The sequence below is a fragment of the Muntiacus reevesi genome, unplaced genomic scaffold (assembly GCF_963930625.1).
Source record: "Muntiacus reevesi unplaced genomic scaffold, mMunRee1.1 SCAFFOLD_76, whole genome shotgun sequence".
Lineage (NCBI taxonomy): Eukaryota > Metazoa > Chordata > Mammalia > Artiodactyla > Cervidae > Muntiacus > Muntiacus reevesi.
This window is the reverse complement of record NW_027077921.1, coordinates 499,877-571,965: the sequence shown is the minus strand read 5'-3', so window position 1 is coordinate 571,965 and position 72,089 is coordinate 499,877. Positions and strand designations below refer to the sequence as shown.

At 38.2% G+C, this 72,089-nt stretch overlaps 1 long non-coding RNA gene and 1 pseudogene across 1 annotated transcript; both read left to right on the top strand.

Moving 5' to 3' along the window:
* The first annotated feature begins 17,200 nt into the window (after nucleotides 1-17,200).
* On the top strand, nucleotides 17,201-41,736 carry LOC136155239 (uncharacterized). Its single transcript, XR_010660738.1, has 4 exons — nucleotides 17,201-17,300; nucleotides 19,874-19,987; nucleotides 35,593-35,671; nucleotides 41,452-41,736. It is a non-coding gene; the product is annotated as an uncharacterized lncRNA (long non-coding RNA).
* Nucleotides 41,737-69,905: 28,169 nt separating this feature from the next.
* LOC136155236 (uncharacterized) overlaps nucleotides 69,906-72,089 on the top strand; it is a 2,810-nt pseudogene continuing 626 nt past the window's right edge.

The window sequence follows — 72,089 nt, the reverse complement described above, 5'->3', positions numbered from 1 at the left end:
GTTAATGTCTTAGGGTCCTTGTAGATTTGTTTCTAGTGACCATTTGGATAAAAGTCTAGGTAACAGTCCTTTATAAAACTCTCTTCTCCCCTACCCTGCTCTTAAGGGGTGAGAATCCTTTTAGTGCACACCCTGTCTCCCTGGTGACTCAGAAAGAATCCAATGCTGGAGACCTGAGTTCTGTCCCTGGATCAGGAACATCCGTTGAAAAAGAGATTGACTCCCTTCTCCAGTATGCGTGCCTAGAGAATTCCGTCGACAGAGGAGCCTGGCGTGCTCCAATCCATGGCGCTCAAAGAGTTGGACAGGACTGAGCAGCTAACCCTTTCGCTTACTGAGAAGCATGTTTTAAAAATTCAGAGATTTTTCCCATTTCATCAGATAAATTTTGAGGTTTTTTTTTTTTTTTAAATGATGCTGGGTGAGTTGCATTTATGATATATTTGGTATGAAATTCTTGTGATTGTTTACAAGGCTTTCTAAAACAAATTTATGATTTTTTAAATTTTGCATTAAGCAATTTTGACTTAGGTATGGCAGCAACATATTAAAAGGACATAAGGCAAAGTATTACCTCGAAACATCTTATTTTTCTCATAAAATTATATGAGAACATCCTGTTTTCTAAAGCAGAAATGACTTAAATGTTTTGATTCTGGAGGGAGAGAGAAAAAAAATAATGGTATGTTTTAATTGTCCACCTAAAGGGTTGAATTCTTTTTTGTTCCAGTAAAAAGCACTTTTAGTAGTCTCTTGCTCATTTTGTCCATCTGGCTCTTTTTGTGATTGTATGTGGTTATAGCCTCTGTGTCTAAACATAATTCCAGTAATTTTCTCTTTCCCTGTATTATTACTTTTTCTCTTATTTATACTATTTTAGTGGAAAATTGCCTGTTAGGATTTTATTTGGAGTGAGGAATTTTAGGTCTTACGTTACTAAATGCTGTCAGATTCCCACCTTTGTCACATGATTTTTAATGTACTGTCTCTTTGTAGGTAGAGCTGCTTCTTAGTGGTATGGTATAAAATAGATAGGGCTTCCCAGGTGGCTCAGTAGTAGAGAAACCGCTTGCCAGCACAGGAGACTGGGGTTCAATCCCTGGGTCAGGAAGATGCCCTGGAGGAGGAAATGACAACCCACACCAGTATTTTTGCCTGGATCATCCCATGGACAGAGGAGCCTGATCGGCTGCAGTCCATGGAGTTGCAAAGAGTCAAACCCAACTGAGCATGCATGCACACAAAACAGATAAGTGATCCCACCTATGAATTTCTCCTTTGTTTCTCATGTACCTTCTCAGTCCTTTTTCAAAAGAGTGAATTACTTCTTCACCTCTTGTCGATTGGTCAGAGGACTAAGGCTTTTAACAGTAGATTAACTTTAGGTCTTACTAAGGAAGTTACATAGTAAGTGTATTTTCATGATATAACTTACACAGGACTTTTATTTTTAGACCATCCTTTTGTTTCTCAATTCTAACAATATCCCTGTAAATTATATTAGAAAAGGTAGTAAATGTCCATTTTACGAATGGTGAAATGAGTTAAAATTCAGGGGCAAAGGTGAAGGCACGACCAAGACTGAAACTGAGACCCGGATCCCCAAATACTAGTCTAGCGCTCACTCTTTTCAGTCATGAAGGTTTTTGAGGGTGATCCCCACCACCCAGGACTCTTGTTTCCTTCCAGATTTATTGTCCCTAGCTGTTGGAGAACACACGGAGACCTGTGTCACTTGATTTCCCTTGTTAGGGTATCCCTTCCAGTTGCTGAACTACAATATTGTCATGACTAGCCAGTGTTGTAATTTGTCTGTCTTATTTCGTATAGTGGATTTTTACTGCAGAAACATTTTTTTTATGTCCAGATCTATTAAGTATTGCTTGAGTACAGACTCTGTTATACTTTTTAACTCTTAAGAGATAGGTAGAATTTTATTCCATAGAAATTAAACTACAAAGAGGATCTGGGTTTTTGGAACTTCGGTAGTCTGAACATAATTTCTAACATTCTCTAATTCTTCAGGCCAAGGACCTCTTATTACCTGACTATCATCTGTATCTTTCTTTTCTCCCCTTTTCTTTCATGGTAATGTAATTAATAGCAAGGCTGTGCTTCGCTTCTCTTTGACAGTCTCTACTCCTAAAATCATCTGTTTTCTTCAAGTGTTTTTCAGCCTCAATGTGAGCACAGTGGGTCCTGTGATACGTATGCCATAACATGGCCTATTGTATTCATCCTTTTGGATAAATGTAATATAATTTATATTAGCAGTTTTTATCATCTTTCTTTCCAAAAGAGTTGAAGTCTCAATCCAATCCTCTCCCTTGTGTCTGTTTTGTTTAATGACCGCCTTTTTAATGAGGCCTTTTTGGAACTTCATATTTCCCCATGGATAATGTTTAAGACTAGCCTTTTATCAAATGAAAAGTGGTAGACTGCAATACCTAATCTCATTAATCTATTTGGGCTATAAAATTATGTGACTGTTGGGCAAAATCCAGAAATAAATTAATATGACCAATATATTTCTTATCAATAACTGCATTTCCCAAATCTTGTCTGTAAGACCATTTAAAATATCTCTGAAACCTCAAAAAAATTCTAACTTGATAGAAATCTTACCCACCTGTGAAAAGGCAGGTGTTTTTCAAACACTACTGACGTTCTCTTCTATGTTAACTCTTATTTGTCTTTCATTAAACCCCGGTATTTCGGCTTCTCAGAAAGGCCCTGCCACTCACACAGTGTTGTTTTGGTACTGAAACTGCTACATTAACACAGTTCTTGTTAAATGTCTCTGAGGTTTTATTTCTTTATCCCTTTCTTTGTAACAAGCAGCCACTCTATTTTTTCAGTAGTGAATTTCAAAATCCTTTTTAACCTTATAGGTCCAGGGGTAGCCAAGGATGGCTGCAGCTTCCTATGATCAGTTGTTAAAGCAAGTTGAGGCCCTGAAGATGGAGAACTCAAATCTTTGACAAGAGCTAGAAGATAATTTCAATCATCTTACAAAACTGGAAACTGAGGCATCTAATATGAAGGTATCAAGACTGTGACTTTAAATTGTAGTTTATCCATTTTTATTCCATGTTTCTTCCTGTAAACTTTGGGTTAGACACTTCACTTACTTAGAAGTGTATTTTTTAAGTTAAGCAGTAATCTGTAAACTCTTCCTTGCAAAAGTTAACATTGATATTTTCAGTCCAGATGTTTTTAACTCATCCAGCAAATCATATAAAGAAAATGATTATAAAACCACAGTGACTAAGTAGTTAGTCCTTAGTTATTTTTAAGCTTAAAAATGAGAGACCAACTTTACCATCACTATAGTGAGGCTGAGCATTCTATGTAATTCACAGAAACTAGCCTCACAGCTGCCAAATTTATCTTAAGGATTAAAACAAAGCATAGTCATCATCCCCAACCCCCTCAGATCTTGTCATCACTTAAGTGCTGCAGTGATAGATCGTCAAGAAATTTGGGGTGACCTAATGAGAAGAGTCCCGAAGTGAAGATTAGTACCTGATTCTATTTCTGGTTTTGCCATAAGCTGAGCTACAGACTGTCGGGTGCCCTTCTGGAATTAAATTGCTTTATTTGAAAAAGTAGTCATTGCACTAACAGAAGATGTCCACGACACTCAAGCCCTGAAATTGGTTTGCTGTATAGCATTGCAAAGCTGTGATAACCTCCATGAAAAGTTATAAAATATTCAGTGTTCACTGGGAAAATATGTTCTTATTTCAAAATAATTGCAGTCAAAACTTTAACTGTTTTAATTTCCAGTTAGGCAGATTTTCCTCTCACTGAATTTAATAGAACTGGAGGTCATCAACAAAACTGTTACCTCCTTCTCTTTTAAAAAAATCCTTCTTGCTACGTGTTTTTTCTGCACCTTGGCCATTTTACCATCTGGGTTTCTGACCCTCTTCTTCCTGTCTGCTTACTACTCTTATTCCTTATTCATTTATTATTCTCTTCTATTTCTTTTTTCATGCATTTTGAGGTCTCTCTTATTCTTCAAGCTTCTGTGTATTACTGAACTATTGAGCTGCTCCTCTTTTGCCTTTTTATTCACTATCAAAGCAGTTTAGCCTTTTACTCATTTGAACCTTTCTTTCTTTTTCTCTCTCTTTCTCTTCTATGCATAAATCTTTTCTACTGTGTTGCCTATTTCTGTGGCAGTAGCAATGACAGATCTCCAAGATACCGATCTCAGATCCTTCATAAAGAAATATTTTTTTCTATAGACTATAAGGAAGCATTTTTTTTTCTCACTGCAAACCATGAAAACAGCTGTGAATCAATTACCTACTAGGTTAAAAAAGCGTAGCTTGATATTTTAACACTGATCAGCATAATGTATCTAAAATTATTGTTCATGACACGTCGTTTTAAAAGTTTAAAGATACAAAATTTAAATTCCCCAGCAAGACTAATGGTTTATCTGCTTCAGAAGTATATTTTGTAGAGAATTCTTCCTAGCACACCTATCTGAATGTCTCTTGTGCAGAATTCTGAGTCCCTTTTTCAAGTTTTTTATTTTTATAAACTACTTGAGCAAATTGAAACTTCATTTTGGTGAAACATTTTAACATACCTTTAGATCTATCTCCATGGATGGAAATGCTGAAATGTGGAATGTCTCTCAGAGTAACACTATAAGGCAGATCCTTAAATTTCTGCAATGGAATACCAGGTTGGCCTCTTAGGAATGAGGTCATGAATATACATCATGAATATTAGTATTTAAGATATGTCTGAATTCAACCATGAATTGATTACTGCTCAGTGAGTGTTTTTACAGACATCCTTGCAAAGCCATCCACATATTTCTTCAGGATTTAGTGTATGGTATCATAGCAGTTATGCCCTTATACTGAAGTTATTTATGTATCTCCTTTCAAGAAGCTTTTTGAAAAAAAAGAAGCAGCAGCAGCTTTATAGTACTAACAGGAAACCATGCTCTGTTTATTTTGTCTTAAAATACTGATGTGTGAATGAAGACACTTGGAAACATTGGAACTTACTACATTGGATTAAAGTTAATCCGAAACAATGGTTATTTTTCAAAAAAATAACTTTTTAGACTTTGTAATACATCATATGATCTTGTATTATGTTTGCTGATCGTTCCTGTGTAATGTGTCCACCCTGTGGATGGCAAGGTGTGTCTCTTTCAACTACATTATTTCAGAATTTCTGAAATTTATACAGTAGTGCCATCTAGTGGCAAAAGAGAATACTGCTTTGTTATTGATTACATGTCATTGATAGTATAAAAATATTCTGTGTGTGTGTGACAGTCAGGGAAATATGTGTACAGCAGTTAAGGAAATGTGAGCATTGACTGTATTTGAGAATATTAAGAAAATGTTTATTTTGTAGTTCTAATGATGGCATTGTGGTTGTGTTTAGGAAGAATCCCTTTTTAAATATACATGTAGAATTTTTTTAGAGAAGAAACAGTATGATGACTGAGATTTGTTTTTCAAATAAATTTGGGTTGAGGGGGAATGGACGAAGTGGTTATAAGCATAGATGAAAGAAGCCCATGAGTTGATAATGTTTGAACTAACATGAGGATACATAGGAGTTCATTACATTATTCTCTACATTTATGGATATACTTGATGCTTCTGTGATTAAAATAAACTGCAGATTTTGTGGGATTTAGAATAAGAATGCAGCAATTATAGCTAAACTTAAGGGAAATTATATAGTATACTTCTTACTCCAGGGCAGGAAGTCAATGTGATTTACTTTAAAATGCTGAGCATCGCAGCATGATAAATATGGTGAAAAATTAAGTTAGTTGCACGGTCGTATCCGACTCTCTGTGACTCCATGGACTGCACCTGTCCCGCTCCTCTGTCCATGGAATTCTTCAGGCAGGAGGACTGGATTGGTTGCCATTTTCTTCTCCAAAATATGGTGAAGTATGAAGCATTTAAATTGAAAGATGGCATGGTGTAGAAAAATATATCTAGGTAAAATATTAACCAACCATTTATATCTCTTGTATTTTAGCAAAATGAAGTATTTATAAATTGTTTTAACTATAAAACCATGTATATGGAGAGTATCTTGTATTTTCAGAGTGTAAGAAAAAAATGAGAAGTAAAAATTCAAATTGGCACAGTTCATAATTTATTTTGAAGATTTAATTACCAAGTATACTTTTATCTAGTAATAAAAAATATCAGTAACTGTGACATAGTGAGGAAAACAGAAGTGGATCAAGTTGAAAACTCCCTTGAAATGACACAGTTACTCATTCATATTTTCTATTCACTTATATGACCACAGTATATTTGTCTGTAATAATTAATTCTCTCGTGTTTCTAAAATCTTAACTTTTTAAAAATAATGTTTGATTATATGATTAATTTTTTAAAACCAAACTTCCAGAATTTATAAATACAAATGAATATTCTCTCCTTTAAAATTACATATTTATTTTTAAAAACTGTCATTTCTCAAAACATTTTTTGAAATATTTTGTTTGGAATTGCTTTGTAGTTGTGCTGCATCTTTTAAAAACCTCTTTGAAATTAAGGACTTCTTTTTAGGCTGTATTCAGTATGCAACCCCAAGCAATTGATCAGCCCTACCGCAGCAATTAGAAAACACTGGATAAAAACAAAAACCATTCTTTTAAAGACATTGGAGAACTGTGAAATCATCAAGAACTATACTAACTAAAATTCCTAAGAGGAAAGAGTCCTTTCTAGATGAGCTGAGATCACCAGTAATTTTCTTCCCCAGGGGTATTTACTGATTCTGTAACACACCGATAATTAATCATTGGCACAGGCATTGAGACTCCACTGGAGGAAGGAAACCGTTGGGCAAAGACGTGGACATGTGCAAAGCATTGACATTTAGCAGGGCTCCAAGTGTATGACTAGTGTCTCACATTCTCTCCAAATGCATGGGGTGTTAGCTGAGTCTTGTTGGGGGGAAGATGCCCGGGAGGACTAGGAAGCAGATCATTAAGAGGCAGTGTCCTGCTAAAGCAGGTCTCAGCCTCAGTGTAAGAGAAGAGATACATTCAGAGAACTCAGCAAACCAAATCAGATGTGAAAGCGAAAGTCGTTCAGTCATGTCCAACCCTTGGCAACCCCATGGACTATCCAGTCCATGGAATTCTCCAGGCCAGAATACTGGAGTGGGTAACCTTTCCCTTCTCCAGGGGATCTTCCCAACCCAGGGATCGAACCCAGGTCTCCCACATTGCAGGCAGATTCTTCACCAACTGAGCTATTAGGGAATCTCATATGAATTTCACTTAAACTGCATCTGCAACCCATTTTCAGTTATTGGTTGAAGGAAATCAGACCCCAGTGGTGGAAAGGGCAAACTCTGTAAGGGAAACTCTAATCTCAAGTCTTTCCTGCTCTTGTATGTATAATGACTGGCATACGCTTAAAAGTTACAAGAAATACAAAGAAATAGGAAAATGACTGATAACCAACAGAACAAATAGTTAATAGAAGCAAATCCCAAGATGATCCACATGTTGTAAGCAAGTAACAGTCAAGGATTTTAACATAATTATTTTAAATGTTTTGATAAAAATGATGGATTAAGTGGATAAAGAGTCAGAAAATCTCAACAGAGAATTGGAACCTATAATTAAGAAGACTCAAACTTAAACCTTGCTGGTAGGAGTATAAAATGGCACAAACACTTTGAAAAACCACTCAGCAGTTTCTTTTAATCACTGTGACTCAGGGTTTAAACCTCCAGATATATATTCAAGAGAAGTGAGTACGTGTGTCCACCTGGAGATAAGTGCAAGAACGTACATAGTAGCATTCTTCACAATAGCCTCCAAACTGGCAACAACCCAAATGCCCATCAAAAGGATAAGGGATGTATCAGTGGAGATCTATTCATACAGTGGACAACTACACAGTATTAAATAACTGATACATACAACAGCATGGATGAGTGTCATAGAGATTTTGATGAGCAAAAACCACGAGACACAAAAGGCTGTATACTGTATAATTTCATTTATATGCAATTCACAAGGAGGCCAACTAACTGATAACAAAAATCAGAGTAATGATTACTTCTGGAGAATGAATACTGATTGATAAGGGGCAAAAGGGAACCTTCTGTGATACTGGAAATGTTTTGTGTCTTCCCTGGGTGGCAATTACATGGATACTTGGATTATATAAGAAATTTAAGATTGGCGTGCTTTTCACATGTATGTTCTGTCTCAGTAAAACAGAAAAGAAATGAGCTTAATTTTTATTATGGAATAGACACAAACTGTTCACAAGAAAATAGTAATGTAGTCATGCTGGGTGGTGTCATCTTGAGACAAAGTAACTGGATCTATAAATGAACTGCGTATTTTTGAGATTCATAACTCAGAATTTACAAGAATAATTTAAGAGAACACATTGGAATAAGTAGCTTTTCCAAGATAGATGCTTTGAAATTTTAATTTTCTAAACTTTATAAATTTCCATAATTTTATTTACTTTATGGTTATTGCTTTTATCAATAGACTTCTAGCCATATGCACAGAAACTTAAAACTTGCAAGTTATGTATATTCACTATCTTTAAAATTTAGGAAATACAGACAGACAGAGATCAAGCTCACCCATTTAAAAACATTTTTTTAATGTTGGTAACCTTTGATAATGTGTATATTTTTCTCTCTGCATTTTATGCAAGCATGCATTCAATGGGATCATATTTTGCAGCATGCTTTTTAATTTAATATAGCTATCATTTCATGTCATTAAGTATTTTATAGTATTTTCACAGATGTATAATATGCCGTTGTTCGGCTAATGCCATAAATTTATTTAATCCTTTATTGTTGTACATCGCCTTTTCATTTCTGTTGTTGGTGTTATTTTAATTTTTCCTTCTTTTTAATATGTTTTTTAATTGTTGCTTTTGAATTCTTAAATGCTTGTACTTTTTCTGAAAACAGTATTTGTTTTGATAATATCTGTTGTTTTAAAATGAGGAAACCAAAAACAAAAATTGCTTGTAATCCCAACTTCTATAGAATACTCACTGTTAACACCTTGATGATAGGCTGTAGAGAAGGATCATCTATAAAGGAAGACCTGATCAGAGCTGTGCTTTAAAAGTCTTATTAATCTGTTAGTTCTATGCAAGGTAGGACCATTTAGGAGATTATTTTAGTAGTTTTGGTGGGGTCAATAGTCAGGATAATGACATAAAAATAGAGAAGAGATGGCTAATAAGAGATATTAAGCCTAGAATGCATACCACTGATAGTTCTTGAGAAAGGTAGCTGTTGAATTGTGAGCCTGAGAATTGTAAGAAATAGGATAAGATTAAAAGATCTTTGAATTACAAGCTGCAGTGGATGGAAGGAGACCCAGGATCCTGAAAACTGCAGGTAGTTTTCAGTGGTAATTCTCAAACTTTGTGGAAGAGAATTGTGTCCTGATGTTTATAGTAATCTACATTCATTCAAGAAAGACATCCCTGTGCAAATTTATTTCCTATCCCACAGTTGTGATACACTGACACAATTTCTGACTATAAATAACAGTCACCTCCACGTTCCCACATCTACTTATCTAAGCCTTTTAACTTCCAACATGGTCTTTATTTGAAGGTCAGATCATTAAGGTCACAGGCTATTTCTTATTGTTAACATAGGAATTCTTTTCTTAATGCTTCTAATGTCACTATCAAGGTAAACCACTGACATAGTCTTTACTATATTTACTCTTTTTGACAGATTTTCTTTTCAATCTATTTATGGATCCTTTTTCACATAGAGGAACACTGCCCATAGCTATAGGATTGTAACTGTTCAAATACATTGTTTTGCATTTGGAATCCTACTTGGCCAGCAAAGATTTTGCTGTGAACTAGAGTGGGATGCCTCAGAATATGTAAAATGTAAAAATATGTATAAATTATTGTTAAGGAATATACAGAAAAACTAGTAGAAAGTGAAAGTTTTTGACCTCCTCTGACAAAAATTTGTTGAGAGAAGGCTTTAGATGGGAAAGGAAGCAATGGACCAAAAGTCAGGAGACAGCATACAGTCACTTAACTGCTGAGTATAAATCAATGTAGTAGAATGTATATAAATTTAGTATATAACTGCTTGGTATTTATTGGGGTGTTAAATGTGTTAATTTGCTGTCTTTCATGGCCGTGTTGGTACAAGCTTAGTTTTTCTGTCTTCAGCAAATCTTTTGAGTCTCAGTTGGTCTGTCTGAAAAATGAGAGTAATCCACCTTGTTATGTTATTTCAGAAGTTACAAATATCTTAACTATTCCGTGTATACTGTATGGAGACTATTTGTAATCACCATCACCACAAAGTATCACTGTTGTTGTTGGGCTGTAATTTATTATTTATAATTAGTAATAGGTAATATATGTAAAGTACTTTGCATTTTATATGTTTTCAGATAGATCTGAAATAACTTTTTTCCCCCAGCAGACCTAAATGCCAAGAAAGTTAAAATCATATCTTCAAAAAGTCATTTAGAATTTCGTCATATTGAGATACTGTGTTCTTTTTTACAGGAAGTACTTAAACAACTACAAGGAAGTATTGAAGATGAAGCTATGGCTTCTTCTGGACAGATTGATTTATTAGAGCGTCTTAAAGGTAAATTTTTAAAAAGTGTTTTAAAGTAATTTTTTTAAGCTCCAGTTGTCAGCTTTAGGTGTGTGTGTCCAAATACAGCTTCTCTTGATTAGAATGTTGGTGGTGGATTTTCTTAGCCTCATGCATTAGGATGTAATTTTTAAAGTACAAATACGTAAAAAGTCTATTTGCTTGTCATTTTTTCAGTTATAACATTTAACTGCCTTTAAATAAACTATTTTAGATACCTTTCTTGACAATTTTCAGCTCTTTCTAAAACGCATTGCTCTTTTGCCAGTCATTAAGTAGGCCTTTATTAAGCTTTATGCTATAGACTGGACCCATTGCTTCATTTGAAGGAGTCAGTGCCCTTCTTTGTTCCATTCAGAATAGAAGTGCTTTATCTTTGCACTTATATACACACAACACTGATTTTAAGCCATTTTAAATAGAATTTTAAAAGAATGTCTTTCTTGTTTTATCACTTAAAAATTCAAATGTCAAATCAGTAAGTTTTAATTGTAATTGAAGATGGGCAGAGAAATTACTTTTGGATCCCCAAATATATTATTACTTAGTAGGAATCTAAGAAAGCACATTCTGTCTAATTTTTCTTTAACATACTTTTTCCCCACCAGACTGACTCAAGCTATCTTGGAGGGAAAGTTTAGCTATTCTGTTCATAAATAATTGTTCATTCACTCATATACATTTGTGGCTTTCTCTGATAGAAATCTATAGTTGCAGGCCTCTAAACAAAAAGGTGAACACTTTTTATTTTTTAATGACCCAATATTTGTGTATATTGCAAGATGGTCACCACCACAAATGTACCCTTTTATAAGTGCTTTGACCTGGTGTTTTTTTTTTTTTTTTTTTTTCAGGACGTTTCTGTTTTAGAACCAGTAGTCAGTGAATTTTTCTGGTCATCAGCATTTGAGATAAGGATTTCTTCTGTCCCTGTATAGATCTGCTGCTCAATAACTGCAATAATTTAGTACTCCTGCATACTTTATGTGATATATATATAATGTATTTCAATTATAAAATGGTTTAAAATTTGAGGGCTAAATGTGAACCTAAGGTTTCATTATTAAAAGATAATATAATACATTAGCAATATTTTAGATCACTTAAAACAGTTGTTTTATTAAAAACTTGTCTGTATTTTATTTAGAACTTAACTTAGATAGCAGTAATTTCCCTGGAGTGAAACTACGGTCCAAAAATGTCCCTCCATTCTTACGGAAGCCGAGAAGGATCTGTATCTAGTCGCTCAGGAGAGTGCAGTCCCGTTCCTATGGGTTCATTTCCATGAAGAGGGTTTGTAAATGGAAGCAGAGAAAATACCGGTTATTTGGAAGAACTTGAAAAAGAGAGGTAACATTTCTTCATTAAGTAGTAAACTTTTATGCTCCAATTTTTGCTAGATTTTGTCGTTTTGTGGCAATACAGAATAGGAGTTATGAAGCGTGTGTTGGAGGATCACAAGCAGCACTTAGAGAGCATTTTCCATTCATTGTCTCAGAGTGATGAATTACTGGGCGTCCTTACCTTACACCTGAAAACGTGAAGGAGGCAGCTTCTTGGGACTCCAGTGCTCAGATGCTCTGTACAGTGAATAATGTACGAATAGTATGCATAATCACAGTGGCTAAAATATGTAATGCGTTTTGATTGACTTTTTGGTTATCTTTTCAAATGAATTAAATGACTACCAGATTCAGTATAAGGTGACTGGTTTCCATTATTAAAGACCTATTTCAAGGAGTCACAAATGAAGCAATTTATCAGTTTTGGTTTCTTAAAAAAATGTTGCCTGATAGAGAATCAGTTCTCCTTTCTAAGAGCTAGTGTGTTAATTCTTTTCTTCTTGAAGTTAAAATCATCACACTACAAGTATCAGAATATATAGTTACCAAGCACTTGGTCAAGTATTTTTGTACGTCCTATGAGATTATAAATTCCTTTTGCATGATTAATACCATATTATATTGATATTCCTAAAAGTTCTATTAGACTTTCAAGAAATACTCAAATGTATAAATGTTAATTTGCATAAATGTCCAAATGTATAAATTCTCTGGGATCTTGGTCAAGTCTTTAAATTTTTGTGTCATTTCCTTCTGTAAAATAGGAATATGGTTCTACCTTGTGGAGTTATGAACAATGGATATTAACATATGGAAAATACCCAGCATATCTCATTGAGAGGCAAAAGACCTTTTACTACTTTCTCTCTGGTTTTAGATGTGTACATCTCTAAAAATAACAATAATCATGGGCCAGAAATAGTGTTAAGCTTTCTTTAATCTCTTGAGTTTCAGTGAATCTCTGTTTCATATCTTGAACCAGGACTCTTTCTGAGAGTCTAGGAAACAGTGTCCTGAAAAACCAGAAGCTAATTGGAGTGTACATTCTTCCATCGCTTTGTCCCCTTTGAACTCTGTCAAGAGGCATGTGAGCATGCCAGTTTTCCTAAGAACTTACTTTGCTTTATGTGATAAAGGCCTAATTTTATTCACAAAGAGTGTGTGTGTATGTAGTTGTCAATACCCTGTGTCCTCCTGGCTCCCACCGTTGTTTGAAGGTAGATTTAGCCCTTGTTTATGGGACAAAATCTGTGTTTTGCTCTTGTACTTGAATGATAGTTTGGCTAGGTCTAGGCTCAAACTCATTTTCCTTCTTTATAATCAGTGTCACTGATGAGAAATTGCATATCAGTCTTAATTCACGTTCCTTTGCAGGAAGTCATTTTTCTGAAGTTTTTAGAGTACCTTGATATGTGTTTTCTTGATTCATCATACTGGATACTACTCACTGTGCCCTTTTGATCTGGAAATTTATTTTCTTCAACTTTTGAAAATTCTGTTATTTCTTTGATGATTTTACCCCCTCTGTTTTTCTGTTCTTTCTTTCTAGACATCCCTTAAGTCAGAGAACTATCTCTGTATCTTTTTTTCCTTGTTCTCTGTATTACCTATAGATACAGTAAGTTTAAGTGACGTAAGTGTTAGAAAACACTCAAGCCAGAACTCAAGCCCAGATGCATACCCTTTTTTTTTTCTTAATTTATTTTTGTTTTTGACTGTGTTGGGTATTCCTTGCTGCACAGGTGCTTTCTCTAGTTGCAGAGAATGGGGTCTTGTTCTGCCACACGGGCTCTAGGGAGCACAGGCTTCAGTGGTTGTGATGCGTGGGCTTAGTTACCCTCTGGGCATGTGGGATCTTCCAGGACCAGGGGTCAGACCTGAGTCCCTGCACTGGCAGGAGGATTCTTAACCGCTCTGCAGCCAGGGAAGCTCCATGACCTTTTTGAACCTCAGTTTTCCAGTTAAAAGATGTTGTGAGGATGAAATTAGATATTTTTTAAAAACTCCTTAGTACTCTTGTCTGATACACCCAAATAGTTATTGTCACATTAGCCAGTAATACTTTTTAACAAATATTTAAATGCCTGATACATGTGCCATGTTCTTCTAGATGATCCTGAGTTAGCTAGAGGACTAAGAAGACTTGAAATTTATGTCAGATCAGTTTATTTATCTTCCTTGGTTCTTGTCTCATTGCAGCAAAAATTTGGAGCAATGGACCAAAAGGTATAGAACATCAGGCAAGTTACAGCTCAGTTCAGCTCAAGCGGACAGACCTTTTATTAGTAAGATACTCCCAAAGGAGCCCTCCTCATCTTCCCTGTGGATCCCTCTTGGTCCTCTTTTATGTGTCCAGTCTCCTCCTTTTGGACATGCCTGGTGCAGAGTAGGGCTTGTACCCGCCACCAATCAATGAGAGGAATGCAAATGGTCAAACATTCAAGGCCGATTGACAGTTTCAAGTTATATAACAGCAGGCTGTGTTGTTTATGCCTTCCCATGTGTCTTCGCCTAATGCCATCTTATAATTAGATGTAGAATATTCATGAGCCCTTAATGGTCCCCTAACTGCCTAAAGTTACTTGGAGAAGTCCCTATGGTGGTTTTCTGTCCACTGTGTGCCCAGGGCCCATGTGTTGAAAAGTCTCTGTGGTTATTTTGTAGCATCTGTGAGCTCTCATGGGTGTGTCTGGGATGGAGGTCAGAGATCAGTTTGCATCCCTTTCAGCCAGGCCTCCCCTTGTTTATGTCTAACTTCCTAGCTAACATTTACATTTTAAAGAAGACTGTTGACAGTCACTAAATACGCCTTCAATATGCTAAACAACAAAGACCCACCAGCTTCTGAGTCTGTGCCTTGTTTCAGTTTTGAGCCTTAAATACAGTGATTTGAGTTATAAGATCAGTTCCTATCAGTTAGCCACTTGTTACCATGTTGGCTCTTGACTTTGGCTTCCCAAGAGTATTTTGCCAGAGTTCAGTCTTAAAACTTGATAGCAACAACTTGGCCCTATTCTCCTTAACGTTTTTCTCACTCCAGTACCATCACTAAAATTAGCTTATTCATTTGAGCACTTTTAGCACCAGATCTTGATTAAATAGGCCAATTTATTGAAGATTAATCAGAAGAAATAGCATCTCCCTCTGTCCCTTGTTCCCTTGCCTTGGTCCTGGTGGGTCCTGCAGGTGCTCACCAGGGATCATTAAAAAAATAGGATCAGATCTCATGTTTTTGCTAGTGGTAATACCCAGCCTGTGGAAGGGGTTCAGGATTTCTGCACTGCTTTCTCCTGCTCCTGTTGTCAAAAATGGAAGGGAGAGGGCAGCTTCTCATTGGTCAGCACCTCTGCCCCAGGTTGGCACATCGTAACCAGGAGCTGGCTTCTTCCCATGAATTCCCCCACTACTGAGGTTGCCGCAGCAAAAAGTGAAGGCTTATTCTTATTTTTTAAGTTGCTTCTCAGTAAAGAATGGAAAGTTTAGCAAGAGTAGAACCTTCCACATACATGCATACTTATTCATCAAGAAAATACAATCAAATAGAATTTTAAAGTATTAATAACAGAGTCAGAGTGGGGAATGACTCGGTAAGAGTGAAGCCCAGAAGCTGTAATAAAAAATATCCTCATATTCAAGTGATTCACTGAGAAAATATATTTATAACTGACAGAGTACTATCATTCTTAATACAGAAGAGGTCCTATAAATAAGAAAAAGTCACAGAAAAGGAAATAAAAATGGGTTTTAAACTTGGAAAAATGCTTACACTTACCTATACTAAAAGAAATCAAATTAAAACTATAGTGAAAAAAAAAAAACAACAAACAAACCCATAGTGATAGGGAATTCCCTTTTGGTCCAGTGGTTAGGACTCCGCACTTCTAATGCCATGAGCTGGGGTTCCATCCATGGTCTGGAAACTAAGATCCCACAAGCTGTGCAGTGTGGCTGAAAACAAGGAAGTCCATAATGATATACCATTTTTTAAACCCTAGAAATGTAAAAGAATCTAAAAGGTTTGATGAAGCATTTATATTGTCAAAGGTGGCAGAAGCATAAATTGGTACAATATCTAGTAAGGACAGTAAGTTAAAAGTTTACATATCCTAGGAATTTGTCATCTACACATGCTTGCATATTTGTACAATGAAGTTATATATAAGTATATTCAATGAAGCACTGTTTATAATAGCAAAAGATTAGAAAGACCCTAAATGCCCTCTAACATAGAACCAGTTATTATTTATTCTTTTATGGATTCATAAATATCTTTGCAGCTAGCAAAAAACCACATAGGACCTTTTTATATTCTGGTACAAGAATGATCTCCAAGATAGACTTTTAAGTGGTAAAAAGTTATAAGACAGCACAGATAATAATATGCTATTATTTATGTTTTAAAATGTACATGTACATATGTACACATATATTCTTTCATTTTTATAGAATGTCTCTGGAAATAAATATAAGAGAATAATAGTGGTCGCTTAGGGAAGGAGTCACAAAAAAGGACATAGATCATATATACTTCTTGTACCTACTGATTTTTTCCTCTTAACCCTTTATTTTGCATTTATGTTTATATTGATCAGATACGGAGTATTGATATAGAATATTGATATAGGTTGTTATTGAGGACATCATCGATTGGGTTGTCAGAAATTATGTAACAAGTTCATCTCCAGATTCCAAGCCTAAGAAAATGTCTCTCTCCCTCAGAACAACCTCCTGTTACCACACAGTGATAATATATTTCTTATTTTGACTAATAAGAAGCTGAAAGCTACGTGCAATAGTTCCCTATACTCTAAATTTATTTTTTGCATAATTACTGCTTTTCTTTGCTCCTTTATTATACTTTTTATTCTTATATTTGAGTTTTATTAAATCTATACTTTTAACTGTATACCAACATCAAATTCGTAGACTCTACATGTGAAGAAAGCATTTGGTTGAAATGTAAATATTCTAGTAAGAATGGTTGCCATCTTATTTAGCTGAAAAAGTTTAAAACTTTTAATATTCAAATTTTAATGACTGTAATCTAAGTCCCACCTTCAGAAATCTAAAATTAGTAAAATTCTCACTTATTTATTATATTACTTTAAATAGAAAACATTACAGTTATAGCTTATGAGAGTTGCTGTTATGTGCTCCATATTAGCATTGTGTAAACTTAACTTTTTTTTGAAAAACAGATCATTGCTTCTTGCTGACCTTGACAAAGAAGAAAAGGAAAAAGACTGGTATTATGCTCAACTTCAGAATCTCACTAAAAGAACAGATAGCCTTCCTTTAACTGAAAATGTAAGTAACTTGACAAAATAACTTATTTTTATATCTGAAAGTGTATATAAGTTTATAACTATATAGTTATTTGTAAACTGTAATATGTTTTATCCAACTTCAACATAAATATATAGTCAATGAATTTTGTATGTAGAGATGATAAAACTAAAAGATTCAGGATTCAACTAGGTGTTTTATTATTTGACGTGTTGAATTACCAAAGATACTCTGTAGAAATGTTTATTACCATCTGTCTGTTTTTTGAACTATATTACAGGACTCGTGCCAGATGGTTTTTGCAGTGAAAGTATCTTTGAGATAACCTGAGTCCTATTCTAGTTATTGTAAATGACAGTAGCTGTTGGCACAGATGTTAGAGCTTTTTGCAAGCACTAAAAGTTGTTTGTTTTGCTAATATAACTATGTAAAAAATAACTTAATTCTGTCAGCCTCTCCCTCCCCACCCAAGCTCTCCAAGTCAACTGTTCTATTCATGGGGTGACACGTATAAGAACATTTCTGAAATACATTAATAATTTTAAATAAGACTTTATTTTAACTGTTACCCATAAATTTTAAAACAATTTTTTAGAAATAGGCCAGTTAAAATTAATCTTCCACTCTTAGCTTAGATTTTTCATTTTCTAATAGTTTTGAGAGGACATTATAAAAGAAAAAGTAACAATGAAGGAAAAACCTTTTCCAGAACACGCAGTTAATCACATTCCTGCGTGGGTGGGCATTGTCTGGCGGGAGCTAGAACTAGAAACTTCAGTGGTCAGCCTCCTGAGCACAAACTTATCCAGGTTGTGAGAGGGAAAGAATCTCCCTTCCTGACAATGTCGTTAACATCATTTTGGGAGCTAAGGAGACACCACAAGTGAAAGAACAGTTCATAGAGAGTGTGGACGTATGAGGATTAGGAACTCAGTAGGGTTTGGAGGGATCATTGCTCTTAATATTAAAGCACTGTTTTGCTTAACATTCACTTTGGTAATTAAAATGTACAGTATTTAGAGTCTAGCTGTCTGCATGCAGTTGTGTATGAAACAGTTCAAGAGCAATTGGTTAATACCTGAAACAAAGATCAGTTGTCAGCTCATTGCCATATTAATTTACCATATAGTCAGTCACATTTATTTAAGAGGATATGTAAGACATTATAGACCATTAAGCAACATTAGCAAATGTAAATTGCTTATATTTCATAAATATTTTTAAATTCACAAAATTTTTATTTTATATTGGGAAGGCAGGTTAAGAATGCTTTCATATAGAAATACTTATCAGGTTACCAGGCATTGCTTAAAACATCAAATATAAACCACGTTATTGTAATATAATGTGTCATCTTCAACCTTTTGCGCAAGGGATTTTTGGAAGTGGAGGACAAATAAGTGTAGTTATAACATGACTCACAGCATGGAGACTATTTCAACTGTGTTGCAACACATAATGTGGATATGCCTATAGGAACGCATCCTGCATATGTCGTCTGTATATTGCAAGGGGAAAGGGTGAAAGCTTCTCTAACTTAACCTGACAACACATTTTGGGATTCTTAGGCCTACAGAATGCTATTCTGAGTCAGACACATACACATGCAGCTTTTGTCTGTGTGTGTGTGTGTGTGTGTGTGTGTGTGTGTGTGTGTGTGTGTAGGATCTTAGTTTCTGATCAGGGATCAGACCTTCACCCTTGACAGTGAGTGTGTGGAGTCCTAACCCCTGGACCTCCAGGGAATTGCCCACATGCAGCTTTTTATTGGACTTACAGAGCATGAAGAATCTACAGCACTTCCTTATTCCCTTCGTGGTCTGTTATAACTGTCACTCATTATTTTGTCCAGCTGTTCTTTTAGCCTTGGAGCATGTCTTTGTAAGTTTCTTTGCCTTCTCCTTTTTTCATTTTTTATACCTAGCAGTTACCACAACATCTGGAATTGTAGTTAAGAGGGCTAATAAAGTTTTGAATGCACTAACACCCACTCCATGAAGAAGTACTTTTTTTGGTTTGTTTCAACTTTGGTTCATATTTATATTTTTACCAAAAAGTTTGTGTTATCTTGCAATTTATTTTTATATAAAAGCTTTTCTTTATTCTGTCTTCTTTATTTTACATGTGGGAAAGTTCTCTCTATTTAGTCTCCATGTACATAAGAATCCTGAAGTGAGGTATAAACTTAAGGATGATGGACCTGATCCTTGATTTTTCTATTTTGTCCACATTAATATTCTAATTTTTAACAGTTCAAAGTAGTGCTTCTTCAGGGCAGAAGAATTGTAAGGTAACTGAAAATAGGCTTACCTTAACTGGATAAATATATATATTTTAAAGAGCTAGTACAATTTAATTAAAACTATTTGTGACTGTGGGGCAGTAAAAGTGTTTCAACTCTTCACTTCACATCAGAAAGCCAGGCTGAGCCTGGCAGTGATCATCAAGTTTTAGGACTTCTTAGAGTAAAAAATAACTTTCTTATGATAACTTATGTATTTGTTTATTCATTTTCTTTATGGATACTTATATGCTTTTTTATTTTTACTGATAAACACAAGATATTAACATTTCCATTTTACTTGTGGTTTTAGTTTTCCTTACAAACAGATATGACCAGAAGGCAGTTGGAATACGAGGCAAGGCAAATCAGAGTTGCAATGGAAGAACAACTAGGTAGTTGCCAGGATATGGAAAAACGAGCACAGGTAACATATTTATTATTAAACTATGAAACAGTAGTAGCTAGATTTCTATGAAGAATCTAATGAATTACAGCTCTGTTAACTTTGGTTAAGTTTTATTCTTAAAGATTTTTTAAAGTCTATCTTTACTTTGGCACTAGTTCAAAATAAGAATAGTTTACTATGGCTGCTGGGAAGCATAACCAGTATTCACATAATTCTGCCTTCATATTTCAATTCTCGGATACTGTTCTGCTATGCCTTGGAATTATAAGAGGGAAGAAGAATTCAATTCTGGTCATCTTATTAGTTGCTAGCTAACTTCAGTTATCCTTTGAGATTTTTACTTCTGTGTTTGTGTAATGAAAAAAGGAAAGTCTCATTCGAGGAGAGAAACATATAAAAAGAACCTTGGGAAGAGAAACAAATTGAATGGAGAACATTTTCATGTTTCTACCCTCAACTATGTAAAGAAAGAATATTGGCATAAGAAAGGATTTCTTAAGACATTAGACTAATTATAAAGACTGGTAAAATTCTACTATTTTAAACTTAAGAATTTATCTTATATTAGGTACCTTAAAGAAAATGAAAAGGGGAAAAAGCATGTTTGGGAATTCCCTGTCTGTCCATTTGTTTGGACTCAGTGCTGTTACTGCCAGGCCCTGAGTTCAGTCTGTGGTCAGAGAACTAAGATCCCGCAAGCCAAAATGGCACGGCCAAAAGAAGAAAATAAAAAGGTGAAAAGATAAGTTACATATTGGGAGAAGGTATTTATCACCATATAAGTGGTATGGAATCAAGAATATATAATGAATTTCCAAAGATACTTTAAATTATATGATACAATTAATACAGATTTAGTATTTGTAACAGTTGGTGTTTTCATGAAATTATTTTAAAATACCAGGCAGATTTTGTTTGTTGATAGAAAAACTATGAGAAATTTTACTCTGGTTTATATGAATTTACGTTTTTAGAATGTGAATTTATGGAATACTGTATACATGTTTTTCTATATCTGTTAATGTGTTTGCTTTTAGAGGTTCTTAAGAAATGAGATGTTGATATGAAAATGTCTGTATTAATGTATAAATATAAATAAGTATATTCCAGACAGCTTACTCTAGAACAGGTTAACTTGAGTTCTTTCTTGGCCATTTTGTCCAGATATGTGCAGATGTATTCATTTTAATTTTGTTCTGGAATATAGTGTTCTTTTGCTAGTTAATATTCTAAGGAATTTTTAGTCCATATTTTATAAATACAGCAAACATTCATTTATTCTGGAAATATATTAAGCTTAGGGCTAAAGAGATATTGTACACAAAGCAAAAATGGAAGTATTTGCAGTACATATGAGGAGTTACTATCCCTAATATACAGGGAGCACCTACAAATCAATTGAAAACAAGACAACCAAAGAGGAAAATAATCAGAAGGTATGAGTAGTCCCATCACAAAAGTACAAGTGGTTAATAAATCATTGTTAAAATATACTTAAACGTCACTAGTTATCAGGGAAAAGTAACATACAATAATGTTGTTTTTTGTTTGTGGTGGTGGTTTCTTGTTTGGTTGGTTAATTTTCTGCCTATCAGGCTGGCAAAAGCTTTAAAGTTTAGTGTCATGTAATACTGGTGAGATTTTGAGAGATTGTAATATGAAGCATCGTTGTCTGCCTGTTGTAATAAACTGGTACAGTCCTGAAGGACTCTGTAGCACTACCTGTCAAAGTTAAAATGTTTGTACCCTCTGACATAGTAATTCTGTAAGACTCTCAGAATATGTCCTCCAGGAATGTCGAGTTAAAGCAGCAAGAATATAAGTATGGATTTTATGCTATTCATCACAACACTGTAAGACAGAGAGAGAGAGACGATTGCAGTGTCCACCATTTGGGTAGTTATTAAATTATTACATTAGTAGTAGGCAACTCTTACAAACACTAATAATTAGGTAATGGGAATAATTAAAATAATTGTCCATAGTAATTCTCTCCCTCATAACTCTGCTTGAGTGACTCAGCACGTAAGACTAGAATGGTCAGCTAACGAACATGAAAGTGAATTCCAAGAAGGCCTGAGGCCATGAGAAAAAAAATGTGTTACCTCCTTTGCAAGGAAAAGATGGATAAAAATTCCAAGTAAAATAAAAATAGAGTGAAAGTTTTTTTTAAAAACAATCATGTACCAGAAACAGAAGCCAACATTATATTAGATTGAGAAAATAGAGAAATAATTAGATTATTACCTTTGCAGTCATTAACATGGTTTGCCGCTTGCTCTCATCACTATTACTTAACTTTGTTTGGAGGTTCCACTAATTCAGGTAGAAAGAAAACAAATTGTTTAACTACTGCACTATTTTCCAACTAGAAGGGAAGAGAGCAAATAATTGTCATTTGTAAACTACATTGTTGTCTACCTAGAAAAACCATGGTGAAGAGCCAAAAAGTTTTTCAGCTAATGAGAGAACTCAGTAGGGTGGCTGGAGTTAAGATACATTAGGGTTTCTCTATTAGCAATGACTACCATTTGGAAATGGAAATTGGGTAGAATGATCTCTTCATAATGACAGGAAATTTTAAAATACCAAACACAGACCACATGAAGAAAAATATAAAATTGCTAAAGGACACACTATGGGGCCCTAGAAGTAGAAAAGCCTGTGTGGCTCTCTGCATTGTATTTGTGTTATCTGGTTGCAGCGATGCCAGGGATATCACAGAAGAGGGGCCAACTAAGATTGTAAGGTCCTGCAGGGTATGGAGGAGTGAAGTGAGTAGTCAGACCACTCTTGCTGTCTGTACATCCTGTGAATGCCTGCTTCCCCTGCACCCTGCATACAAGCCTGACCTTCCCACACACTTGCCCCTGGCCCCAGCTATTGTCTGTGCTGATCACTGGGGCAGTGAAGGGCATTCCCCCTCTGTGGCTTTCCCTGGCAACTGATGAGCCAGCCTGACATCACTGTGTAACTGGCACTCTCCCCTTCCACCCAAGAGGGAAGCCTGCTGCGTGTCCTGCCTGCCATCCGTCACACATGGTAGGGTATCACTCCAGGACTTTGTTTCAGGTGTGTAAGATCCCCCTTCCATTAAACCACTGATGTCTCTGTTGCTAAAAATAAATAAGATCCCTGGGTGAGAAGATTTTAATATCCTAATAATGTCTTTCTTTAAAAAGTTGATATAGAAATATAATATGATTCTAGTCATAATCTTAATTTTTTTAGAGCCCGGAAAAATGATTTTTAAGTTTGTAAAGTAAGAATTTCCAAAAGTATTTAAGAAAATTATAGTGAGTGAGGATTTACCTTACCATTTGGTAAAATTTGCTGTAAAGGTGTTGCAGTAATCACAGTATGATATTAATAGCACAGGAATAGACATAGGCAAATAGAACAGAATAGAGACTAGAAAAAGATGTAAGAAAATCTGGAATCTTTTAATGATAGAAGTTGCAAGTTTGGGGGGAGGGGGAATGGTAAATAACTCAGTGAGAACATAGATGATAACTGGGAACCTTTCTGGTGGTGGTTGTTTTTTAGTCACTAAGTCGTGTCCGATTCTTTCGTGACCCTGTGAACTGTAGGCCGTCAGCCTTCTCTGTCCATGGGATTTCTCAGGCAAGAATACTGGAATGGGTCGCCATTTCCTTCTCCAGGGGATCTTCCTGACCCAGGGATTGAACCCACATCTCCTTCATTGGCAGGCAGATTCTTTACCACTGAGCCACCAAGGAAGCCCTATCTAGTAGTAGAGAAATTAAATTAGATCCCTACCTCACATCTTGTACATGAAGAGTTACAGGTGAGTTAAATATCTAAATGTAAAAAATAAAATTAATAGAAGAAAATATAGGACAAGAGAGATCTTAATTAAGAATGGAAACTCAAAAGCAATAGGAGGGGACAGGATTTATTTTGTAAAATTTTAAAGCATTCATCCTGCAGGAAAAAAAAATACGGGAAACTATTTGTGACACATCAAGGGGGAAAGGTTTAATATCCCTGTACTGTAAGAATTCTACAAACTAAGAAGAAAAAGACAACTTTTTATATGGGCAGAGGATGTAATCATTCAGTTTATTGAAAAGAAAATGCAGATGACCAATAAAACACATACAAATGACTGTGGAACAGTTTTGGGGAAATTGAAACAAAATCCACTCTTGCCCATGCCTATTTGAATTAGTCTCTGCCTGTCTCCATTAACAGTTTGGTTATTTATTTATTTGTTTCTTTATTTGTTCAACACAAATTTGGGCTCATAGTATGGTGCTCCCTACTCTCCTCTATGCGTGTAAGAAAAGGTTGGATAAATGTACATCAGCTTATTCATAAGAGCTTTTTCTGGGAGTTGGGGATTGGTAGAACGAAAGTTACTTATCCTTCTGTGCTGCCGTAATGTTTTATAAATACATGGATGACATAGTTCTGTGTAGCTTTACCTGTTTTCTGCTTGACATATATTTAGGTGATTTATAATTTCTCACTGTTGAAACAACTCTGATAAACATACTTATCCATATCCTATAAACGTGCACAAAAGTTTTTCTAGGTCAAGAGTCTTTTTCTTAGAGGGCTGTATGGTAAGTAGCTTAGACTTTGTCAGCCATGTGGTCTGTTGCAACTACTCAACTCTGCCTTTGTAGCAAGAAAGCAACCATAGACAACAGTATATGAGCAAATGAGCATGACTGTGTTTCAGTAAAACATGATTCATAAACAGATGACTGGCAAGCCTTAACTTGCTGACCTCTGCTCTGGTACACATACCTGAAAGCATAATTGCTGGTCCTAAGGTAGGAGTGTTCTGAATAGTGTTGGCCAGATTGCCCTCAAAATGATTTTATCAGTTTGCGTTTCTCCCAGGAGTATATGAGAATTCTGTTTCCTTTGACTCTTGTTTTCTTTTTTTCCTTCAGAAATTGTGAGTCAAACTTTATAATTAACAATCAATGAGCATATGAAACATTATCTTGTCATTTAGTTTATACTTTCATGAGTACTACTGAAGTTGAATATCTTTTCATATATGTATTAGACTTTTAAGATTTTCTTTTTGCTGTTTTTTTCATATTGTTAGATGTCTTATTCATTTATATTTGAGAGATATTTTAATATACTCTTAATACCCATCTGTTATACATGATGTATTTCATAACTGTTCCCTGCCAAATCTGTTACCTACTTTTGCTTAATGATAACAAAAAATTATTTTTTATTGTAATGCTAAATTAGTTATATTGTCGTATTTGTGCTTTCTTCAACCTATTTTTACATCTTTTCCTATCTTTAAATATACCCTATTTTTTTCTAGTAAGTCTAATGTTTTATTTTTCAATTAGATCGTTAATTCATCTCAGATTTGCTATTATATATGTTTTAGAGGTCAGTAAGTCAGTTCAGTTGCTCAGTGATGTCCGACTCTTTGCGACCCCATGAACCGCAGCACGCCAGGCCTCCCTGTCCATCACCAACTCCCGGAGTCCACCCAAACCCATGTCCATTGAGTCGGTGATGCCATCCAGCCATCTCATCCTCTGTCATCCCCTTCTCCTCCCGCCCTCAATCTTTCCCAGCATCAGGGTCATTTCAAATGACTCATTTCTTCACATCAGGTGGCCAAAGTATTGGAGTTTCAGCTTCACTATCAGTCCTTCCAATGAATACACAGGACTGCTCTCCTTTAGGATGGACTGGTTGGATCTCCTTGCAGTCCAAGGGACTCTCAAGAGTCTTCTCCAGGGAGGTGGGAGAGGGGATCGGGATGGGGAATAAAAAAAAAAAAAAAAAGAGTCTTCTCTTTTGAACACCACAGTTCAAAAGCATCAATTCTTCGGCACTCAACTTTCTTTATAATCCAACAATCCATACATGACCATTGGAAAAACCATAGCCTTGACTAGACGGATGTTTGTTGGCAAAGTAATGTCTCTGCTTTTTAATATGCTGTCTAGGTTGGTCATAACTTTCCTTCTAAGGAGTAAGTGTCTTTTAATTTCATGGCTGCAATCACCATCTGCAGTGATTTTGGAGCCCCAAAAAATAAACTCAGCCATTGTTTCCCCAACTATTTTCCATGAAGTGATGGGACCAGTTGCCATGATCTTAAGTTTTCTGAATGTTAAGCTTTAAGCCAACTTTTTCACTGCCCTCTTTCACTTTCATCAAGAGGCTCTTTAGTTCTTCACTTTCTGCCATAAGGGTGCTGTCATCTGCATATCTGAGGTTATTGATATTTCTCCTGGCAGTCTTGATTCCAGCTTGTGCTTCATCCAGCCCAGCGTTTCTCATGATGTACTCTGCACATTAGTTAATTTTAGCATATGTGCTGCCAAAGCGAGCACTGCACTTTAGTTAAATAAGTAGGGTGACAATATACAGCCTTGACGTACTCCTTTTCCTATTTGGAACCAGTCTGTTGTTCCATGTTCAGTTCTAACTGTTGTTTCCTGACCTGTATACAGGTTTCTCAAGAGGCAGGTCAGGTGGTCTGGTATTCCCATCTCTTTCAGAATTTTCCTCAGTTTGTGGTGATCTACACAGTCAGAGGCTTTGGCATAGTCAATAAAGCAGAAATAGATGTTTCTCTGGAACTCTCTTGCTTTCTCGATGTTCCAGCAGATGTTGGCGATTTGATCTCTGGTTCCTCTGCCTTTTCTAAAACCAGCTTGAACATCTGGAAGTTCACAGTTTATGTATTGTTGAAGCCTGGCTTGGAGAATTTTGAGCATTACTTTACCAACGTTTGAGATGAGTGCAATTGTGAGGTAGTTTGAGCATTCTTTGGCATTGCCTTTCTTTGGGATTGGAATGAAAACTGACCTTTTCCAGTCCGATGGCCACTGCTGAGTTTTCCAGATTTGCTGACATATTGAGTGCAGCACTTTCATAGCATCATCTTTTAGTTTTAGAGGTAGGAATCTAATTTTATGTATATATATATATAAACACTCATGCATATGATTTTTAAATGTGTGTATATAGTATATGTTATATGCAGTATAATTTCTATTCAATAATTATATAATTAGTGATATATACAGACATACAGATACACACAGATAGATATATATTTATGTTGTTAACAGAATTTTCCATTAACATTTATTGGATGCATCTCTGTTTCCCCATGGATTAGTAATGCTGTTTTTGGCATTTGAGAAGTTGTATTTGCTGAATATTTGTGAACTCTGTTCCATTAGTCTGTTTTAGCTTCTCTGGATACCACACTTGTTTTATTTGCTATAATTTTATTAATCTTAAGTCTTGTAGTATGAGTCCTACTTATTTACGTCTGTAAAAATGTGTTTATATTCTGTTTCATTACTCTTTTATTTGAAATTTAGTATCAGCTTATTTTCTTCAAGGAAAAACCTTATTGACTTTTGATTAGTTATACATTGAATTTATAAATTAATTTCAGGAGAATTTATATCTTTACAGTATGAAGATTGGATCTTGGTTGAAAGATTGGTCTCTGGATTCTAATTCCGTGTCACTTATCAGCACAGTGATCTTGTTTAAACTCTGCCTCAGTTTTCTCATTGGTAAAATGTAGAAAATGATTCCCTGTAAAAAATGTAAGGATTAAATGAGTTAATATGCATAAAACCCTTGGAGTTTAGCAAATTCCAAGTAAATATTAGGTACTGTTACTCGTTTTGTATCTCATTCATTTGGGTCTTATTTTATGCCCTTCAGAAAAGCTTTATAACATTCTTCATAAAACCCTTGTTGTTCAATTGTTAAGTCATGTCCAACTCTTTACAGCCTCATGGTCTACAGCATACCAGACTTCCCTGTCCTTCACTTTCTCCCACAGTTTGCTCAAATTCATGTCCAGTGAGTCTGTGATGCTATCCAAACATCTCATTCTCTGTAGTCCATATTCTTCATGATCCTCTTACACATCTTTTTTTTTTTCATTTATTCCTAGATATCTTAGTTTTTGTTGCTATTGTGAATGGAATTTTCTCTAGTTTACATTACTAAATTTGATGTATCCAGGAGTCTTCCTGAACTCTTTTGTTAGATTGTCTCAGTAGTTTAAGATTTTCTTGGATTTTTTCATTTAGATGTTAAATTGTCTCCAAGTAATGACAGTTTTGTCTTTTCCAGTCCTTTTTTCCCTCTTTGTATTATATAAGAAATGTAATACATCTTTGAATAAAGCAATGATAATTGGTCTTCTTCATCTCACCTTGGCTTTAAAGAGAATTCTGAAATTTCACGATTAAGTATGCTGTTTACTTAAGGTTTTTGATACCATTTATCACGTTAAGGAATTTACCTTCTATTCCTAATTTCTTGAGAGCTGTCCTGAATTCATACTGAACTATTCAGTTCACTTCTGTTCAGTGGCTCAGTTATGTCGGACTCTGCAACCCCATGGACTGCAGCACACCAGGCCTCCCTGTCCATCACCAGCTCCCGGAGTTTACTCAAGCTCATGTCCATTAAGTCAGTGTTGCCATCCAACCATCTCATCCTCTGCCGTCCCCTTCTCCTCCCGCCTTCAGTCTTTCCAGCATCAGGGTCTTTAAATGAGTCAGTTCTTCGCATCAGGTGGCCAAAGTCTTGGAGTTGAATCTTCAGCGTCAGTCCTTCCAATGAATATTCAGGACTGATTTCCTTTAGGATGGACTGGTTGGATCTCCTTGCAGTCCGAGGGACTCTCAAGAGTCTTCTCCAACACCACAGTTCAAAAGCATCTATGCTTCGGCACTCAGCTTTCTTTAAGTCCTACTCTCATATCCATGCATGACTACTGGAAAAGCCATAGCTTTGACTAGACGGGCCTTTGTTGGAAAAGTGATGTTTCTGCTTTTTAATGTGCTGTCTAGGTGGGTCATAAATTTTCTTCCAAGGAGCAAGCGTCTTTCCTTTCACGGCTGCAGTCACCATCTGCAGTGATTTTGGAGTCCCAAAAAATAAAGTCTGTCACTGTTTCCATTGTTTCCCCCATCTATTTGCCATGAAGTGATGGGACCAGATGCCATGATCTTAATTTTGATGTTGAGTTTAGAGCCAACTGTCTCGCTCTCCTCTTTCACTTTTATTAACAGGCTTTTTAGTTCTTCTTCACTTTGTGCCATAAGGGTGGTGTCATCTGCATATCTGAGGTTATTGATATTTCTCCCAGCAGTCTTGATTCCAGCTTGTGCTTCATCCAGCCCAGCATTTCTCATGATGTACACTGCACATTAGTTAAATAAGCAGGGTGACAATATACAGCCTTGACGTACTCCTTTTCCTATTTGGAACCAGTCTGTTGTTCCATGTCCAGTTCTAACTGTTGCTTCCTGACCTGTATACAGATTTCTCAAGAGGCAGATCAGGTGGTCTGGTATTCCCGTCTCTTTCAGAATTTTCCACAGTTTGTTGTGATCCACACAGTCAAAGGCTTTGGCATAGTCAATAAAGCAGAAATAAATGTTTTTTCTGGAACTCTCTTGCTTTTTTGATGAGTCAGCAGGCGTTGGCAATTTGATCTCTGGTTCCTCTGCCTTTTCTAAATCCAGTTTGAACATCTGGAAGTTCATGGTTCACATACTGTTGAAGTCTGGTTTGGAGAATTTTGAGCATTACCTTGCTAGCATGTGAGATGAGTGCAATTGTGTGGTAGTTTGAGCATTCTTCAGCATTGCCTTTCTTTGGGATTGGAATGAAAACTGACCCTTTCCAGTCCTGCAGTCATTGCTGAGTTTTCCAAATTTGCTACCATATTGAGTGCAACACTTGCATAGCATCGTCTTTGAGGATTTGAAATAGCTTAACTGGAATTCCATCACCTCCACTAGCTTTGTTCGTAATGATGCTTCCTAGGGCCCACTTGACTTCGCATTCCAGGATGTCTGCTCTAGGTGAGTGATCATATCATTTTGATCATCTGGTTTGTGAAGATCTTTTTGTACAGTTCTTCTGTGTATTCTTGCCACCTCTTCTTAATACATTCTGCCTCTGTTGGTCCATACCATTTCTGTCCTTTATTGTGCCCATCTTTGCATGAAATATTCCCTTGGTATCTCTAATTTTCTTGACGAAATCTCATCTTTCCCTTTCTGTTGTTTTCCTCTATTTCTTTGCATTGGTCACTAAGGAAGGCTTTCTTATCTCTCCTTGCTATTCATTGGAACTCTGCATTCAAATGAGTGTATCTTTCCTTTTCTCCTTTGCCTTTCACCTCTCTTCACAGCTATTTGTAAGGCCTTCTCAGACAACCATTTTGCCTTTTTGCATTTCTTTTTCTTGGGGATGGTCTTGCTCCCTGTCTCCTGTATAATGTCACGAACCTCCGTCCATAGTTCCTCAGGCAGTCTTGTCTATCAGATCTAATCTCTTGAATCTATTTCTCACTTCCACTGCATCGTCATAAGGGATTTGATTTAGGTCATATCTGATTGGTCTGGTAGTTTTTCCCTACTTTCTTCAGTTTAAGTCTGAATTTGGCAATAAGGAGTTCATGATCTAAGCCACAGTCAGCTTCCGGTCTTGTTTTTGCTGACTCTATAGAGCTTCTCCATCTTTGGATGCAAAGAATATAATTAGTCTGATTTCAGTGTGGACCGTCTGGTGAAAACCATGTGTAGAGTCTTCTCTTGTGTTACTGGAAGAGGGTGTTTGCTATGACCAGTGTGTTCTCTTGGCAAAACTCTATTAGCCTTTGCCCTGCTTCATTCTGTACTCCAAGGCCAAGTTTGCCTGTTACTCCAGGTGTTTCTTGACTTCCTACTTTGCATTCTAGTCCCATGTAATGAAAAGGACATCTTTTTTTGGGTGTTAGTTCTAGAAGGTCTTGTAGGTCTTCACAGAACCGTTCAACTTCAGCTTCCTCAGCATTACCGGTCGGGGCACAAGCTTGGATTACCATGATACTGAATGGTTTGCCTTGGAAATGAACAGAGATCATTCTGTCATTTTTGAGACTGCACCCAAGCATTTCGAGTGCTTTTGTTGACTTATGACATTTCTTCTAAGGGATTCTTTCCCACAGTAGTAATAATGGTCATCTGAATTAAATTCACCCATTCCAATCCATTTTAGTTTGCTGATTCCTAAAATATTGACGTTCACTCTTGCCATCTCCTGTTTGACCACTTCCAGTTTGCCTTGATTCATGGACCTAGCATTCCTATGCAGTATTGCTCTATCAGCATTGGACTTTGCTTCCGTCACCATCACATCCACAACTGAATGTTGTTTTTGCTTGGCTCCATCTCGTCAGTCTTTGTGGAGTTATTTCTAGGAGCATAGTGGGCACCTACCAACCCAGGGAGTGCATCTTTCAGTGCCCTGTCTTTTTGCATTTTCATGTTGTTGTTGGGGTTCTCAAGGCAAGAATAGTGAAGTGGTTTGCCTTTCCCTTCTCCAATGGGCCATGTTTTGTCAGAACTCTCCACCATGACCCATCCATCTTGGTTGACCCTACAAGGCATGCTCATAGTTAGACTGAGTTAGACAAGGCTGTGGTCCATGTGATCAGTTTGGTTAGTTTTCTGTGATTGTGGTTTTGAGTCTGTTTGCCCTCTGATGGATCAGGATAAGAGGCTTATGAAGCTTCCTGATGGGAGAGACTGACTGAGGGGGAAACTGGTTCTTGTTCTGTTTGGCCATGCTCTGTGAACCTTTAATCCAATCCTCTGTTGAAGGGCAGGGCTATGTTCCCTCCCTGTTATTTATCTGAGGCCAAAGTATGGTGGAGGTAGTGAAGATAATGGCGACCTCGCTCAAAAGGTCACATGCCTGCACTGCTACATCCAGTGCCCCTGACCCTGCAGCAGGCCACCGCCGACCCCTGCCTCTGCCAGAGACTCCTGGACACTCATGGGCAAGTCTGGGTCAGTCTCTTGTGGGGTCACTGCTCCTTTCTCCTGGGTCCTAGTGCACACGAGGTTCTATTTGTGCCCTCCCAGAGTCTGTTTCCCCAGTCCTGTGTGAGTTCTGGCAGCTCTATGTTGGGTTAATGGTGACCTCCTCTGAGACAGCTTATGCCATACTCAGGTCTACTGTACTCAGAGCCCCTGCCTCTGCAGCAGTCCACTGCTGACCCACATGTTCACAGGAGACACCCAAACACAGTTCTGTCTCCGTCTCTGTGGAGTCTCTGGGTCCTGGTGCACATAAAGTTTGTTTGAGCCCTCTGAGTGTCTCTGGCGAGTATGGGGTTTGATTCTACATGGTATTTCAATATATATATCAAACTATATTACTAAATAATTTTTATATCAGTTTTTCAAAAGTCATACCATGTCTATATGCCTGAACAATTAAGCATGTTGCATTTTATTTAATTTCATAAATATTCAAGATTGTCATACAGAGAATGGAAAGAAGTGCTACTGACTTCTTCCATTTTATGTTGAGTAACGAAAGCACAAATGTTATTGTGGAAGCAGTCATCAAGGTGCAGACTTGATTACAGGGTCTAGTGACCTAATAGCAATACAGAAATACAGTTCTGTGAAGAGGAATGTTAGGTATATTTTCCTGTTTTCACCCTCTAAATATTAAAAATTTTGACTTGGGACTTTATTGGTGACGGGGAGCTGGTTATATAGAGAGAGGAAAACAATGAAATATTATGAAACTAATAAGTGTAGATAGTTTTGTTGTTTCTGTAATGCCAGGATGTATTTGGTGTCTGATGTAGAAGTAATCACTCATCTCTGCAGAATCTTTAGAGAGCTACTAAAAGTATTTCTTCTTCAGCATGTTTTCATGGTGAAAATTGGACATGGTAAAATGTCTTAAATAGAAAATATTATTTACCTTCAGTTCAGTTCAGTCGCTCAGTCATGTCCAACTCTTTGTGACCCCATGAATCACAGATCACCAGGCCTTCCTGTCCATCACCAGCTCCCGGAGTTTACCCACATTCATGTCCAGCGAGTCGGTGATGCCATCCAGCCATCTCATCCTCTGTCATCCCCTTCTCCTCCTGCCCCCAATTCCTCCCAACATCAGGGTCTTTTCCAGTGAGTCAACTCTTCGCATGAGGTGGCAAAAGTATTGGAGTTTCAGCTTCAGCATCAGTCCTTCAATGAATATTCAGGACTGATCTCCTTTAGGATGGACTGGTTGGATCTCCTTGCAGTCCAAGGGACTCTCGAGTCTGCTCCAGTACCACAGTTCAAAAGCATCAATTCTTCGGTGCTCAGCTTTCTTCACAGTTCAACTCTCACATCCATACACGACCACTGGAAAAACCATAAGCTTGACTAGACGGACCTTTGTTGACAAAGTAATGTCTCTGCTTTTTAATATGCTATCTAGGTTGGTCATAACTTTCCTTCCAAGGAGTGAGCGTCTTTTAATTTCATGGCTGCAGTCACCATCTGCAGTGATTTTGGAGCCCAGGAAAATAAAGTCAGCCACTGTTTTCACTGTTTCCCCATCTATTTGCCATGAAGTAATGGGACCAGATGCCATGATCTTAGTTTTCTGAATGTTGAGCTTTAAGCCAACTTTTTCACTCTCCTCTTCCACTTTCATCAAGAGGCTCTTTAGTTCTTCACTTTCTGCCGTAAGGGTGGTGTCATCTCCGTGTCTGAGGTTATTGATATTTCTCCCAGCAGTCTGGATTCCCGCTTGTGATTCTTCAAGCCCAGCATTTCTCATGATGTACTCTTCATATAAGTTAAATAAGCACAGTGACAATATACAGCCTTGATGTACTCCTTTTCCTATTTGGAGCCAGTCTGTTGTTCCATGTTCAGTTCTAACTGTTGTTTCCTGACCTACATATAGGTTTCTCAAGAGGTGGGTCAGGTGGCCTGGTGTGACCATCTGTTTCAGAATTTTCCACAGTTTTTTGTGATCCACACGGTCAGAGGCTTTGGCATAGTCAATAAAGCAGAAATAGATGTTTTTCTGGAACTCTCTTGCTTTCTCGATGTTCCAGCAGATGTTGGCAGGTTGATCTCTGGTTCCTCTGCCTTTTCTAAAACCAGCTGGAACATCTGGAAGTTCACAGTTTATGTATTACTGAAGCCTGGCTTGGAGAATTTTGAGCATTACTTTACTAGCGTGAGAGAGGAGTGTGATTATTTACCTTAAGTTCACTATTTTCAGAATTGTGATAGAGAATTAGCATAGTTGTAGTGATACAACTGAGGGACTGAGAGAGGAAGGTTTCTTTTTTGGTGAGCACATCTGTTTTGAACTTTTCCAAAAAACAGCAACAATAATGATTCCTACTATGGCAATAAAATCATAAGGACATTGTATTTAAACAAAACTATGTATGATTCAAGGGTAAGTTTTGTATGTAAGCTTTTTAGCTGTATATACTTAAAGCTATTCGTTATAATACTTTAATTATCTATTGAAGTATACATGCTCAAAAATCTTTCATTGATGGGTGCATAATCATAAAAAGTTTGCAAATCACTCCGTCTATTTTCTGACACTTTTTCCTCATTGAAACAATTACTCTTACAATACAGTTTCTTATACCAATGTTACAGTGTCAACTATGGAATTCTGGCAGTTGATGATAAAATATTGGCAGTACTTATTTTTAAAACATTTCCCACATTTTTCACTTCCACATTGTTTGATCTGTAGTTACTGCTTTGTGTTCACTTGAAGATCTCAGTATATGGGGGAAGCAATAACTCCTACCATCATTGTGATCTTTAGTGTTTGGAGTAATGTTTAGCTGAAGTATTTGGGAAAGCTAACTCTGAAAGGTACTGCTGACCTGTAATAGGAATAACTTTAGGGAAGATTGTTCTTATTGTTTACGTACTGGTGCTTCTTAAAAAAAGCAGATGCTCTTTCTCTTTACAGGATGCCATACTTTACATAAACTCATTATACTGTACTGACATCTGAATTAATATAAAAGTTTAAATTCAGATGTAATTTTCTTTTTGAAAGTTTTTGAGAACAGCTTTTATATACCAGTTTCACACTGTTATGTATCATGTGTTGTTCAGTTGCTCAGTCATGTCCAGGTCTTTGCTACTCTGTGAACTGCAGCATTGCCAGGCTTTCCTGTCCTTCACTGTCTCCCTGAGTTTGCTCAAACTCATGTCCATTGAAATCCATGATACCATCTAACCATCTTATCCTCTGTTGTCCCCTTCTCCTTCTGCCTTCAATGTTTCTCAGCATCAAGATCTTTTCCAGTGAGTTGGCTCTTCGCATCAGGTGGCCACAGTATTGGAGCTTCAGTTTCAGCATTAGTCCTTCCAGTGAATATTCAGGACTTTAGGATGGGCTGGTTGGATCTCCTTGCGGTCCACTGGACTCTCAAGAGTCTTCTCCAACACCACAGTTCAGAAGCATCAGTTCTTCAGCCCTCACCTTTCTTTATGGTCCAAGTAGATACATAACTTGCATTTGTACAGTTTTCCTAAATTTAGGGATCTGTTTTATAAAGTTAGATATGTTAAAAAGTTGAACTGATGCACTGATGTCCTCAGTATATGAATATGTATATGTATATGTATCTAATTCTCACATAAGAATGACTTGGCATAGAAAAAAGAATGATTTGATATAATCCTACTTTTAAATGGTAACCATAGAATGGTTAATGTTAAATTAATATTAAAAACTAATGTTTTTTTTTAATAAAAATAGATCTAACTTGGTTACTTATTTTATTTTAGCGAAGAATAACCAGAATTCAACAAATAGAAAAGGACATACTTCGTATACGACAGCTTTTACAGTCCCAAGCAACCGAAGGTTAGTGAATTGTCTCTTTTGTTTGTAGTTATAATGATAGGTGGTTGTTCTAAGAAAAGAAAATATGTATAATTAGCATGGCATCATTGAAATAGATGCTCTAGAGAATTGAGACACTTGATAAGCTTTTTCATTAAATTAAGTATAGATTTCAAAAATCTATACTAGTATGATTTCTTCATAACTTTTATGCAATTAAAGCTTATAGAGCCATAAATAGATACCTTACTTCAGTTATCTGTTTACATATAATTTGGCTACTAACAGTTTGTAAATAAGCTATCTCCTTGTGTAATCCATAGTAAAAGTTGATCATATACATTTATCTGTGCTTACTTTACAAACTTCATTAAAATGACAGTAAAAGGGTAAAATGAAAAAGCACAAATACCAGGGAAGGTGACAATAAAATTTGGAGAACTGCAAAGCAGATAAACAAATAATTCTTCTAGATTATGGTAGAGAGCTGACCCCAGAGTGAGCAGTAGGAGGTCACAAAGCAACTCATTTTACACTGTGGAGTCCTGAAAGTTTCCAGAGTTGGTTACACTAGGTACTTCTGGAAATGAGGATTAAAAAGGGGGTTAAAACCATATTTGTCAGCTCTTCAGCTGAAATTTGGTTTTGATCACTACACAGAAGGATGGGGTATAAAAAACCATCCCTTCAGCTATCTGTTTATAGCCACTGAATTTGGGCACTTGTCACTTTGTTTATGGGTAAATAAAAAGAAAACCTACATGGAACTTAAATGAACTATTGCTGAATAAGGAAAAATAGCATGTGGGAGGCTCAGAGAAAATAAAGTATTTCTTCTTAAGTCAACTACAGGATGACCTGTCTCTCTGCAATAAGAGCAAAAAGTGTTGAATAAAAGTCCTCATTGAACAATACAGAATTGTTGCTAGGAAAAATTGGCTCAGTATTTGGGGATATACCAATGCAAAGTTTCTAATATGCAGCCAGATTGAGACTCACATTCCAGATCATACAGGAAAAAAGAAGAGAATGCAAAGAATGAAATATCAACCTAGTGCTTTTTTCTAACTATAATTACTAAAAACATGATGAAGTTCTTGTTGATATTTTAAAATGTTTATGAGATACAAAATAGTATGTACACTTTGATCCCATTTTTTAATATGCACAAACAGTCTTTCAGAAATAATATGAAAAGGCAGGTAACCACTGCTAATACCTCCTTGTTTTCTTAGTTTGGCCAGTTTTGTAATGTTTTTATAGTAGCTGCACAGCTTTTAGAGTGAGAGAAAACTTTTGTATGCGAAACAAATCTGACGTGTCCTTTCATCACCAGCATGCTTCCCAAGTAGCTCGATGGTAAAGAATCCGCCTGCCAGCCCAGGAGACGCAGGTTCTATCACTGGGTCGGGAAGATTCCCTGGAGAACGAAATGGCAACCCACCCCAGTAGTCTTCCCTAGTAAATCCAGTAGAAAGAGACACCTGGTGGACTACCATCCATGGGGTTGCAAAAGAGTCGGACATGACTTGGCAAGTAAACCACAGCAACAGCACTTACTGCCAGCCCTGAGAATCTGACCGGATAATGAACAGTTCTGTTTGGAGGCAGAAACTTAGTGCAAGCCCATTTACACACAGAGAAGACAACTAATTCTAATGTCAAAAAGTATAATTTTGAAAACAGTGTCTTTTAAGACTCTGGTCATGCATGCCTTGCTTTTTAAATCTCTTAGAAGCTTTGGCTTCAGTACATTTGAATTTGAAATATGTAGAAACACGTACTTGCTAAGTAGTCAAGTTCAGTGTAATAGTCATATTGCTAAAAGTAGTTTAATCTGGATGTTTTAAGTCAGTATGAACCAAATATTTGTAATATACAGACTGTGTCCTTTTTGCAATATTAACTCTTCAGTACTGTTTTTTTCTTTCCAAAATAAAACAAAACTATCTCTTTACTCCTTTTTCAATGTCATTGGCATTGCTGTATGTGGCATTCTGGTTATTATGGCCCCTTTGGGTTTCCAGGGTAGTTTATCTGTGGTGTTTTGTTTTTTTTTCCCCTTGATCAAAATTACTATACTCTATTTTTAAAACTGTTTTTAGAGAGGCAACTTTTGTTTTTTATTGAGCAGCACTGCATTTATATTTTCTTTTTATATATATTTTTTCTGCTTTGAGTGTTTGCTGTTGTTTTTCTAGCTTCTATAGTTATAGTTAGCTTTTATTCACCATCTTTCTTGTATTATGATTTTTACTGTTTGGCTGCATCAACAGGGTTGTTTTTTTTTAAATTTCTAAATCAATATTTACACTTATTTTTTCTACTTGATTGACTCTTTCATGTGTGTTAAATAGCCTTCTTTGCTGTTAGTATTGCTGCACGGGGCTTCTTTTGGTCATCATTTGCCTGGTATAATATACTCACTGTCAGTACATTTCCAAACGTTACCAACATTCTGGCCTCTAGAAATTCCTAAGAAAAATTGTCATTTGTTAATAATAGTTCTCATTATCAGTACAATTATAAGTTTATTGCAGGTTGGGGGCTTGTTTGTGTTTTTTTATCTGTTCAAGATTTCATTTATATCATTGGATTTGGGACCAACTGTCTACCACCATAACCTAGTCTATTCTTGTTTCTTTTTGTTATAAAAATGGCCATATTTTTCATAGCCTTAAGTCGTTACATTTATTCAGTGAATATAAACTAAAAGAAGGTATCATGTCTTATTTAAGAAAGAAAGGTTTTTAATTTTACTGTTTGCTGTTTCTTTATTACTATCAGAAGGAGAAGCTAGAAAATGGAGAAAACGGGATCAGATACTCATAAATTAGTTCACATACAGTACTGAGAAGAAAAGATGTCTGCCAAATAATTTCTCCACCATGAAGCATCTTATAACACTATCTTTGCCCTACCTGCTAACAATTCTGGTTTAAGATCTAGATGCAGGATATAACTCAGATGATATAACTATTGCACTTGATTCAAATCTCAGAAGTTCCAAGAGGGTACATGAGGCAACCAGTCCTACCACTTTCTTTTGTATTCTATAGGTTATTTACTGACAAATGTATACCATTTGGGGGGGAGGGGCCCCAAAAGATGGGAGCTATAAGGAAAATTGTGGCATGATTTAATAGTCTCTAGAAAATAGCCAATGAGAAATAGTTTTTAAAATCCCATGCAGAGTACTCTTATAACTCATTAATAAAGAGACAACCCAACTTACAAATGGGCTAAAGATTTGAATACACATTTCACCAGAAAAATTCATAGGAATGGCTAATAAGCACATGAAAATAGGCTCGACATCATTGGATGTTAAGGAAGTCAAGTTAAAACCACAATGCTATATCACTCTATACTCACTAGGATGGCTGTAATCATGAGGAAAACAATAAGCATTGGCACGGATGTGGATAAATAGAAGCTGTCATATGTTGCTGATGGGAATGTAAAATGGTTCAGCCACTTGGAAAAGTTTGGCAGTTATCTAAAGTATTAAAGGTATAGTTACCATATGACCCAGCAATTCCACTTCTAGCTATCTAAGAGAAATGAGCACATATGTCCACACAGAGACTTTAATTTGAATATTCATGGAAGTATTATTCACAGTAGCCCAAAAGTAGAAAAATGCAAAAGTGTATCAACTGGTAAATCAATAAATAAAATGTATACCGTTACAATGTAATACTACTCGGCAATTAAAAGGAACAAATTGTTGACACACACTATAACTGAGGTGAACCTCAAAAACATTATACTGAGTAAAAGTAGCTAGACATGTAAGTCCGTATATTCCATTTACAATAAACGTACAGAAAAGACGAGTTTACAGAGCAGAGTCATAGTTACTTGGAGCTGTGAGTGGGAATGGGGATTACCTATAAATGAGCATGAAGGATCTTTTTAGAATGATGAAAATGGTCTAAAACTGAAATATAGTGATTCTTGGTAAGTTTATTCAATGTCATTGAGTTGTACACTTAAAGTGGGTGAATTGTCTTAAAGGCATTTTAAATCCAACGTAACCAAAGCACAACTAATGATGGTCTCCTCCTAAGTCCTCCTTGTGACCCCCACATCCTCCAAATCCTCCTTCTCCTTTAGTATTATCTGTCTCCATGAATGGTACCACCATTATTCAGCTGTGTGAGCTAAGAAACAGAAGAGTAGTTTGTGACCCCAGATCTCTTCTTCCACTCACTGTATCCAGTCTGTCGTGCAGTCCTTCAGGTTGACCTCTGTCTCCAAGCATCAGTGCTTCCCTGGGTGTAAAGGACTGTCATCTCCCACTTACTTTAATATTTAGTCTGCAAGTTGATCTCTTGTGTTTCCCATCTTCTTAGACCATTCAAAATTTGAGTTTAAACGATCAGAATACATGCACCTTTTTCCTTTAGAGTATTGGTTATGTGGGGGCATGAGTGCCATCTGAGAATCACACTAAAATTCAACAAAATCATTAAGTTCCTTTTTTTAACCATCTCTCTGTTCTACTCTTCACACTGTAATTCTTTGATATCCTAGAGCAAACCACGTTTCTCCCATCACAGCTCCTTTGCATATGGTCTCTATTTCCCTAAATTTTTGCATGTGGTCTCTGTTTCCTTCATCCTCTGCCATATCCCGTTTCCTAGAACTCCTGTTTATATTTTAGATCTCAGTCCAAACAATACTTCCTAAGAGAGCACTTCCCCTGACTCCCACAATGTCTGATGTCCCTCTGTTATATATCCTTATAAGCAACTTGTGCTCTTTTTTCAGAGTGCTTGTCGAAGTGTTTAACTTTACTGTTGTTTCTTTCATTATTTGATAGCATCCCTGACTAGACTAAATCTGGAAGAGTGCGTTGAACGATGCCTGGGTTTGTCAGTACTGTGTTCTCCAGCCCTATTGCAAGTAACTGACATAGCACATACTCAATAATTACTTTTATATTGACATCTTCAGTGATGTCAGTGTCAAATCTTTGTAGATTTAGTGCTCGTTGATTCATTTTTTCTCTTCACTGACTTTGTATTCTCTGCTTTAGATGATTTTGTTGAATTTTGTGGTATCACTTTCCCAAGGTACTGTTTTTTTCTTGTTTCTGAATTATTGGGACTACTTCTCTTTTGCCTATGTATAACTTACACTTGTTTATTGATGGAAATAGTATATGTAAATTATTTTAAAGTCACATTTTAAATGGTCTAGGAAAGCTTTATGTTTAAATAAATTCCAGTGGAAGCCATTTTGTAACATAGTTTTCCATTATTATGTCACAATTTTTAATGTGTAATTTTTAATTTTGCCTATAATGTTCCTAGAGGAGGCACACTGGTAATTGTTTCTATAAAAGATACTTGATTATTTTCTTTCTTTGATTCTGTGGTGATAGTTTTCAAAGTGACTGCTTTGTACTAGATATAATCTGTCTTGAAATTACTGCTTTTACTGGATATAATCTTGCCCTTTCACTTTACCTAACAGATGGTGGTTACATTAGAAAAGGTTTTGGTTTTATTCATATTAGAATCTAAGAGCTTATCTGTTGGTTTCATATTACTTTTATTAGCAGATGTATATAAAAATATATGTGTGTGTAAGTATAAATATACTTACATAGAAGGTATTTATAAGCTATAGTAACTGCTATATTTGCAGCTCTATTAAATACCAGAACCATGTGACCTTGCGGAAAAGACAGTTATTTGCTCTAGTTGGGTTATGTCCCCGATAGTGATGTGAGCACAGCTGGTGGAGGATGGTGTTTCTGTGGGTCTCAGAAAACCCTTTGCCTTGTGCAGCCCTAGTGTTCGAGGGACACACTTCACTTTGCTGTGACCGAGACAGGCAGCTGACAGCCCGCTGGAGGCTATGGAGTGCAGCTCCGTGCTTTTGTGAACCTGTGTCATTGAGGCCTTCAGAGCTTTAGAGCAAGAAAGAAGGAAAGCTGTGGGCTGAGAAAGCATGCACCGTTTTTGTATGTATTGATGTTAACTCCATATTAACAGAGGTCATCTCAGAGCAAGCATGAAGCTGGCTCACATGAAGCCGAACGGCAGAATGAAGGTCAAGGAGTGGCAGAAATCAACATGGCAATTGTGGGTAGCGGTCAGGTAAATAGATTATTTTATTAATTTCTTTTCTAGTTAACTATTTAAATATTTTAAAAGAAATACTGAGTGAGATGATTCTCACATGACCTGTTTCCTTCCTAAATGGATATCTCCAGAAGAATTCAGTACTAAAATGCTATGTCATTTTTCTTTATTATATTTAACTATGAAGCTTTCAAATTTCCAAGTATATTTTATAGCTCTAAAGTATGTGTCTCTGTTTTAGCCTAAAATGATTAATGTGAGTGGAGTTTCTTTGAAAAATAAATACTAAGCTGCATTTTGGTCATATGTGATTTGACCTAGTTATTACTGCTTGCATTGAATAGATTTGCTCTTTCTCTGTGGCATTCTAAGATATTTTTGTGTTTTTTAAAAAAATCATAAAGAGTTAATATTTTCATCTTCAGTTGTATTCCAGGATTATAGAAACCTAGCATTTAAATAAACAATTCTAATGCCCATTAAAATAAAAGTAAATAAATACCCTAGTCATATTTACTATTATCATCTTTAGCAAAATTATGGAAGACAATTTTTTAAAATGTAGAACATTATCTTGTTGTGCTGCCATCAGTTTTCTATTAGAGTTTGATTGGAATGTATCCTAATGAGTATTTTTCTTTGGAGTGTTCTGTATTCTCCACATTTTTTCAAGCAATATTTTATGTTTTAAATGAATGATTTTTTAAAATACAGTTTCAACTAAGTTGATTTTAAGGAAATTTTCTTACTGTTGATATAAAATATTCCTTTAGTGCCTATAGATTACTTTTAATGATACTATTTATTTGTTCTATTAGTTCATTAAAATTTAAAGCTTAAAATGTCTCATACTTAATTTAAATATTTAAATTTACCACATTTAAACAAAAATATACTTCATTTTAATATTACTGGTCCACATTGTACTGGATAATACTCTACAGATGGTAAATTAGGGCAAAAAAAATTATATTCCAATAGTACATTTGGGTTCTTTGTCTACTACTTAGGGAGTTCTCTGGGATTATCATGTGTTCCTACACATATGTAGAAAGAAGTTCTGTCTTCTTGACAAAAATCTTTTTTTTTTTGCTTTAGGATTAAGACCCACTATTAATACTTTGGGGTCATATTTCAATTATTATATCCTTTAAAGCCTCACCTAGCCAATAAGCTCAATATTTATTTTTTTAATTGAATTCTTATCTCATTTCTTATATCAGAATTTAACTCTGAATATATTAGATTTAATGTCAAAGATGAAAACTTTAAAAAACAGTTTACTTATTTACCTATGTTGTGTCTTAGTCGTGGCATGTGAGATCTTCTTCCCTGCGGCATGCGGGATCTTCTGTTACGCCGTGCAGGCCCAGAAGTCGTGGCCCTCGGACTTAGTTGCCTTGCAGTATGTGGGATCTTAGTTCCCAGACCAGGGGTCAAACTCGCATCCCCTGCATTAGAAGGCAGATTCTTAATCACTGAATCACCAGGGAAGTCCCCCAAATGAAAACTGTTAGAAATATTAAAAGTTAAGGAAATGAGCATAGAGTTTTTATAATCATGAAGTGAGTAGGAAACCATAAAAGAACCATAGGCTTCATTTAAAAATGTAAGACTTTAGTGTGCGATAAAATCATAACAAACTTACAAGACAAAAACCAAAATCACATTAATGACGCTACAGCTACTTCCAGATCTTAATGTAGATAAGAGGTGTGTCTGTGAGACTGTGATCCAGTTATGCCAAAATCCCTTTACCTGTCAGACTCTTGGGGTTTGTTCATTTCTTTTGTTATTTGCTCCAGAGACAAAACAGTTGACACTAACAAAACTGAAAATAATCTCTTTGACTTTCTCAGAATCACAGTAATATGATCCATCAAGCTCCTGCCCTAGTGCCCTTGGGGAAGGAAGTTCATTGTACCTCACCTGGTTTCCTGCCCACAGCCACTCTGCCAGAATGATCTTTCACGAGTAAATCACCCTCTTGGTAAAATCCTTTGTTGGCATCCATTGATTCTCAGAAAAAGACAAGCCTTACTACGACCTGTATAACCTGGCTCCTGCCTAAACTTGCCAGCTGTCTGTCACCCTTTGCTCTCAGCACGCCTGCCACGCTGGCCCTTCAGGACTTCCCCTTGACGGCTTCCTCTGCTGCAGCCTGCACACCATCTGCCCATTCCCTCTTGTGCCTTCTCATCCCACTTCACTCAGTTAACAGCAGTTTGTGTGTGTCTGAACTTTAGCGTGATTTCTCTCAAGAGGCTTGAACTGTTCACATCCCATTACAGGCTGTCCTCGCTTGTTCTTCTCACCTTGAAGACCACATTTGCAGTTTTATATTTATTTATGTGGTTATTTCTGTTCTCCCTACTAAATTGTAAGCTCCAGAAAGACAAAGATTCTTTCCAGTTTTATTCATTTTTATATCCCCACAGTCCCTGATAAATAAATAGTAGATAATAGCAATGAATATATGTAGGTTGGAAGGGATAACTAACATCCCTTCTAGAAAGAGGGATTTTTGATCTGTGATTAATCTCCCTTGAATGTTAAATGAAAAGAGAAAGCTAGAAATAAATTATATGGGCTAGATCCCTACTTGCTTAGTATATAACTTTATGTGTAATTCATTTATGAATCGATCTCAGCTTTTCCATTTAATGTTTAGAACCAGATCTCTAGTGAGACAACCAGTAAGTAGTGATGAAGTTCAAACAAGACTGGGAAAGAGATGAAATGGTAGGAGAACATTTTCCACTGCCAATAATATGTTTTTAAGCCTGTTATTATGGAAAATTTCAAATATATACAGAGGCAAACAGAGTAATAGAGTAATCTGCAGGTACCCTATATACTTTGTCCTCTGATTTTATTTTTGGAAAAGATCCCAGACATCATCATTTTTTGCTTAAATATTAAATACTTCACTGTGTATTTACAGAATATAACATTTTTTTAATTGAAATGTAGTTGATTCCTAACATTGTTAGTTTCAGGTATACAGCAAAGTGATTCAGTTATATTGTATTTTTCCAATTCTTTTCCATTTTAGGTTATTACAAGATATTGAATAAAATTCGCTAGGGCTTCCCAGGTGGTGCTAGTGGTAAAGAACTTGCCTGCCAGTGCAGGAGACAAAAGAGCTGCGGGTTTGATCCCTGGGTTGGGTAGATCTCGAGGGCATGGCAACCCACTTCAGTGTTGTTGCCTAGAGAATCCCACGGACAGAGGAGCCTGGCGGGCTATGGTCCATAGGGTCACAAAGAGTTGGATGTGACTGAAGCGACTTAGCATGCACACATGCACATACTATAAAGTAAATCCTTGTTTATTTTATATATATCAAAGTGTATGTATCTGTTAATCCCATACTCCTAATTTATCCCTCCTCCCATTTCCCCTTTAATAACTATAAGTTTGTTTTCTATGTCTAAGAATACTTTCTTTTAAATTGAAAATACAGTTGATTTACATTATTGTGTTAGTTTTAGCTCTACAGCAAAGTGATTCAGTAACATATACATATTTTTTGGATTATTTATATCTGTTGATCCCATACCTTTAATTTGTCCTTCTCTGTCATCTGTGGTAACCGTAAGTTTGTTTTCTGTGTCTGTGAGTCTATTTCTGTTTTGTGTGTAGATATATTTGTATTATTTTTTAGACTGTACATATAAGTGATCTCATATAATGTCTGTCTTTGTCTGACTCCCTCACTTAGTATGGCATTCTCTAGCTCCATCCATGGTGCTGCAAGTGGCAGTATTTCATTCTTTTTTGTGACTTCTTAAACCATTGTATCTTCTTAAAACCATCATCTGTTGATGGGTACTTGGGTTCTTTCCAGGTCTTGGTTAATATAAATAGTGTTGCTGTGAACATTTGGGTGCATTTATCTTTTCAGATTAGAGTTTTCATCTTTTTTGGATTTATGCCCAGGAGTGAGATTGCTGGATCATGTGGTAACTCTATTTTTAGTTTTTTAAGAAACCTCCATACCGGTTTTCATTGTGGCTGTACCAATTTATATTCCCACTAACAGTGTAGAAGGATTTCCTTTTCTCCACATGCTCTCCAGACTTTTTGCTTTGATGGTGGCCATTTTTAATTTGAATTTCTCAGTAATCAGTGATGTTGAGCATCTTTTCATGATTTGTTGGCTATCTGTATGCCTTTTGAAGGAATGTCTGTTTAGGTCTTCTGTCCATCCTTTGATTTTTGTTGCTTTTATTTTTTATTTTTATTTTTTTGATACTGAGTTGTATGAGCTGTTTGTACATTTTGGATATTGACTGTCAATCAAATATTTTCTCCCAGTCTGTAGGCTGTGTTTCTGTTTTGTTGATAGTTTTCTTTACTGGAAAAAAATCTTTTAAGTTTGACTAGGTCCCGTTTATTTATTTTTGCTTTTATTTGTTTTCCCTTGGGAGACTGATCTAAGAAAATATTGCTATAATTTGAGACTATGAGACTATTTTGCCTATGTTTTCTTCCAGAAGTTTTATGGTATCATGTCTTATACTTATGTCTTTAAAACAATTTGAGGGATTTGGGGGGCTTGTTTGTTTATGGTGTGAGGGTGTGTGCTGACTTCACTGATTTACATGTAGCTGTCCAGCTTTCCTAGTGTCACTGGCTGAAAAGACCGTCTTTTCTCCGTTGTGTGTTCTTATCTCCTTTGTCAAGGATTAACTGACTGTAGGTATGTGGGTTTACTTCTGGGTTCTCTATCCTGTTCTTTTGGTCTGTGTGTCTATCTGTCATGTTTCTGTACAAATGCCATGCTGTTTTGATTACTGTAGCTTGGTAGTATTGTCCGAAGTCCCAAAGCACTCTGCAGATTTAATGCAATTCCTGTCAAGATGCCTATGACATTTTTCACAGAACTAGAACAAATAATACTAAAATTTCTATGGAACTACAAAAGGCCCAGAATTGCTAAAGCAGTCCTGCAGCCAGAGGACACCTAGAATACATAACTATTATGCCATTATTACACTCCCAAAGAAACTAACAGTAGTTCCTCGGTAGCATCAGATTTCAAATTTGCAGTTGCTTCGTAAATGTCATAATTTTTAAATTTATTTGACACAAGGGCCAGATAAAGTTCATGCACAGAGATTGGTTAGTGTGTCTTTGAAATTTCTTTTAATCTATAGATTTCTTCTTTGTCTCTTAGATTTTTGCTGTATATTTATTGAATAACCAAAGTTATTTGTCTTCTCAAGTTTTCCATAGTCTGAATTTTGCTAGGAACATCTGCATGGTGAAGTTTGACCTATCTCTCTGTCTTCTGTATTCCCTGTAAATTGGTATTGGGTCTAGCAATGTGATCAGATTTGGTCTCAGGCCCTCATTCTATGCCTGAGACTTTCATAGGTAGCATAGTGGTCTTCCACCAGAAAGCACATAACATCTTTTTGTGATATTCACAGCATTTATACTTAATGTCTACCTTTATTAATTCACTAAGGGTTGTAGAATTAGCTGTAGTACTTTAATAAAGAGAAACTTCTCATCTACTGTTGGGCCACTTCCGTGTACCATCTGTATGAAAAAAGGCAAGGTGAGGAGGGTGCTTGCTTCTTTTGCTTCTTCTCCCTCTTACACAGTTTCACAGAGAGTTGGAGACTGTTGCTACCTTTATGGTGAACTTCTTAGAGTCACTTTGTTTTGTTTTGTTTTCTCAGAAAAATACTGTTTTTTGAGTCCCTTCCTAAAGTGAGCAAGTAGATAATAGAAGAGGGATTTGTACCCAGCAAGTGTAGTTGAAATTGACTGTGTCCCAGCTGTACTGATTGAACTGCCAGGCATAGTCCTTCTTGGGCCCCTCGGCACACATTTGAGTGCCTCTGATGGCAGTGGATATTGAAAGGTGGATAAAGGAGGACCAGAAGATAGAGAAGTGCTTGATTCTAATGTGTGTTGAAAAGGAGATGCAGGTCAGAAGCAACAGTTAGAACCAGACATGAAACAACAGACTGGTTAAAAATCTAGAAAGGAGTACATCAAGGCTGTATATTGTCACCCTGCTTATTTAACTTATATGCAGAGTACATCATGAGAAATGCCAGGCTAGGAGACTCACAAGCTGGAATCAGGATTGTTGGAAGGAATATCAGCAACCTCAGATATGCAGATGATACCACTCTAATGGCTGAAAGTGAAGAGGAACTAAAGAACCGCTTGATGAAGGTGAAAGAGGAGAGTGAAAAGGCTGGCTTAATATTCAACATTCAAAGAATGAAGATCATGGCATCCTGTCTTATCATTTCATGGCAAGTCGATGGGAAAAGTGGGAACAGTGGCAGATGTTATTTTCTTGGGTTCCAAAATCACTGCGAATGGTGACTGCAGCCATGAAATTAAAAGACACTTGCTCCTTGGGTGAAAAGCTATGACCAACCTAGACAGCATATTAAAAAGCAGAGGCGTCACTTTGCTGACAAAGGTTCATATAGTCAAAGCTATGGTTTTTCTAGTAGTCATATACGGATGAGAGATTTGGACTGTAAAGAAGGCTGAGCAGTGAAGAATTGATGCTTTTGAACTGTGGTGTTGGAGAGGACTCTTGAGAGTCCCATGGACTACAGGGAGATCAAACCAGTCAATAGTAAATGAAATCAACCCTGAATATTCATTGGAAGAACTGATCCGGAAGCTCCAATACTTTGGCCACCTGATGCAAAGAGGCAAGTCATTGAAAAAGACCCTGATGCTGGGAAAGATTGAGCACAAGAGGAGAAGGGGGCAAAGGAGGATGAGATTGTTGGATGGCATCACCAACTCAAAGGACATGAGTTTGAGTAAACTCCAGGAGATAGTGAAGGACAGCTTGGCATGCTGCAGTCCATGGGGTCACAGAGAGTCAGACTTGGCTTAGCGACCGAACAATGATAACCATTTCTTACAGGTTACTGCTTCTCTGGTCCCTCTGAAGGATGTTGGTGCAGACTTAATCATAATAAAAAGGCCCAGGAAAGATTCTCAAGACTCAAGTTCTGGCTTATAGGTAGTATGGGTATGGGAATGTTCTCTTGGAATCTCCTTATAATAAATCCATCTAGGTTTCTAGCTAGAGAGTTTGGGAGAGCAGAGTGGAGAGTGTCCCAAAATCAAGAATCTATATAGAAAGATACTAAGTCTGAAGCTTAAAGGTGATTGATGTCTACACTGAAATGAATGTCAGAACATGTTTCATCGTAGACATGGGTTTTTCCTTGCTTTGTAATGTAACCTCTTGTTTCTCTTCTGTTTCAAACAATATGTTAGTTATCTATTGCTGCCTGACAAATTTAGCAGCTTAAATCAGCAACCATTTATTGTCTTTGTAGGTCAGGAATCCTGGTGCAGCTTAGCTGAGTGCCTCTGGTTCAGGGTCTCTCATAGGCTGCAGTCGCCATGTTGGCTGGGGCCACAGTCATTTCAAGATTTGATGAGGGGAGGATCTGCTTCTAAACTCACCATATGACTGTTAGCAGGCCTGAGATGTCCAGGCTGTCGGCCAGTGGTATCATTTCTTGCCACCAAGGCCTCTGCAAAGAGCAGTTCATAGTGTAGTATCTGGCAATCCCTCAGAGAAGAACAAGAGAGGGTGTCCAGGATGGAAGCCACAGTTTTTGTAAACTTATCTTGAAAGTGACTTCTCATCATATCTATAGCAGTCTGTTCGCTAAAAGCCTTACACAAAATCTGGCCTACACTTAACCACAGGAGTAGTTCACAAGGTGGTGAATTCTAGAAGACAAGGCTCCTTACGGGTTGTGTTACATCCTCACCACCAGAAACAAAGTATTTAGATATCCTTAAAGACAGTATGCTTGCTTCAGCATAAGGAGTCATTCATTTCCTCCTGTAGATCAAAAGCAGCCCTTTGCCAAAATTTCCTTAAAAGTCTCCCACCTGCTCTCTTTATCTTGAGTCTTGGTCCCTCAACTCCATCCTCCTTATTGCAATCAGAAGAAGCTCTTAATCTCCAAGTGAGTCAGTTTCTCTGTCTCTCTCTCTCTGTCTCTCTCTCTCTCTCTCTCTCTCTCTCTCTCTCTCTCTCTCTCTCTCTCTCTCTCTCTCTCACAGGCACACACACACGTACACATTCTTTGTGACCTGTGCTTAGGGCCTCTGCCTCATCTGGGCTGCTGTGTGGCTGACCCTCCTCTTTTTTAAGGAGACACCTCTCTGTCGTTCACAGTCAGACAGCCCTTTACTCTACAATCCTGAGCTGAGTGCCCGCCACTCCTGTCTGCACACCTGCGCTCGTCACGGCACTGTGTGTTTACATGTTGAGCAACCTGTCCAGGCTCCATATGCAGCGAGGGTGGGGGTGTCTTACTCACTTACATTCCTACAGACTAGCATTGCACCAAGAAAGGACAGAAATGGTATGGACATAACAAGCAGAAGATGCTAAGAAGAGGTGGCAAGAATACACAGAAGAAGTGCACAAAAAAGACCTTCATGACCCAGATGACCACGATGGTGTGGTCACTCACCTAGAGCCAGACATCCTGGAGTGTGAAGTCTAGTGGGCCTTGGGAAGCATTTCATCACTCAATGGGGCTTTCTTCCAGCCAGTGTATATTTAGCTGAATATGGTTTCATGCCTTTTGATTTGGGAAAGAATATTACTCTTAGAATGTCTTCAGTGTTTGGTTTCTTCTACATTGTACTTTGTCTTTTACAACAGTTTTTTTTTTTTTCCTCCTTCAGTCTTTCTCTAAATTCTACTCAAGTTTATAGATAAAAATACTCATTTTGAGCAGTTATAAATGTTCACACTTTAATGGTATATTTAGCTATTTACCCTAAAGACAGTTCATTTGGAGTATCTTAGCATGAAGCTAGCTATATTTATCTATAATCTAAATTATACTGTCTATAATTTGCTTAATTTCTAGGGGTCAAGTACACGAATAGATCATGAAACAGCCAGTGTTTTGAGCTCTAGTAGCACACATTAAGCTCCTTGAAGGCTGACCAGTCATCTGGGAACCAAGGTAACGGATTATAGAGTCTTGTCGCTAGAACTCTGAGTGCTCTACTAAAACATTCTTCATGCTTCTTTTAATTTTGGCTTAAGTATTCTTTTGTTTCCATCATCGCAGTCTCTTAAAGAAATGACAGCCAGGTCTCTGCAAGCATCCTGAGGTGCAGCCCACAGCTGGCTCGCCCCCCTGAGCTCTCCCCTCCCCGTGACTTTCTGCCTGGCTGCCCTGGCTGCAGTGGTGCAGCCCTCCACTTCCCACCCTGCTGCACAGTGACCCTCAGGGTCCTCGCCAGCCTGCAGAGCTCTTCTTGGGCTTTCCTTCTTTACAGAGCGTTTTCTGGCCCAGGGCCCTCGCGCCTGCCCATGCAGTCTGTGTCTGCCTCCTTTGAAGCACTACATTTGGAGCACGGGGACTATTTTTTAAACGGTATATTTTCCATTACATCTAAATACTTCCTTGTTTTCATAGCATATTCTACATACTCTTTCTTTACTTTAGTAATATAATGGCTCTGAGGAAAAGCATTACATAACTAATGTCGATATAAGAAATGAATTTTAGAGTAGCAGTGATATTATTAATATAAAACTTAATCCTTTTAGTAACTCACAATAGTTACTACTTGGGATCACTAATATGCCAGTAACTGCTAAGACTTGTATGTAAACTATCTCTGATCTTTTCCAAAACCCTTTGAATGTGTTATTCTTGCCCCTCTTTTAAGTGAGAATACTAAAGCCAAAAAGATGGTAATTAAATTAGAATTCCACCCCAGTCTGTCCAACACGAGTAGTTTTTACTGTAAAGAAAACCTTTAATATATAAGAGTACTATTGCTTGAAAACTGGCAGCTTGAATACCATTTCCTTTTGGAGTGATTTTTGCATGATAATATTAAGACCTTACTACATTTTTGAATGCCAGCTACTGTCCTGTATACATGTGTGACTTTAGTTAATCTTCACAAAGAAAACCCTATTAGGTAAATTACTCTGTTTGGCAGCTGAGACAGCTGGACCTCAGAGAACTCTGGTAACCTGCTTGTGTCACACAGCTCACTTGCAAATAGTAGGACATTACCAGAAGAGTCTCAAGGTGGCTAAAGTTGCCCCTGGTTTGGAACCACTAATTTATAGATATGATGCATTTCTATAATAGCCTCAACTTTCACACAGTAGCTCTTGCTTTTAAAAAATGCGGTTGATCACAGGACAGGATGACTGGGTGCTATTTCCTGTTTCTGATCTGCTTCTGAGTAAATTCTTGGAATTTACAGGAAGGGAGTAATGATGCTTACCAGCTGCTTAAAAAAAATTAAATAAGAATATTGACTTTGTATCTCTATATGATCAGGGATCATCCCTATATGATCCCTTTATGAGAAAATACTTTTACATGTATAAGGGAGATATCATAATTTTAACAATATTATAATCTGGTGACGGTTAGCAATTGCTTAGAACCAGTACTTAGTAAATAGTAATTGCTAAAAAACATTTTACTGATTATGGTTGTAGATTTTAAAAAGTAAAATTTTTAATTGTGTAAAGAATTTTAGATAAACCACATTTCTTGCTCTGTATGTGTTGGTAGGTGTGTGTGTGTGTGGTGGGTGGGGGAGATGTGAGAAAGAGAAAAATCAGTTGATTGTCTTTCATTATGATAACAGATTTTCACCCACTGATCCAGATAATAGCAGTTTAGGTATGCAAGAACCTACTGTCTCCTTATGACTATATACTACCACTACTAATATTTACTCATAAAGAAGATGGTGATAATGATTATAGCAATATGGATTTTGAAATAACGCTCATTACTTCATCCTGGAAAGAGATTTTTGTTTTTGTTTCTGTTTTTGTTTGAGTTACAGCTAATATCCCATTCATCACTTCATTGGTGTTGGCTTTTGGCTATTAAAGTCATAATTTTGTTTCTAAACTCATTTGGCCCACAGGTGGAAATGGTGTATTCATTGTTGTCAATGCTTGGTACTCATGATAAGGATGATATGTCGTGAACTTTGCTAGCTATGTCTAGCTCCCAAGACAGCTGTATATCCATGCGACAGTCTGGATGTCTTCCTCTCCTCATCCAGCTTTTACACGGCAATGACAAAGACTCTGTGTTGTTGAGCAATTCCTGGGGCGGTAAAGAGGCTCTGGCCAGGGCCAGTGCAGCACTCCACAACATCATTCACTCACAGCCTGATGACAAGAGAGGCAGGCGTGAAATCCGAGTCCTTCATCTTTTGGAACAGATACGAGCTTACTGTGAAACCTGTTGGGAGTGGCAAGAAGCCCATGAACAAGGCATGGACCAGGACAAAAATCCAAGTATGTTCCATATGGTGCATGTGACAAAGCAAATGTAAAAGTTTTTGAAATGAAAAGTTTTTTAATTAGGACGGTGTCTTTATGAATCAGAGTGGGAAATTCATATTAGCCACCTGCACCGCTCACATAGTTTAAAGCTTAATTTCTCTATTTCCCTAGGAAAAAAAGTTAGCAAAGGGAAATGTTGTGTGCACTACAGTACAACCAGAAAATAACAGAAAATCAAAGTAGACTTAAACAGTCATAGCATAGTTGATCTAGAAAGAACTTGAGCGATTATGTTCTCCTTCTCTTGAGATTAAGCTCAGGAAAGTGACTTTACGTAAGTTCCTTCAGCTGTGAGTGACCAAGCCATTCTCTTATATTTGCATATCGCTTTACTCAGTGGATGCAGAGCTGTGTTATATCTGTTATTTGATCCTTAGAACAGCCTTGTGAAGTAGGAAGAGAAGATATTATCATCTTCATTTTACAGATGAAGAGACTGAGGTTCAGAGAGGCCAAAAGACTTGCCTGTGGCTTCACAGGTAGTGGGTGGGGGATCCAGGGCCAGAGGCCAGACCCCCTGACCCTCAGCCCAGTGTCCTTCCCACTTCACTGCCTGTCTTCAGGCCTTGGGGCCCCAGCTGCTGGGGTGATCAGCCACCCAGCTCTTTTCTCAGGGAGAAACCCTCTCCCCCAGGAGCAGGGATCATGGGAGTTGGGACCCTTGAGGAGATAAGTTACTTCATTCCTATGGGAAGAACCAAAAGCAGTAAGTATATAAGGTAAGACCTCCTTTCACCTGGTAAGAACCCACACATAGACATACACACAGCAAAGGACTATCGAGTCAGTATCTTGATTGGGGGAGCAGGAGAAAGACTGATGATGAGAACTTGATCTATAAAGATTTAGTAGATTTCTCTTAGGGTTAGGTATAAAGGTGAATTTATTTAAAATTAAAAAATTTTCAACAGTAAGAATATAGCAGAAATGTCCTTTCTGTTTGTCCTAGGGCTAGGGAGAATTAATAAGTTGCTTTACTGGGAGAACATTATCTTTCTGGATTGTTTTCTTTGGCTGTCCACAATTATGTAATGACTTGTATTGTGTGCTCTTAATACCTGTTCTCAGACAAGTTAAATAGAATAAATACTATTACTTCTGAAAAATAGACTTGGTTTTTCAATTTTTATTTCAAGTAACAGTTTTGAAACTTTATGTATAGCACTAAATGTGTAAGTACATTTTCTTAGACACTTTTCCTTTAAATTTTTATTTACTATCTGGTGTCTATATAATAAACTTTCTCTACTAGAGTTGCACTAGGTTTCTCTATACATTTCTATACAGCCATGTGCCTTTCAGCTTTGAAAATATAAATTATAAATAAATAGTTTTATACCAAAATGTTTTTATTATTTCAAATAACCAGTATAATTTTTAAGTTATTAGTTGAATTATAGCATAAACCTACATGGGAGTTAGTCCAGCAGACTTGGTGAAAGGCTGGTGAGGGGTAAACATTTTTACAGAACCAAGGAAAGCCCTTTACCTGTATTTTCCTTTCCATGTGTATAGTAGTTATTCATCTCTTCAGCAAATACTTGTTGATTCACTAAGCTACCATGCATGAGAAGTATATCTGCAAACTCAGTATTTTTTAGGTATAATAAACATCACTACTTTGAGAAAACAAAGCATTATGGTTTATGTCAACTTTATTTTTCAGTGCCAGCTCCTGTTGAACATCAGATCTGTCCTGCTGTGTGTGTTCTAATGAAACTTTCATTTGATGAAGAGCATAGACATGCAATGAATGAACTCGGTAAGATAAAAATGTTTCTTAATGCCTAGAAGAATCCTGAAGATTTTTTGTCATTGTTGAATTAGGATATAAGGTCACTAACTTCTATTACCATCTGTTTCTTCCTTGTAGCAAGTGACTGGTTTCAAGAGAAGACAATGTCCTAAGTGACAGAAACTGCTACCCTTTTATAGCCTAACTTGGGTTTTTAAAATCTTAGCCAGAGATGGGCGAAAATAAATAAATAAATGGGCCACTCCTGCCAATATTGTCAAGGTAGACTCTGGGTGACAGTTGGTGGGAGGGTAATTTGAATCGTTTTGAGATGTGATGATGTGGAGCTTTGTAATTATTTTTGAACTCAGTCACCTCTGATGGACACAGGAATGAATTATTATTAAGATTCTCATTTATCTTCATGGTCATCCGTACTTTACTGGATTTTCATGATAAGCAGTGTGTTTGGTATCTCTGAAACTCGTCAATAATGGAAAAAGCATTATTCTCTAATTTATGTTAGAAAGCATTCCATTAATTTTGGAAGGATTACTCTCAGTATGTATTCTCACATACTCTGAACCTTACAGAACCTGCCTCTGTGGCCCCCATTTTTCATGTGATGGTTTCTCTTTGGTTTCTAGGTTCATTTTGCACATGTGGTATTTGTAAGTTGCATCATGCTGAGCCATCTCATGTGAACCTGGATAGCTGTAGTCATGCCACAAGCAAGAAGCACGCACTGAGTCTCCATCTTGGTGTAGCTGTGCCCTTGCTTTCTGTGCTGTTTATGTTACCTTTCATTCCAGGCCCCGCTTTGCATCTCTGCCACCCTTACCATTTTCATTCATCATTTATCTTAAAAGTGACAAAGTTGTGAGTTTCTTAAGACGCAGAGAACCTGAACAGCTGAGAATGAGTGCTGTCCCCTTGAGACCGTCATTTTGGGAGGCTGTGTGTATTTGGTCTCCGCCGGCCCCCAGCTGCACGTTTCTCCCCACAGGCCCTAGCCCACTTGATTCTCTTCCCTTACTCCCCAGGTTCCTGTGAAATTGAGTATGCACTTGTGAGTTCTCCCCTCCTCAATACAATCCAGCATTGGTGAAATTTCAAGTTTGGGTGGTTTTTTTGGTTTTTTTTAACACTCATAATAATGAGAAAAATAATGAACAAACAGGAAAACTAATCCAGTTTTAAGCTCCCACAAATGTTTTCTCTAAATGTCCCTGTGTTCCAATGAACTGTAGACTAGGACTGACCCACATTAATCATCTGAATTTCCAAGTGAAATCTAGACTCAGTATTTGTTCCTCTTCCTTCTTCAGGTAGGAAGGCTACCCGGGGCATTTCATCCCAGGAGCTATGGCAGGGGCTTTCAGGTGAGGAGCAGGATGGGGCCTACGGGGGTGTTACTGTGGGGATGTAGCCACAGGGGATTACCTTCTCACTCCTAGCCTCTGACTTTGCGTTGGAGCCAAAGAAGAAACTAGGTGTGTAGACTGTGGATAGATGCAGTCAGGTAGCACAAGGGATCTGACAGTGAGGGATAGGAGGAAAGAAGTCCCAAGTAGATGAAGAAAAATTCCTAAGCCCAGTCAGCTAGGACTGTCTTTTGTAGATGCAAGAAAATTCTACAACCATTAGGGTCATTTAAGTTTGCAACTATTAGTGTTGCAAGTTTTAGACTATAATACCAGGAATGTACACATTTATTAATTTCCAACTCTGTCCTAGAAACTGTGCTAGGCACTAGATAACAAAATGAAATCCAGTAAGTGGCCCAGGTGATTCTTATGGGACTAAAAATGCCAAAGCTTCTTTCTTTCTGGCCTCTTAAAAAATACAAAGTCTTTTACACTAAATTTCATTCTGCTCAACAAAATAAATTATATGCTCTTATTCAAGTTATTTGCTTATATCCTTACCCGATTAATAGAGTCTCTGGTGCTAAATATTCAGTTTTTGTTTTACTAGATACAGAAACCTCCACCATAAACTCCTAGTTCTATTAAAACAGACACTGGCCCTGCCTATATTTCTAGATACTTTAAACAATTTTTACAATCTTTTTCTATTAAACATATTATAAGTGTTCCTTATAATCCACAGACACGAGACATAGTCGAACGAGCACCTCACACACTAAAGTTACAAATAAAAAGAACTTAAAGAAAGGGGAATACACAGGAACACTGCTGTCTTCCTTATCCAGAGCAGACTTTACTAGATTCCAACATAAGATATTTTCTCAACCCATCACTATTGTTAATACAGCTTTATTCATTTTAAAGTTTTTAAACCTGCCACAGGGAAATATTTTAACCAGGGCAGAAAGGCATTTCGAGGAACTGAAGGACACGTCTCTTCCCCTGCCCATTTGGTACCAAGACGGGTTAATGAAACAATGGAAATCTGGGAAACTAATCTTACAGGGAAAAGGATATGCTTGTATTTCCCCAGGTGGATCCAACAAACTTTTTCCTCGGAAAATTCGACCCAAGGGGGCCCCCGACATTCAAAATGGAAACAACAAAAGCCCTAAGAGGAAGACGTTCCAATACAGGCCATGGCTGCGCTAAAGATCTCCAGAAAGCACCACCCTCAGTGACATCTGTAAGGCATAGTTCCGGCCAGGCAGAAAAGGAGAGCCGACCTCAACAGAAGTAGGTTGCCTTTGTTCAGGCAAGGAGGGGCGACAGTCGGCCTAACGACAAGGCTGAGCACCGAGAGGGATCAGGGAGGCTTCATACTTATAGGGAGGTTTGTGGAAGCAATAAGGGAAACGTCAATCAGGCGGGATATTTTAAGTATTCTTTTGTTGAAATGACACTCTATAGTTGGGCAGAGGGTGATAAGTCTTCTGGGCGGGTGTAGGGGGTGGTAGGTTTCCGGACAGGGGGTGATAAGTCCCAGATAGATGCAACTGGCCTGGAGCATCAGGATGGAACTAAAATTATGCTTTGTTTTCTCCAAAGTTAGATGATTCAGCAAGGGGCCTTTGAGACTGTTGCTCTCTTTTCTAGGCCCAAAAGACTCCTTCATTCCAGACCCTGAAATCATAAAAAAAAAAAGGGTGGGGGGGGGGGAGAAGGGCGCCTTATCTCTCTGGCTACTTCCTGCCGGATGGTGCGACGGTTTTGGGTCTGGAATGGAGGATCGTCCTAGGGCCCACAGTCTCCTTTTTTCTGAGCTTGAGGTGAGGCTCTCGAGAAGAAGAAAACAGTCTTGACCTGATCTCAAGAGATGGCCCGAATCCGTTCTTGGAGAAACCTTTGAAAGAGATTAAAGAGACAGGGCCCAGATAAGAGGAATAGAATGATAAATACTAATGGCCCCAGAAAGGGAGCAGCCAAGGGAGGATCTGTGGGAACAGGTTTTGGGGAATGTAAAGGTTTTCTAACTCTTTCTGCGGCATTCAATTCTGTCTCTAAGTTCTCTGACTCGACCCTGGACTATCCCCGTTTCATTAGCAAAATAGCAGCAGTCCTCTCCTAGGAAAAGGCAGGTCCCTCCCTTTTCTGCAGTGAGAAGGTCCAGGGCTCGCCTATTTTGTAGGGCCACAGAAGCTAATGAGTTAATTTGTTTTGGGATTGAAACGAAGGACTCTACTACCTGCTCCATGTCTTCATTAAGTTCTTGGGACAGCTTGTAATAGAAATGGGCAGAGGTCGAGATGCCTCCCATCCCGGTGCCTTAGGGCTGCTGCTATCTATGCCAGTCCCAACCAGGAGGGCGGGGGGGCGATGACAGCTCATTTTTTTCTGTGGGAAAGTTCCCCTTGGGGGGTAAACTCTTTGTTCTAGCTCTCCCTCTTCGAGGAATGTTAGGCCTGGGGTCAGGAAGACCAAGATGCAGGGTCCACGGGGGTCTAAGGAGAGGCATGAATATGCATAGGTCCCACAGAGAATGAAGATTCCTGGATTGGTGCAATTATTTGTGCTGTTCCAGAGAACCCAAGTGGAACAGAAGGAGGGAGTGGAGTTTGTAAGACCAGTGCAGTTGGGACTAGAGTAGTCAATACAGGTTAGGTTTGAAGAGGCTGAGAGTAAGGACATTGTCAGAGACTGGCCCAATGAGTTGTGTAGTTTTCTGTTGGGAAGGGGAAGTACAGTTGCCCTGTGACAGCCAGGTTGAGGGTAAGGGAATGGCTCTGTGTGGTGAGGGAGAGAGTGACATGCATATCCAACACTGGGATGTGTGTGGTGTGTACTGGAAGAATTGAAAGGAAGAGTTGAGAAGGCGGGGAAGGTGTTGGTTGCCAGAGGTAGGTTTTAGGAGAGGCCGTAATTGGGAAAGGAGGTCTAGGTGTTTGTAAGGCTCAGGGGTCAACTGTAACCGGGAAATTATGTTCTTTGTAACTTGTTCTTGTTTCTTTTCCCGATTTTGATCTAGTACCCCACCCCCGTCTGAGTACCCCCAGTGGGTAATGGGATAGAATCATATGTTTCTTCCATTTGGCTTATGGCAGGTACTCATGAAACTCCCTCTCTTTTGTACTTTGACAGTGAGTAGGGATTTGGACTTCCCGCCCCCGAGGTTCATGTCATGGTGCATGGTTTTGGAGCTGTATTGTAACATGAGGAATGTACGTAGGAATAAATGTCTGAGCAGGGGCAGGGAGTAGCCAGGAGGCTGGGGAGTGCAGCAAGGATAAGGAGCAGGGGAGTCATGGGGCTGTTAGTTAGACAGTACAGAGGAAATAGCACCCTAGGAGTAGAACCCAGCTAGCAATGTAGGCGATACCCACGGAAAGATGAAGAATAGGTGGCCAGTCCTGAGGGGAGACAGTTACTAGGCCTACAGCAAGGATTAAGATTAGGAGTGCAGCTATAGTTAGAGAGACAGGGAGAGGTCAGTCAGGGTGAGGGGCAGAAGGCCCCAAGTTGGTGGTGATTTGAATCTGAGGAGGAACAGTGCTCATTAGGATGTAGAATGATGTAGAGAATGAGAGTAAAGAAATCAATTTCGTCTGGAGTCAGGTTGTAGAAGGTTCCCTGGAGCCACAGTTGAGACACCAGTGCAGTCAGGTCTTTGAAGGAAGTTCCTGTTGGGGCGCTGATCCAGAGGTCTTGTAGTAGTTGGGTCAGGAGCAGTTGTAGGTTGAAGAGAGTCCAGGTCATTCAGTGTCCTCTCCGATAGTTGGCAGGGGTTGTCGCTGGGTGAATTTTAAGGAGGTGGGTGCTGTGCGGGAGACCTGATAGGTGTCATTTAAGGAGGGCAGCGCAGGATTGGAGGTGACCCATTTTAGACGAGAGAGGTGTACCCAGGAGGCGACCTTTTTGAGTTTAGCTGCAGTTGGGGCAAGGAGGATGACTTTGAATGGTCCCTGCCACTGTGGGGTTAGGTCACCCTGGGGATGATCAGACAGATAGACCATGTCCCCAATTTGTAAAGGGGGCAGGGAGGCTTGGGGGTCAGGGGCAGGCAGATTGTGACTGATGTATTTCCAGAGGGCATTGCGGAGTTGCGTCAGCAGAGGGGGGAGTGTAGGAAGCTTGGTATGGGAGGAGGCTCAGGGGGGAGTCCAGGAGGGAGCATGGGCCTTCCATACATCACCTCAAAGGGGCTCAGCCCCAGGGGCTTTCTGGGCAAAGCCTGTATTCTGAGGAAAACAATTGGTAAAAGTTTACTCCAATTCAGATGTACCTCGAGGGTTAGTTTGGTAAGGGTTTTTTTGATTGTTCTACTCATCCTTTCTACCTTTCCTGAGGACCGGGGAGGGTATGGAATGTGAAATTTCCAGGGTGTCTGTAAGAATTGAGGAAGTTGTTGGGTGCCCTTGGATGTAAATTCTGGGCCATTATCAGACTGTAGGGATGAAGGCAGGCCAAACCTGGGGATAATTTCTGTGAGGAGGATTTGGGCCACTGTGTGGGCTCTTTTGTCTGTAGTGGGAAATGCTTCTACCCATCCCGAAAAGGTGTCCCGCAGGAGGCTCCGAGGACCGCGGCCCCGGGCCAAAGCGACACACCTCCGGAGCCACGTGAACCCTGAGTAGCAAACGGGATGGTGGGGGGCGGTGGGGGGGGAGCGGTGCGGCGCTGCTCGCTGCCCCACCCAGCTCCCGCAGGCTCGCAAGGCCGCTCAGGTTCCCAGAAGCGCCCCGGGCCGAGCCGGGCGGGTGCTGGCTGGGGGTGGCGGTGTGCGGGGCTGGGGCGGCGTCGGCTGCTCTCCGAGCTGCAGGGCCTGGCCGGCCGGAGTCCAGTCACGGGTCGTGCGGCTGGCTCAAGTGCAGCGCGCGCCCCCCGTGGAGAGCTGCGGTTCAAGGCCCGACCAGCAGGTCAGAACAAAAAGGGAGGTGCAATGCAGAGCTCTTAGGGCGCCTGGCAGCTGCCTCGGTCTAAGGACATACCACCCTGAACGTGCCCTGTCTCCTCTGATCTGGGAAGCTGAGCAGGTTCGGGCCTGGTTAGTACTTGGATGGGAGACCGCCTAGTAGTTAGACAGTTTTTTTATTTTTCTGAATGCTTACTTCAGAAAGTTAGAATTGGATGACTGTAAACAATAAAACAAATAATATTTTCATAATGTTAAGAATACAGAGTTGGATATTCTTTTTCCTGTTCTACCACAGCTAACTGGAAGTCAGTTGTAGTAAGTGTATATATATATATATATATGTATGTATGTATAATTTTTCTTCTTCTCTATATGAATTTGCAAAGAGGTTTCTCTTAAAATACTGTGTTAATGTGCTATACATTTACCCCAGACTCTGTCTTCAAGTTGGTTCTGCCTAAGACTCATATTCAGACTTGACAAACTGGTATGTTTACTCATGCAAATGTTCTCTTAAGTTATGTGAATGAAAGTGTATTTGCTAGAAAACCTGCCTTTCTTCAAGATTCATGTCAATCATTTTGTGGCCGGAGACAACTCACCCGGTGCTTAGGTTTTCGCAGAGTACATGTTGTAGGTGAGGGGCCTGGTGCTATTCTCTTCAGTTTTGAGACATTTCCTTTCTCTAATTAACAGACTGCTGGTAGTTATATGACATCTGGCCAAAGACTAGCAGGGGGACACTCTTTCCGCCCCCTTCTGATGCCTATGTCAGAGGCTTTCTCTATCTCCTTTATACTTTAATAAAACCTTATTACGAATAAGTCTCGATTTGAGAACACATTACCAACATATACTGGTTTCCAAATAACTTTTCTAAAATACTGTAGAAAAATTTCATATCATGATCCTTCTGGTAAGCTGTGAAATTTCTTCAAAAACACTAGATTTATTATTTCTCGCATTATCAACTCACAGCCTATACCACAAGCTGAGGTTTTTTTATATAAATGGGACTAAAAAACGCCGAAGCTTCTTTCTGGTCTGTTGAAAAATACAAGTCTTTTACACTAAATTTCATTCTGCTCAATGAAATAAATTATATGCTCTTATTCAAGTTATTTGCCTATATCCTTACTCCATTAATATAGTCTCTGATTCTAAATATTGAGTTTTTGTATTCCTAGATACAGAAACCTCCACCATAAACTCCTAGTTCTGTTAAAACAGACACTGGCCCTGCCTATATTTCTAGATACTTTAAGCAATTTTTGCAGTATTTTTCTATTAAGAAAAAACGCCTCAGGGTGGTCCTCTCTCAGGGTCCTTGCCCCTGAGCCTGGGGGCCAGCGAGGGGCTCCACACTCCCAGGCCAAGGCAGAACCACATGCACACGTCTGTTCCTGCCCCCTGCACCGTCAGAGAGCTCGGGTGAGCCAGAGTCTGTCAGGCAGCTCCTGGGCAAGCCCAGCAGCACCGCCTGTTGCCGGGAGCCAACACATGAGACCCTACCCCTAAAAAGGCCATAGGGGAGAAATCCTGACAGGCAAGGCGAATCAGGTTTTCAGGGGTTTCGAAAAAGTCAGCTCACGAAACCCTACCCCTAACAAGGCCATGAGGGAGAAAACCTGATGGGCAAGACGAATCAGGTTTTCAGGGGTTTTCGAAAAGGCTAGTTCACAAGATCCCACCCATGACAAGGTCACGAGGAGAAAGCCTGACAGGCAAGGCAGATCAGGTTTTCAGGAATTTTGAAAAGCTGCCTCCGGCTCTAACCTTAAAGATGATATCTGTCTTTCTGATGCCTGCCTCAATGGACTACTCCCTAATTTCTCTGACACAGACAGGAAGGCCTTCCCCGATCTCTTCCCAAATAAGAATCAATTTAGAACTTTAATCAATAAGTTTCCCAGGTGGTAGTTTTTTATGAGATTATTCAGGGTGAAAGGAGTGTTTTAATTCAAACACCTCTGCTGGTAGTTTTGTTAGCCAAATGCATTTATGCGCTTGGTACTAATATGCATGATTGCTTATAATATCCTAATCATAAAATAGCATGAAGAACCTGATTATATAAAAGCCCTAATAGACATAGAGCCCTTTTAAGGGGTAAAGGAGTCCTATTAGAAAACATAAGAAAATTATTCTATAGGTGGTTATTGGGTTGTGATTTGCTTGCTGTGTTTTGCTTGCTGTATTTTTGCCTTTAATGTGCTAAGGTTGTGTTATAAAAACCATTGTTAATATAGTTAAAGATCTAGACAAATAAGAACTTAGCCCTAGTGTGGTACCAATGAGACGGTTGTTAATTGTCAGTCAGGAGTACTAGGGCAGAAGTTGCCTCACTGAAGCCGCAGAGTCTGTATGGGGTAAACTTCTTAGATAAACGCAACTGACAACTTTTGCAGTAAGATTAATTTTTGTATTAACAAGAATATAATTCTACTCTGTACTGTTTCCCTATGACCCTGTTACCTTTCAGTTAAGGTCACCATAAAATCGGAAAATAGGTTTACAATCACTTGACCTGCATAAAATGTTAATAGCCTCAAGGCCAGAAGATCATGTGCTAAAAATTACTATAGAATTAGAAAGCAAAAAAATCCTGCTTTTCCTAAAATTCAAAATGATGTAATGCTAATCCTGTGAAATCATGAGTAAACATCTTGTACCTTAAAAACATTCTGTGAAAGGGTATAAAACTGGTTGTCAGAAAGTAAAACACAGACTTGGGCCTATCAAGGCTAGTCTCACGTCTCTCTCTCTCTCTCTCGCCGACGCCGTTCATCCTGAGGGTACCCCCTGGATCATGTCGAGGCTGGATCCCGGCAAGTGGCACCACGAACAGGGAACCCGAAGGTAAGCCCCCCCCCCCATTGTTCAGTTTTCAGGACGGCTAGGACCCCACTAGGGTGCTGCAGGGCCCCCTGCATAAGATAGGTAGGGTGAGGAAAGTGGGTAGGCTTTAGGTTTCTTCTTTACAACCCTACTAGGGCGCTACAGGTCCCCCTACATAAGAAAGGTAGGGTAAGAAAAGTGGGTACGTTTCAGTTTCCTTCTTCTCTAAATTAAGCCTCTTCCTTTTTTCTCTTTTTTTCTTCTAATTAGCAACAAAAATGGGTAACAGTGAGTTAAAAGAAAGACAACTTTTTATTGGAATCATAATGCAACTTCTTAACTACAGAGGAATTAAAGTTAAAAAGACCAGTGTTCAGTCCTTTTCCCCCTTTGTCCAAGAGCAATGTCCTTGTTTTCCAGAAGACAGCAGTTCTCCTGGGTTCCCTTACCCTCCTGCCCTCCACCCCGGTGCTCTTTCCAATGAGATCTCTTGCTTTCTCAGCACATGTGTCTCCTCCGACAATTCATTTATAAGAGCTCAGTTACGGGCCCTAGAAGGGGTCCCCCTTCCTGCAACTGGTGGGAACTCTTCTTCCCTGAGACTGACATCCTGACCACTCAGGGTACTCAGAGGCCAGCTTGCCTGCCAATGGACCAGACCCAGCGGCCGCAACTGGGACCCTTTTGTCCCTGGTCTCCTCCTGACACAGACAACTGGCCAGAGTGCCCCGACTAGTAAGGAACAAGAGACTTTATTGACCTCTTTCCCCTTCCCTCTCTCTGTCCTCTCCTTAGCCCTTCCTATCCCTCCCGTTTTTCTAATCCCCCAGTAATTTGGTCGAAGGGCCTCAGCTTGAGCTGAGGATTGGAGACTGATCACCTCCTCTTGGCAGAGAACTCGAATTCTGGTAGGGCCGAGTTCCAGTCCTCCCTTCTCTGGATGCCTGGGTACCTGCAGGTGGCAGGAGACGTCTGTAAGGCCACCCTTTTTGCCCCCCCCCTTTCCCGCCTCCTCCTCCTTCTCCTTTTCCTTTCCTCCTTAAAATCTTTGAAGACATCTGAAGTTCTGTGTCTATCTAGAAGGTTTTCTGAGAGACTGTATTCTTGTATTTAAGGGAGTGTCTGATGAGGACTGCCAGGTTTATATGTGTGTGTTTTAACTCTGTGTTCTGTGTTGTGATTTTTGATGGCTATTTTGCTTTTTGTTAGAACTTGATTTTCTTTCCCTGTGCCTTGAGACCAGGGAACACTTATCTAGACCATCTCTAACTCCTGAGACTGAGAGAAAAAGGGGAAAAGCCTTTAAAATTTTTTATTTATTTCAACTTTTTTATAAACTAGTAAATTTTATATTATAATATCTAATTCATCACCAAACTTAAAATATGAAGCTAGATCTCGCACTGTGTCTGTCTAAATATGTCTTGGTATATCTTTGTCTTTGGGTAGTATTTTTTAGGTTAATTTGTAAAAGAGCTCTATTTAATTGGCTTAAAAAAAAAAAGGTAAGTGCTTACAAATCAAATAATTCTAAATTAAACAATAAATTCCAGGTTCAGGTAAACTAAAAAATATTCAATATTAAATACCTGATATTAATGTTTGTTTGTTGACCTATCTAATATAGACATGTCTTAGAGTAATTAACATCTAGTAAAATATTTTCATTATGCCTAGGTTTATTATAAGTTAAATGTTGTTATACTGTAATATCTGTTACAAGTTTGTCAGCAAGGAAAGTACCTCAAGTAAGAAACTTAAAAAAAAAGAAGGTAAGTGAGATATGAGCTTTTAAACTTTATTAAGATTAAAAATATCTGTCTAAAACAGTTTCTCTAGGTTTTGGTAACCTAAATTTCTAAAGTTGTGCTAAACTAATAGCAGAAGTTTATTAAATAGCTTGGTCATTTCCAAATAAAATAAGATTCTGAAACATTCATTACTGAATACTAACTTACAGAGAAACTAAAGATTTTAGACTATTAATAAATAATGTTTGATGCCATCCTGAGATGTTCATTAGAAATTTTTTAGAAATTATCACTGGTATTTATGTTCACCAATCTATAGAGTGCTAATATAAAGGTAAATTCTTGGCTGCTTAAAGAAAGTAGGATGTGTGTGTTCAGTAAAAAAGGTATAAAAAATAAAGTTACATTTTACGAAGGGAAAAGAAAGTAAGTCTGACTTACAGGTGGCTGTTTCAGGATGGGAGAACAAAGTAATGGGTACAAAAAGTGTTAAGAAGGCTTGATGGAAAGTACACTCCAAGGGAAGAGTTTTGTGCATAAATACAAGTTTTCTTGAGACGTTGAACTGCCTTTGATAATGGATTTTAAGTTTCTTTACCTCTAAAGTGGTCTGTTCTATGTTTACCTTTAAAATCTTTTTTACTTTGGCTAAGTAAATATATTATTTCACAGTGATCTATATGATTCTACCTGACAGAGTACTATAAACCCTTTTGATATTTATTGACAAAACTGCCTAAATAACTTGACTTCTAGCTGACTTTGGGATGCTTCAGAGGGCCCCTGAGACATCCCAAAGAGCTATTAAACTACCTGAGTTCATTTGACCTGTTAAATTGCATGGGAATTACTGTTGGAGGAGTGATAAATCTTCAGGTTATATTGTATGGTTGATGTTACTTATATAGATATCCTAGAAATTATGTGAAATTCATGAAAATCTGATATGTCCTGGTAAAATATTGTCAGTTATCATTTTAGCTATCACGTTAAAGTGTTAGAAGTCACAGCAATGACCAGGCTACAATTTAATTAGATTTTAAACATGCCTTGTATGGTTTCACTCTCATGCCTTTTAAAAAAATACTGCTAGTTCTTCGAGATTTATAAAAAGACTTTTCTAAGATTAACTAAAAAAAATTTGTTTGTTTGCTATCCAGTAAATTGGTAACAGACTGGAATTTAGTCTACTCTCTATGTTAAGAGAAAAAAGTTTTCTTAGAATGAATCTTTCAATAAATAAGTGTTATTTAAGATTATGGTACATATAAAAGCTCATTCTGCTTCTACCAAAAATAACCCCTCACTGTTAGACTTGTGCTATCTTAATGTCTTAAAACTGACAACGCCCCTGCTTACACTTCTAAACCTTTTCAAGCTTGAATATTGGGGCAACGACATTAAACCCATTCATACCCTTCGTCCCGTCACAGAACTCATCAGAGCAACCCCAAGCAGTGCAGGACTGGACCTCTGTTCCACCGTCACAACAATACTAACACCTGACTCCACCGCTGTGAAAGTTCCCACTGGTGTTCATGGCCCTTTGCCTAGAGAAACGATGGGACTATTAATAGGCAGGAGCCCCACATCCTTACATGGGATCACAGTGATTCCAGAAGTCATAGACTCAGACTATACTGGTGAAATTCAAATAATGGTGTCTCCCCCCACTAAGACTATTCAAATCTATAAAGGACAGAAAATAGCTCAGTTGCTGATGCTACCTTGTCATGCTGACACAAGAAAAGCAGCTTCAGCTGCCAAGTGTTGGGACAGGGGGTCTGATTCAAGTGATCATGCCTTTTGGGTTACACAAGTTACTCAAAAAAGACCTATGAAGACAATTCTAGTTAATGGTAAAAAGGTGACTGGCCTGCTAGACACGGGAGCAGACATTTCCTGTATTGCGGGCAGTGACTGGCCCAGTGCTTGGCCAACTCAAACCACAGCTAATGAGTTGGTTGGCATTGGTAGAGCACCTTCAGTGACAAAGAGCTCACAAATTTTACTTTGGTATGTAGATAAAGACTGCCAGGGACATTTTCAACCTTATGTAATTCCTTCATTGGGAGAGATATTTTTGCTCAGATGGGAGTTTTGCTGTATTGCCCAGATGAAAAGGTGGCTGCACAGATGTCGCAGATAAGTTATAATCCTTTTATGGGTCTGAGTAAAGATCAAGAGAGACAAATTGAGCCAGTTGTCCCAAAAATAAGAAGAGAGAGACAAGGCTTAAGATATCCAAATTTATAAGAGAGGCCATTGTTCTCGCTGCTGACCCCATAGTCTGGAAATCTCCTGATCCAGTGTGGGTGGAACAATGGCCTTTAAATTCAGAAAAACTTTCAGCAGCACGACAGTTAGTGAGAGAACAATTAAAGGCTGGACATATAGAGTCTTCAAATAGTCCATGGAACATGCCAGTTTTTGTAATAAAAAAAAAAATCGGGGAAATGGAGACTCTTGCAAGATCTAAGAGCAATAAATGCCACTATGTAAGATATGGGAGCCTTACAGCCTGGCCTTCCCTCCCCTGTGGCTGTTCCCCAAGGCTACAATGTTATAGTGATTGATCTTCAAGATTGCTTCTTTACTATTCCCTTAGACCCTCAAGATAAAAAGAGATTTGCCTTTAGTCTTCCCTCAGAAAATTTTAGACAACCTCATCAGAGATTTCAATGGAAGGTTCTTCCCCAGGGTATGAAAAATAGTCCCACATTGTGTCAAAAGTTTGTGGACGCTGCCCTACAAGGTATCAGGGAGAAACATCGGGATGTCTATCTAGTCCACTATATGGATGATATATTGCTAGCACACCCGGATAGGGTTTATTTACAGTAAGTTTTGATTAAATTGCAAGAGACTTTGAATCGCTGGGGCCTAAAGGTGGCCCCTGAAAAAATCCAAGTGAATATGCCTATAACATATGTGAGAAGAATCCTAAATAATGAAACAGTTACTCATGTACCTTTGCAGCTTAGAAAAGATAATTTGGTTACTTTAGATGATTATCAAAAGTTGTTAGGGGATATAAATTGGATTCGGCCCTTTTTAAAGTTGACTACTTCTGATCTTAAGCCTTTCTTTGACATTCTTCAAGGGGATCCAGACCCCACCTCTGCTAGAATGCTGACACCTGCAGCCAGGGAAGCCTTAATGAAGGTAGAAGAAGCTTTAGATAAAAATTATATTAAGAGACTTGATTATAGTATGGCATGGCAATTTATAGTGTTGCCCACAACTGTGGCCCCTACAGGGGTGCTTTGGCAAGAGGGTCCCCTAGAATGGTTGCATTTACCTGTCACGGCCAAAAAGGTTGTGGCCTGTTATCCAGGACTAGTGGCTACTTTAATAATTAAAGGGAGACATAGAAGCATTGAAATGTTTGGAAAAGAACCATCTGAAATCATAGTGCCTTATAATAAAGAGCAACTAAATGCCCTTCTATCATTAAATGAAGACTGGCCGATTGTCATTGGTAATTATCCAGGACAAATTTTACACCATTTACTTGCTAGTCCTTTATTAAATTTCCTCTCACGACATCCGGTGATATTTCAAGAAAGGTGTCAAGTTTCCCCTATCGAGGGGGCAATGTTGGTGTTTACAGATGGGTCTTCTAATGGAAAGGCTGCTATTGTCACCCAGACTTCAAAAAGGGTTTTAAATACTGGGGAAACATCAGCCCAGAAAGCAGAATTAACAGCCGTGATAGAGGCGTTCAAAGAGTTTTTAGACCAGGCTTTTAATTTATTTTCTGACTCACAGTATGTAGTTAGGTTGTTCCCTCAAATTGAAACGGCTGTTTTACCAGAAAATAAAACCACAATTTTTATATTGTTATCTACCCTTCAACAGCAAATTTGGAAAAGGTCAAAACAATTCTATGTTGGACATATAAGAGCTCATTCTAATTTACCTGGACCCCTCCATACGTTTAACCAAGAGGCAGATTTGCTAACCCGAACCATAGTGGCCAGTGATTTTGAAGATGCTAAAGCCTCACATGCTATGCATCATCAAAATGCAACTGCCCTTCAATACCAGTTCCACATTCCTAGGGAATCTGCACTCGAGATTGTTAGAACATGTCAACTTTGCCCTACTTCAGTTCCCGCTTTGCTTTTTGGGGTAAATCCCCGTGGCTTACTACCTAATGTGCTTCGGCAGATGGATGTAACACATGTTCCTTCTTTTGGAAAACTATCCTTTGTGTATGTTACTGTAGATACCTTCTCCCATGTCATTGTGGCTACTGCCAGAATGGGAGAAGCCTATAAAGATGTAGTTCAACATCTTTTTGCCTGTTTTTCCTATTTAGGAATGCCAAAATCAATTAAGACAGACAATGCTCCAGTTTATACATCTAAGTCCCTTAAAAATTTCTGTGCCCAATTCGGTATATCCCACTCTACAGGAATTCCTTACAATCCCCAGGGACAAGCAATTGTAGAAAGGGCACATCAGACACTTAAAACACAAATTTCTAAATTACAAGAAGGGCAGTTCAAATACAGTTCTCCACACCACGTTTTGCAGCACGCCCTCTTTGTGCTCAATAACCTTAACGCTGATCAAGCCGGTTTAACAGCTATGTTCCGTCACTGGAACCCAGAACAAAAAGATATGAAACCTTTAGTAAAGTGGAAAGACCTCCTTTCCGGACTATGGAAGGGACCTGATCCCTTGCTAACCAGTGGGCGAGGGTATGCTTGTATTTTCCCACAGGGTGCTGACTCGCCAATTTAGATCCCAGACAGACTGATTTGCCATGTCGAAGTCCCCCAGACCTCCGGTTCCCTCGCAGCCTCAGCCACAAAAGAGGAAGAGCACTCCTCTGCCCTCGCCTCGGTCACTCACCCGGGAAGTCCAGCAGACTTGGAAATGACCGGCAACAGAGATCCCGGAGGAACCAATGGCGGATCCACCCACTAAACAGATGTCATGGCTTTGCATGAAAGATGGCGCCCAACCTCCTACTCCTTCACGTCGCAGAAGACCACCAGGACGTCCTGCGTGGACAACTCAACAAGCCTCCATACCCACATGGGGACAAATTAAGTCACTCTGTCATCAAGCACAGGGAATAGCTTCCCTGCAGGGATCTTCAGCCTCTCCCGAAAGGGTTTTTATTGCTATGCTTGCTTTACTGTCTTGTCAGGCAAGTGCTACCTCCTCTACTTCAGAAAAATACTGGGCATATTTCCCTGGTCCCCTGACCTTCCAAGTAGTTACTTGGAACAGCGACCCTATACGGGTCAACACAGACCAGCCTCATCTCTTGGGAGGATCCTATAGTTCTTATGATAAAGATCATTATCCCATCAATTTTAACTATACTTTTAGGGGATTAACAGATGACCTTCCCCTTTGCTTTAACTTCCCCCATAGTCATACAAGTGATCTCATCACTCCCTCTAAGGAGGGACGTGTTGGAGCCTCCAAAACAATTCTGACAGATTCTCCAGCATCAAAATTTTCAGACAATACAGGAGATCGGCTGGTTTGGATATTACAGGCTCATATGCCTGGGGTCCTTGACCCCTATAAATCTTTGTTCCTTAATGCTCCACCAAAATATCCAAATTGTATTGATGTTGCTCCATCAGATGTCATATGGAAAACTATAGACAACCGCCTGGGATACCCAGTATGGAAATCTTGTACTTATAATTCAAACATAGATTATAGAATACCGGGAGGTGGAAATTATTCGGTACAAGACTGGAGCAATCCAAATCCAAGTCAGAATCTAGGAGCTGTCAGTAGGCTTAGCAATTAAAATAATGATTCCCTCCCTTGGCCTTTGGTGCCCAGCAGATGGCATTATAATCAATTTGTTCCCCCCATGTTGTCCTATACAACTAAGGGTAAAACTTTTTGACAGCCAGAAATTTGGAGAGCCCTTGCTGCCACCTCCATTGTTACTTTAACTCGACCAGAAAACAATTCCACCTATTCTGTGCTGGCTTGTTTACCCTCCCCTTAGGTTTTTTTGTTTACTAATGATTCAAAAAGACTTCGTATACAAATGAATCATTCAGGTGGACCAAATATAGTCTACTGTGAACAATGCATGCTTTCATCCTGTTTAACCCCTCAATGTAATATTTGTTCTTTTGTGGTACTGCAATGTCCACCTTATCTTATGGTGCCTGTCAGAGTGAACGCCTATTGGTATGACAATTGTGGTTTAGCCGTTCTGCAACACCTACAAGATTTAATGTGTTCCCAACGGTTTGTAGGACTACTTATTCTAGGGATTTCAGCTTTGATAACAGCAATTACCTCTGTCACTGTGGCAGCGATATCCTTGACTCAACAAGTACATACCACTCAATATGTCAATGATATTTCA